The following is a 72,089-nucleotide window of genomic DNA, read 5'->3' as shown; positions in this document are numbered from 1 at the left end:
GGTTTGTTCCATGCGCCACTGGGGCTTCTGGGGTCCCCCAGGTGTTAGAGGATTCAGGGTGAGAGAGTGCTAACGGGGCCCTGTGCGGAGGACACAGACGAGTCCCACGGACTCTGGCGAGGGCTCTGGGTTCTCCTTTGGAGCTCTGGGAAGATGCGCTTTTTTTCTTCTCCCACTCACCTCCGTCTTCCCAAGAGCCCACATCTACTGCTTTCTTGTTCTCAACACCTCCTCTTCACTAGCAGCCCAAAATGACAAGGTTTGGGTAGCCAGCAATCCCTTGGGTTTTCGTTGTTTGTTTTACACCGTTAGGAAGAATAAGGGGATTAGGTAGGAGAGTCCGCTTCGCGTTTTGCTGAAGAATTAAGAGGCGTGGTGAGATGGGTTCAGGTGTGCTTCGCTGGTGGGAATGGGAGTAAGATCCAGAGGAGGGTGATGTGAACGTGAGCCATGAGAGAGGTTCCTTGAAATTACCCATGAGAACATCTCCTGACACGACTGACAGAAAGGAGGGAGTGCTGCTTTCAAACAGAGGATGACTGGCAGCAGGATGAGATCACAGCTTGCGGGCTGTTGACCTGGCGTCCGTCCCACTGTACATCACATTCCCGTGTGTGTGTGTGTGTGTGCGTGCCACAGACACACGCATGCCCTGAAGAGTGAGTCATGACAACCCCACCGGAGTCAGCAAACCTAATCCAAGGGCCCAGGACGCTCGCTTGACCCAGTTGTCTACAAACCCGACTGCTTCATCCTCCTTCTCAGATTTTGGAGAACAGGTGGGTGTTGGAGCAGTGGGGGGAAGAGGGGAGGTGAGCTCCTGGGTGTTTTGCTGGTGGGAGGGCCCACTGGTGCCATATTTTAGAAAATAATTTGCATGGATTTATAAAAGCCTTTAGAAGTTCTCATTCATTGGCCCAGTAATTCTAGTTCTAGAAATCCAGCCCAAAGAAATCATCAGTGATGACGATGAGCATGTATGCTAAGGGGACTCACCCTAGCACTATATATGATGGTGAAATATTGGGAGAAACTGACATGGCCCAGGATGGGAAGTATTTAAATGTGTTTAAGTACATCTGTATGATGGAATTACACATCCAATGAAAATGATATTTATTTATTTTAAAAGATTTTATTTATTTATTTGAGAACAAGAGTGCACACCCACATGCATGTGTGCGAACAGGGGGAAGGGCAGAGGGGGAGGCAGGGGCAGAGAGAGAATCTCAAGCAGACTCTGGTGAATGCAGGGCCCCACATGAGGCTCAGTCCCACGACCCTGAGATCCTGACCTGAGCCGAGACCAAGAGTTGGACGCTTAACCAACTGAGCCACCGGGGTGCCCCGAAAATAATGTTTCAGATGTATTCATTAATCCATGCATATGTTTAAAGGTTTAAATAGTGCAAAAGAGAAGAAATTAGAAGAAGGCCTCTCTCTCACCTTAGACCCCAGTCCTTCCCTGTAGATAGGACTACTCTCATTAGTTATAGATTGTGCTTTAGAAAAGAAAGGAGTGAAATAAGAAAAGGACTCCAAAGTAATGCTAAGTGCAGGAAAGACCCAGATAAGACAACTAACTTTGCAGTATAATTGAAATTTGAGAGAGTGGGATGAAAGTACTACAGAAAATAGATATTCCAAACTGTTTCTGAGTGGTGCAATTAAGGGTACCTTTTCTATTTTTTTAAAAAATAATGTGTAATTTTGCTTTCTAACACTCAGCATTTAGGAAGTTAAAGACTGCATTGAAGTTCAGAATTCAGCAAAGAGCAGAAGTGATCTTTAAGTAGTAACTGTTTATATTTACGGAAATATGTTCCCCTATTCTCCCATATGCAAGCTTACAATACCACTGCAGGCCAATATGCTTTTGTTCTAGAATATCCAGAACATGAGTTTTATCCTTCCACTGACCTTTGTCCATCATCCCTAAATCAACACATACAAGAGATTTAGAGTTCTTGCTGTTATTTGGTGATCTTGTGCTTAAATAAAAAAAAGTTCCTCTTATTTTACATTTGAGTGCCAAATGCTCAAGTTTGAACTTTGCCTTTCTATAAATGAATCCATCAGGGAAACAAGTTTGACACTGGTTCTTAGGTCAAGGTCTAATGTTATGAGATTTTTTCAAAAGACTCCCAAGGGAAAATAAGTGTCTGGTTTGTATCTGACAGCACTGAGGAACAAACTCTCCAGTTCCCAAAAATGTTAAATGTACGTTGGAGAGTCAAATGCAGATCACCGGATTTACAATGGTGTTTCAGAATCCATACACAAGAATTAAAGAGACAGGCATTCTTTTTTTTGAGAGAGAGAGAGAGAGGAAGGATGCAGAGGGAGAGGGAGAAAATCTTAAGCAGATGCCACACTGAGCGTGGAGCCTGACACAGGACTCGGTCCCACGACCCCAAGATCATGACCTGAGCCAAAATCAAGAGTCTGACACCCAACTGACTGAGCCATCCAGGCGCCTCAAGAGACAGATATTTTTTATTTTTGGTGGGCAGCAAAGCAAGGTTTATTGAGTGATAGCAAAGTGATAGTAATATGCTTCCAAGGAGGGTGGGGACCCGAAGGGATTGCCCCCGGAGGTTCTAAGTCTAGGGGTTTTTATGGGCTTGTTGGAGGGCTGTTTTCATCTGATGAACCCTCCCTGCGCCTGTCATCCAATCAGGTTTTTGTCATCCATCTATCACATGGGAAAGGGTGGAGGGCTCCTTCCAGGGCGGTGTAAAATCCTTTTAAGGGTGGTTTACTCTCAGAGCGGGGCCCCTCGTCCCTGCCTGCCTGCCTTCCAACTACCTTCATCATTCCCCTCTCTGAAGAGGTAACTCTAACTGCTGTTAGGGAAAAAAGGCGACGACCGGTTGTAGCTACTTCCTGCTGGTCAGGGGCGTTGGATGGAGTGGCAGTCAGGGTTCCTCTCATCCTGACCTATCAAGGGGTCCCCTGTAGTTTGAGACAGACATTCTTAAAGACTCCTAAAAGGACCCAGTAGAAAAAGTTATTATTTCTGATGTTGGAAAGAGCTTTCTGCCCTTAAAATATTGCAGTGCGTGTCTGTGTATTGATTATGAGATTCCTGCAATGCTATGAAAACCCTTATAGGAGCAGAGTTGGAAGGGTATTGGCTCTCATTCTGTTCAGAATGTTCCTGTTGACACCACTGTACTTAGGACCAGTGGTCAGGTTCACTGAGTCCAGGCTGGAACAAGAAAATATCTTATTTATATCCAGAAACTGGTTAATTGGTCAAGTAGGTGATGCTGTTAGTAACTACTTGAACTAAGATTTGCTCTTGCCATAGATAAACAGATATGGGACTTAAGTGAAGACTGGCACCAAATGAGCAGTTTTTCTTTCAGTCTCCCCTATTTATCAACTTATAAGGATAACTATGGCAGCTGTGAGCTCAGGCTGTGGATAGTGGTCTGCCCCTAGATTCAAATTTTTACTTCCTCATTCGTATTTTGAATTCTTGAGACCTGGTGATTTATATGGTTATAGATGTATCTTGTATTAGTTGGCTAGGGCTACCATAACAAGGTAACACAAACTGGGTGGCTGAAGCAACAGAGATTTATTTTCTCACAGTTCTGGAGGCAAGAAGTCCAAATTCAAGGTGTCAACACGGTTGCTTCTTTCTGAGGGCTGTGATGGGCGTACCTATTCCATGCCTGCTTCCTAGCTTCTGGGGTTTTGCTGGTAGTCTTTTTTGGCTTGTAGATGCCTCCCCCCAATGTCTTCCTTCACGTTCTTGTGGTGTTTTCTCTGTGTGTGTGCCTGTCTCCTCCTTTTTATGAGGATACCGGTCATCTCAGGTTAGGTCTCACCCTATTCTAGTATGACCTCATCTTAAGTAATTACATCCGCAACAGCCCCATTTCCAAATAGGGTCACAAATGAGGTACTGGGGGTTAGGAGTTCAACATATGGATTTTTATGAGATACAATTCTACCCACAACAGATACATAAACAATGTGCCTGTGTGTGTATACATAATATTTTTTAAGGGGAGTTAAACACAGTGAAGGCCAATTTGGTTTGCTCTGGACACTGATTGCATGGTGGAGTCTTACTGGAATCCTCTAGCATTATTATGAGATGAGTGTATGTTGTCAATTACAGCAGTTACGCATTGTATACATTTGTGGTGTCACCTCTGAATTTGATGGTACAGTGATGTTTCATGTATCAGTTATATTTTGGCAAGAATAATAGCTACATGTGCATGCAACTAGCATGTGGGGCCATTTGGAAAGCATGAGATGTGGTTTATGATTTCACAAAATTTCTTCCATTTCTCAAGGTCATTAGCATAATTTACTTCTTCATTTTGGTTTAGAAACTTACTTATTACGCACTCGTTTAGTTTCAATTTGGGCTGATGTGCAATCGTCAGAACAGACACTTGTGACCTGGGTCAGATACACGGTAGGACTGGATCACCTAGAACTTGGAAAGTTCTACAGCCTTGTGGTGACTAAATAAACGCCATTTTGCAGGACTCCAGGCCTGCCTCAGTCTCAGCATGAGTATGGTGGAAGCTCCATGACATTACCTTGCTGAGTTCTGAAGATCCGGAGTCTTGTCTCTTCTTTGAAGTCATTCACAGAGAAACCAAGGGGCACTGAGTAGCTATGATAACTTTCCTAGTACCGGTCCTTCAGAGAACAGATCTGGGTTAATCTGGATTAATCACCAGGGTCAAGAAAAGATCACATCTGTCCAAGAAAGCAAAGCACACATTTAAGGAAACAGAACACAAATCCCTGAATGTTCTAGAGAGCTTTATCTAACAGAAGACATTTGCTGAGTGTAGGGTATGGTATGTAAATAATGTTTGTAAAAACAGCTTAAGGCTTTAAAAATAATTATTTTTTCAAAGAGAGAGAGGGGTAGTTCTGAGTTTTAAGAGATGACACTAATGTGTTTTAAATATTTTTTAATCATTCAAATGCAGAAAAAGACCCTTTTTTTAAATTATCGCGCCCCGCATGTCTGTCCATCAGCTAGCTTCAACAATTAATAATTGTTCTAAATTAATTGTTTAATAATGACAATGACAATAGTAATTATCAGCAACTTAAGAGTTTTGGTGGAAAATCTTACAAATGGCAGACAGAGCATTGAGGAAAGTAGAAAAATTAGCTGTGTTTTTTCTTGACAAGCTCTAATTTTTAAAATAATATCCTATTACATTGTGGACATTGAGGATCATTGTGGACTCTCACAATAACTCCCGACAGCCAGCAAATCATCTCACTCCTATTCTCAGTGCGGACTTGAGCAACATCCCAGAGGCCTCCCTTCAAGAGTTAAAGATTGATGTTTTACCTAGCATTCCCTCTCTCTGAGGTCCCTGCAAGCACCGAGTCTCAAACTTTTCAATCTGTGAACCTCTTTGATGAGACAAAAAACCCTCCAACCATCTGCCCTACCTGTTTGCTCTTGCTCTGAACACAAGGGAGAGCTTGCCTTTGCTCATTCTTTCTGTCCAGTGTTTTTGATGGATGGTGAGTTTCCAGCAACCCAACTGCTCAGAACAAAGACCACATCTCCTTTTCTCTTTTCTCTTTGTGCTGGTTGGGGAACATAAATGTGTTTCTCATTATTTGCTCTGTTTTACAATGTGAGTTTCTGCTGGGGTTCATTGCTTTTGGGATTACTAGCTATTTCATCTCCTACAAGCCTGGCCCTCCCCTCATGTTTAACAATGGCTGTCTTTATGAAGAAGACATGAAACCCTGAAGTGCTTTGCTAGATGTAAAGGCTCCACCAAATACTAAGATTCAGGAGATTTTTCCTAGTCTAAAAAAACCTTGTAATCCCCTTACGGCTGGTGTGTGTACATATTGTGAGAGTGGTTGTGTGTGGTGGGGGTAGGGGGTTGTACCTGGAATAGGGTGATGGGTGGTAAGAAGACCCCAAAATAATTCCCGGATTAAAAGCCATCATAGCACCGTGGAGAAAAGAACAGGCCTTGGAGCCAGAAGGTCTGACTTGAATCCTGAATCCTTTTTACTGGCTGTTGGAACAGCTGGTGACTTTGAGAAAGTTAATTCACCTTGCTGACCCTTAATTTATCATGTGCAGAGAGGAGGATAATATCACTTGCTCTTTGGATCATAAAGACTAAATGAGATGCTGAATGAAAGCACCTGGCACATTATGGATGCTCCATAATTGGTACCCCTTATTATCTTCCTGTGTAATGGCAAGGAGTCAGCATTGTAAATACGGGGTCTGCGACCAAGGGATACCCCAACCCATGGTATAAATGTTTATAGTTGTTACAGTTTGCTCTGCGTTAAAGGATCATCTATGGGGGCAGGGAGAAAACATTGATTAACCCAGCTCTGTGACCCTGGGCAAGTCACTTAGCCTTAGTTACCTCGTTAAAGAAACATCCATTTGGGCCCCTGCCTCCTAGCTCCAGGGCACTGGGTCATGTGTGATATGGAAATCATAATAATCCCCACTTTCATCATGGGGTTGACCTGGAGATCAAATGAGATAACGTGTGTGAAAGTGCTTGGTAAACTTCGAGCACTATCTAAATGGAGTGCTGTGAACTGAGGCAGATAGGACATTTACCATCGCATTCATGAGGCTCAAATACAACTCTCCATTCCTCCGCATTCATTCAGTGGAGAGCAAACATTTTTTGTTTGGCTTTAGCATTGAATGAAAAGTAAACAGTAGCTTTTCAGTTGCTTTGCTTCCTCTCTTCTCTGTTCAAAACAAAGCCAGACCCTTTAAGTGCTTCCTGCTGAGTTTAGAAAGAGAGTTGGATTGCAAACCAGCCCCAGTTCATAGGCCCTTAGAAGGTGGGGAAAAATCAGGCAACAGAACAAGAATGTCTAAAGACACCTACACTTGGTTCTTAACTAAGCAATCGGCCTCTTCACCAGCCCCAAACCAGATCTAAGGGCCCCAAGGCAATTGCCTTTTTCTTGCTGGGGGTAGTCCCAGGAGAAGCGCTGATGGTGTCACTGCTGGATTGTGGAAAGGGTCCCCGTTAGGATGAGGATGAGGGGGGAGGGACAGCAGCGTGGGGCTGGCCAGGACGCATGCTCCAGCAGCTTGACTTCGGTGGTCTGGAGAAGAGTGCTCAGGTCTTCCAGAGTCCTGTGATCTGGTCTTGGAAATCCTCATCACTTCCTCCTGCTGCCTTTCTCCATCCAACTTCCTTGCTAGCATTCTTGCCTTCAGTCTCAGCGGTCCATCCTGCCAGTCCTAAATACTGCCTTTGCTACGGGAATTAAGGCTCTGAAGACAAGCCTAGTTTTCCCACCTAAATCCCTAACAGACTCCAGGCCCCGTCACATCTTTGCCTGTGCTGTCACGGTGGTTCCCTTCGGAGGCCCTCTCTTTTTCTCTCTTCCTATTTACACCAGCCTTCAGGACGCTTTGTGGTTTACCTCGGCATGAAGCCTTTTGTGACAATTCAATTTCTGCTCTCTTTCCCTCCTCTGGTGTAGTCTAGTATACTTTGTATCTTATTTTCCATACTGCTCTTTGACCTGTAATGATTTTCTGCTCCTTATTCATTCATTAACAAATTGCCTTTTTACCAGACACTGTATTAGGTACGGAAGATCCAATGGTGAACCAAACATGCCCTCTCCCCAGAAGAGATTTACCGTTTAGTAAGTAAGAAGGGAGCTTTCAAAAAAAGAAAAATAAATAAGCAATTCGTAATACATTGCAGAGAGTGTGGATTTTTTTCTGAAAGCATTGAAAGCCATGGTAGAGGGTTTTAAAACATTCTAAATACAGCTTTATTGAGGTATAACTAACATATAATAAACTGCACCTATTTAAAATATACAACTTGATGAGTTTTGATGTGTATATACCCATAAAACCATCATCACAATATAGTAGCATATTCATCACCCCCCAAAGTTTGTTGTACTCCCCACTTCCCCTGCCTCTTGCCCAGAGCAACAACTGCATGACCACACTTACCGATTAGTTTGAATTTTTCAGGATTTTATATAAATAATCATACAATATGTACTTTCTTGTGCGTGGCTTCTTTCACTCAGCATATTTAGAGATTCATCTGTGTTGCAACATGTATCAGTAGTTCATGCTGAGTGGTATTCCGTGGTGTTCCATGGTGTTCCATGGTATTCCGTGGTCTGATATACCAGTTTGTTTATCCTGTTGACAGACCTTCGTGTTGCTTCCGCTTTTTTAACTGTTATAAATCATGTTGCTATGAAGCTCTGCGTGCAGCTATTTTTGTGGACATATGTGTTCATTTCTTTTGGGTAGACAACAAGGAGTGGAATTTCTCAGTCATGTGGTAAATTTCTGTTTAATTTTCTAAGGAACTGCCAGGTCTCTTTGGCCGCAGGGCCATCATTCTGCTCATGTCAGCTCATTGGAAAATAATGTAGACACAGTCAAAGATGGTGAAGAAAAGGAATGGCTAACGTATATTATACATTTCCCACGTGCCAGGCATTGCACTAGGTATTTTAAATGCATTATTCCCTGATCCCTCCAACACACCCTCTGAGGTAGGCGCTATGATTTTCCTTATTTATAGATGAGGCAATTGAGACTTTGAAATTAAATAACTTGCCAAATTTCTCTTACCTACTCACAAAGAAGCCAGAACTCAAACCTTGGCTTTTCTGACCTTCAAGTAGGTATTAATAACCACAGTGTGAGACTGAACTGGTAGACGCTAAAGTCAGGACAGTTGTCTTTTGCTTTGCTTTTTCCTCAGATTGTGGGAGCAGCACTGAGCCAGCCAGGCACCCCTCTGTTGGTTTCATTTTAACTGTTAGTCTAAAAATCTAAGCAAAATGTGATAGGCAAGATACATTTAAAAATCATTTTTATATATTTCTCTAGAACTCTGTAGAAATCATTTATAAAGTTGTCTAATCCAAATATATGCTGTATTTAAATTAGTTCTTTTTTACTAGGTTTAGATCATAGTTCTTTAGAGGGCCTTCTCCATCAAAACACAATAAATGAAATTAACTGTATATATTTGGAGGTAGAATGATATAGCAGAAAGAATATGAGTTTGGGAGTGAAAGAGACTTGAAAACTTGTTTTCATGTTTCACAGGGGAAAAGCTATTTAAACTTTATTTTCCTCATCTATGGAATAAGACAGTAATGTCTATTTAAAGGGTTTGAAGGATTAAAAAAGATTATAAGTCAAAGCCTTAGGTTCTTGGTGTCAGTTCCTAGTTCCTTTTTCTCTTCCTCCTTCTCCTCCTCCTCCTCCCTTCCTTCTATTTCTCCTCCTCCTCCTCCCCCTCCTTCTGTTTCTCCTCCTTCTTTCCTTCCTTCTTTCCTTCCTCCTTTCTTTCTTTCTTTCTTCTTTCTTTCTTTCTTTCTTTCTTTCTTTCTTTCTTTCTTTCTTTCTTTCTTTCTTTCAGACTCATATCATTTCATCCTGGCTTAAAATCTAAAGCTTTTTCTGCTTGAGGTTGGTGATCCCTCCCAAAATGTATGCAAAATTTTCTATGTTTGTACATATGCATTTTGTGGGAAAATGTCCCTGGCTTTCGTCAGATTTCAGAGAAATCCACGGTTCAAAACCAACTCAGAACCACTGCGAGATTGGTTTTCATCCATTTATTCATTCATTTATTCAACAATATGTAATGAATACCCATGACGGATGTCAAGCATTTTGCACAGAGCAACTCTGTCCCTCCCTGACTTTATGGGGTTAACAGTTTAGAGTTGTGAATAAAAAAAACTGCAGTATTTTGTGAATTTGTGTGTTACCACACTAATTACATACATCAGAGAGAAAGCTTGGTCCATGATTCAAAAAGCAGAAGAGTGCTAGAGGGTAGATGAAAAGGATGTTGTATATGCAGGGAAAAGGCTGCAGCATCGAGGACATCAAGCCCCCTGACTTTCACATGTTTCTTGCAGCCAGCTCATCTATCGCCTGGAGGAGGCTCCCTTCCTCACTTGCTCAGAGGTGCCGTGTGGGCTCCCAGCCCAGTGAGCTGCTGCTATATGGTATACAATTTTCCTTTTGTCCTTTAGCTCCTCAACTTTAAAGTAGATCATCTTGGGGCGCCTGGGTGGCTCAGTTGGTTAAGTGACTAACTTCGGCTCGGGTCATGATCCCGGGGTCCTGGGATCGAGCCCCGCATCGGGCTCCCTGCTCAGTGGGAAGCCTGCTTCTCCCTCTCCCACTCCCCCTGCTTGTGTTCCCTCTCTCGCTGTGTCTCTCTCTGTCAAATAAATAAATAAAATCTTTAAAAAAAAAACAAAGTAGATAATCTTTAGTTCTGGGGGAAATCAAAGTGTGCTTTTTGCTCAGTTGATCTCTTCAAGGACACGGTAAAGATAACAGATCACTATGTCAACAGTGTTCTGAAAACAAAGGTATCTTTCAGCCTTGTCTTCGGGGCAGTTAGCAAGGTGAGCTGGGAAAAATCCTAAAGCTGGAGGCGCGTTTGGGTATCATGTGGCTCAATTCCCTGGTTTTCTATAGATAAAGAAACTAAAACATGGGAAATTATGTGACTTCTCCAAGGTTTCATGGCCTTTCCGTGAGCACAGGCTACGGTCAATAAGTATAGCAGCGGGAGAGCGGACGGTTAATGAAGGCGCGTTCTGGTTGGTTCATTCTTTTTTTTTTAATTAATTTTATTTGTTTATTTATTTATTTATTAACATATAGTGTATTATTTGTTTCAGGGGTACAGGTCCGTGTGGACGGTTCATTCTCATCCCCGTGGATACTTAACAATGGGAAAAGCCCCTTGGCAGTCAACCCCACTTCTGCCGACCTGGCCCACGGTGACTAGCTCCACGTGCGCTATCGTGAAGCCCGTACATATTTATTCTTTTGAGTCTTGCACTTTGCTCTTTTATTTTTACTGGCCCTGCACTTGTGTTTGTTCTTGCGCTCTCTTCATGCATATTGCACGAGTTCCGTGTTTACCTTGAGCTCGGGCCTAAATATAACCACCACTATCACCAGAGGTGTCCAGACATGTCAGCCCCTTCTCAGTGCATGTGTAAACCCCACGCCAGGCTGCAAGCGCTGGCCGGCCACGCATGCTACTTTCATGGGTGTTCACTTTTAAGTGGAAACCATCACCGAAAACATGGATGGCTGGGTTCAGGAAGAAATCTCTCGTGTGCAAAGAGCCCTGGGCTCCAATCACAGGTGGGAAGGCTAGGAAGGAGCATACTTAGGGCCCTTGCTTTCCACGTAACAACAAGGCAGGTACACCTCCCCCTGACTCCATCCCCATCCTGTGGGTCCTTTGAAGGGACATAGAAAATCATATTGTCCTCTCCTTTAGAACCTTCAAAGGTATCCTTGGAAGAGCCCAGCTAGTGGTTTTATGTAATGCCACAGACCCGAGACTCCGGATTCTCAGAAAATTGCTGCCATAGTCCACAGCGCACAAGGACAAACTTGCAACCCCACCCCCACCAGGAAGTTCTTTCTATGTCTCCTATCAACAGTGCTCTGTCCCGGCTCAAGTAATTATCGTGCAAATTAAACGTTGTCTGTATGGTTCATAAATTATTTTGTGGTTTTAATCTTGTCCAAATGAGAGCAAAAGCTCACGCGGAATACAAGTCTGTGTCTTCTGCTTCCTTTTTCCCGTCCACTCTCCTCAGTCTTGACAAAATGGTGGCCAATTTGCCACTTTCTGGAGAACATGGAAGAAGTTCAAGCTAGCCCTTCCCCCACTGCTCTCTGAATGTGGTAGAATCTGCTACGACCTCCGTGACAGGGCTGGTGAATTATAGACAAGAAGGGGCAGCCGAGAGGGACAGCAGGAGCTCTTACACAAATCTACTTAGCGAGAGAGGAAAGAGGGTACTTGCTCAGCCAGCTGAACCCACCCAGGAGCCGTGGGAGAACAGAACTTAAAACCCCATTGTTGGCTTACTGCAAAGTGGGTCTGAAATCAGGATCCTTTCAAATTTCTCCGGGGTCCCTAGGCTCTGAGAGTGACTCTTTGGAAAGAATACAGTATGTGTTGACATCATTTCCCAAACCGGTCCCTCTTTCTCTCCCTTCCTTCTAGCCATTATTGAGGTTTGTTTTATGTGTGAAGCTTTGGATTATTAGCAAGAAAGACCAACATGCACCCCTTGTACTCATGGAGCTTACTATCTAGGAGGGAAGCCTTACCCGGAGCTTCGCAATTCGTTTTGGCAAGGGTTCAGGGAGAGGGAAAGAGAAGATGAGAGGAAGGTTTAGTTTGTTTGTCTGGTTCCGAGCTTATTTCAAGCCCGGGAAGGATGTGAGCGGGGAAGATAGGGTTGCGGACACTGCAGAAGGCGTGCAAAGAGCAGCCAATGTGGCTCCGTCGGAAAAGGCGAGAACACGGGCGGTGGGGCCGCCAGTGGGGGGGGAGGGGGGATGCTGCCCTGCGTGTGCTTCTCACTCAGGATGACTTCTCATTGTCTTCTCACACTACCAATGTACAACCAGGGAATTTTCTGCATGGCTCGCCAGCTCCTGAGCCAGTTCTCAAAAAATGCCTTCTCCGTTTTTGCGTTAGCTGCAGGCGAGGAAGGGAGATGGCTCTTGCTCTTTGCCCTCACTTCTGTGTTTACTGGGTCCCCCTCATGCTATCAGGGCTTGAATGAGAACACAGTGGCCGACACCATTCATAAGAACAGTGTGTATCTAGAACCAGCTGCAGGGGGGCTGGTGGGGGTGGGGTGGGTGCTGATGATGGGAACCGGAGCGTCTCTGGCTTTGACCTCTCCGCGGCAGCTAGTGGACCTGAGGGGGCCGAAGGAGGGTGTCTACACTCTACAGCTGAGAACACAGACGAGGAGGGACCTTGCTGACAAGGAGTGGGACCTTCTGATTTTCAGTAATTCATTGTTAGAACCGGAATTTCAGGGTTTCCGTGGCCTGGGGCCTACACAGGTGGGTGTGTGGAAACTGGAATTACTAGGTCGTTAAGTGGTATTGACTGTAAATGTGTCCCAAGTGTGGAAGCGTCACCCAGGCACACGGAGCACGATCCCTCTCCTGCCTCAGTTGGATATGACATTACGTTGGACATATGACCACAGCCCGCATCTCCCTTGGGAACAGGCAGTAATGTCTATAAACAATAAACCGAGATGAAAAAATGCTCAGCTTGTGTTTTTTTTTTTAAAAAGATTTTATTTATTTATTTGAGAGAGAAAGAATGAGAGACAGAGAGCACGAGAGGGAAGAGAATCAGAGGGAGAAGCAGACCCCCCGCTGAGCAGGGAGCCCGATGTGGGACTCGATCCTGGGGCTCCAGGATCATGACCTGAGCTGAAGGCAGTCGCTTAACCAACTGAGCCACCCAGGCGCCCCCTCAGCTTGTGTTTTAAGCCAGATTGAAAGACCCAATTCATTTTGCTCCCCAGCATATGGGTTTTGTTACTGCACAGCCTACGTAAAATGAGACTTGTGTGTAGCCCAGGACCTAGTGGATGTTCATAAATGTTAGTTACTTCTCTACCTCAGGTCACCTGTTCCCCAGAGAAGGAAGTCTAAACTCCACACACTTGGAGGCCTTTCTGCATCACCTGGTTCCCTTTCTTGCGTTCAATAAATACAGGAGCACCAATCATGTGCCCGGCTGGGGAGTACAATGGATAGGGTTCCCGCCCTCATGCAATTTAGATTCTAGTAGGAAAGTCAAGAAATGACTGAAAGAAAGTGTATAATGTCAGGTAGTGGAAAGTACTGTGAAAAAAAAATAGAGCAGGGTAAGGGGAGAGAGTACTTGCTTTTATGTCTTTATTGGGTGCATTTCAACAATTTCTTCCACGGGTGATGCCTTCCGACTCCCCTTCCTCTTGTCTTGCCCATCTACTGTTTTGCTGTCATTGATTCAGATCTGGGGGCTGTTTGCACCTTACTTCTTCCATTTGGGTTCAGTTTCGTTCTTAAAGTCCACCCTTTTCATTGAGGGTCTGTGAATGGTATATTCTCTTTGCCTGAATGTAGCTTATTTCATCTCTACTTTGTGTTTAGTAGTTCAGCCTTGCATAGATTCCAGATTAAAATTATTTTCCCCTCAGCATTTGGAAATATTATTCCATTGTCTTCTAGTGCCTCTTGCAGCTGTTGAGAAGCCTTTTATCGGGCTATTGGGTGTCCTTTGCATAGTATGTCTTTTTCTCTCATTGGTGTTTTTCCCTCCCGACCCTTCCCTTCCCCTTTTTCCTCCCCCACTCCGCCCTCCTCCTCTCTCTCCATTTTTCCTCTCTTTCTTAATTTTTCCTGTGGCTGCTTTTAAGTTATTTGTTTTGTTTTGTTTTGTTTTAAGTGTGTTCTGTAGCTTTGCTAGGGTTGCGTTGGTTTACATTTATTTTTCTCTCTTCTGTCTGGGACTAATGCCTCCCTATCTTCAAATATGAATTCTCACTCATTTTCTCAAAACTTAAACCCAGCTAAATGTTGGGCCTTCTTTTCCATCTTCTATTGCTCTTGATGCTTCTTATTATTTCCTATCTCTTTTTCTCTCTGGTTTCATAATGGGTAACCTGTGCATAGCTATTTCACAATTACAAATTACAAGGATCTATTTTACAATTCACATATTCTCTCTTCAGTTTTGCTCATCTGCAGTTAAACTGCACATTGCATTTTATTTTTTAAAAATTTAAAGAATTTTATTTATTTGAGAGAGAGAGAGCACGTGCTCGTGCACGGAAAGTGGGGCAGAGAGGGAGGGAGAGGGACAGGCCGACTCCACGCTGGGTCCGGAGCCCCACTCAGGGCTTGGGCTCGATCTCATGACCCTGAGATCATGACCTGAGCTGAAATCAAGAGCCCGACACTTAACCGACTGAGTCACCCAGGCGCCCCTGTATATGCATTTTAATCTTATAATGACATTTGTTCATTTTTAGAAAAAAATTTTCAAATCTCTCTTTTTTTTTTTTCATAATACCTTGTCTTTAGTTGAGGTTTTTGCCTTTGGGGCTATGTATTCAATCATTTTTACTATTCCTTTTATATTCTATTTCAGATTGCCATTCTATTGAATAAAGTCTATTCTTGATTTTGTTTTGCCTTCTCATTCTTGCAAATGGTGGGTTGTCTCCTCATGTATTTTGTAATTATTTATTTGTGCTCCAGTAGAGATTGGGTGTGTGTGAAAAGCTCTCATGGCGCAAGTTTTGAGGCAACTTCTAATGGTTGCCTCTGTTTCTCCCAAGGACTCTGGGTATCACTGGCTCAGGACCAGGCTTTTACCTTAACCCCGAACTTAGCCTTTTCTAGAACACCTGGGTAAATTTGAATCCTTCATGCATGCTAGATTTAGGTTGGAGTTTCTATTTTTTCAGGGGAGACTATATTTTCCTACCCAGAGTCCAGCCCGAAACAAAAAAAGCTTCCTCATGATATCTTCAGTCAAATGGGTAGATTTTTCTAGGCTATCATTTACCCGAGGATACCACTCTATTAGGGTTCTAACTTAATGCAGGCATTTCAGTTCCCAGCTTCATATCTCTTATCAGGCCTTGTTGAGGTTGAATACACAAGCTATTTACTTTAAAACCCAACACTGCCAAGATCCAGCAGCATCAGCAGCATCTTGAAGGTGGTTAGAAACGCAGAACTTCAATCCCTCTCAGACCTATAGAATCAGAACTTTCATCTTAAGGAGATCCCAGGTGATCCATGAGCACGTTAGAGGCTGAGAAGCACTGTCCTGATCATCTTGTTAGACAATGCTCATTCTTCCAACCTGTCGCTTGGAGAAGGCACAATATTAGCTAGTGTGGATTCCGGGTTTTGTTCTTGTTTTTGTTTTTAAAACTTTTTAAAACCTCTGCGTTTTTGGTGAATGAGTATTTCACTTTCTTTCTTGGGAGCTCATCTTTGTGTTTAAAAACAACTTTCCTTATACCTCTGAAACAAATAATGCAATATATGTTAAGAAAGAAAAAAAGAAGAAGAAGAATGTAGCAGGAGGGGAAGAATGAAGGGGGGGAAATCGGAGGGGGAGAAAAACCATGAGAGACGATGGACTCTGAAAAACAAACTGAGGGTTCTAGAGGGGAGCGGGGTGGGAGGATGGGTTAGCCTGGTGATGGGTATTGAGGAGGGCACGTTCTGCATGGAGCACTGGGTGTTATGCACAAACAATGAATCATGGAACACTATATCTAAAACTAATGATGTAATGTATGGGGATTAACATAACAATAAAAAAATTAAAAAAAACAAACAAAAAAAACCCAAACAACTTTCCTTAGAATCTTCTTAGTCGGCCGTATCACCAAGGCCTGCTTTAAGTAGTTAGCTTCCCATGCTAGTCTGTGGTTGGGTGCTTTGTGTATGCAGACACTCAGTAACTATTTGTAGCTTGTGTGTTTCAGTGACCGATTAGAAATGTTCTTTTGAAAGTTGCATAATCAACAACACAAGAAACAACAGGTGTTGGGGAGGATGTGGAGAAAAAGGAACACTCATGCACTGTTGGTGGGAATGCAAGCTGGTGCAGCCACTCGGGACAACAGTATGGAGGTTCCTCAAAAAGTTAAAAATACTATTACCTTATGCTCCAGCAACTGCGTTACTCAAATCCAGCTCGATCCAGACTGTTTCCGTGGAGGTTAACCCTACACCCCATTCATAGCATTGCAGTGGCCTGGACCTTAGGGGTACCTGAAAGGGTAGAAGAAAGCAGCTCCTGACTTTAGGGGAACTTCTTGTCAAGTGGTAGTGAGACACCCATATGCAAGAGAGTGAGAAGAAAAATCCAAGATGTTAGATAAGCAAGTGCCTCCGAGAGGTAGACACTGTACAAAAATGGTGAGGGAACATCAAGGAAAGAGGAAGGAACTTCATAAAATGGGGCAGGGTGACATTATTCCTTCATTTCCTTAGGTCACCACTCAATCCTTATCCCCTGCCTATCCCTTGCTTCTGCTCAGGGGCAAATCATTCTCTTTTGTTTCAAAGAGAAAGAGCCCCTCTGCCATCCCCTGCCTGCGAAATCTATCACACCAACCACAGAGACCTTGGCTTTTTACACCATTTTGGGGGCTCTGCTTGGCATAAAAAACATCTTCCCTGCATGAAGTGAAGAGGGATTTCTGCTTTCTTCCCACCTCCTGTAGGGTACATCTGGCCTACAGTCCCTGATCATTGTTTGCATAGCTTTAATCCAAACGTGTACCTTGTTTTTTAAATGGTGAAAGACTGAGCCAACAATAACCTTAGGTCTCCATCCGCTCCATTCATCTGAAGGGCAGGGTTGTTATATGAAGCCCCTCTGCCAGCCGTCTGCCATGCTCTTTGTTTCCTAGGAAGCCAGATCATTGCCTTTGAAACTTTGCTCACAGCACACCCACCTCTGGAATCCCTTACCAAATCCTACCCATTTTAAATGCCCACCTACCTGAGTGACTTTGTATCTGCACTGATTATTTGAACCTTCAGGTCATTTTGTACTGTGAAGGATTGTTTTTGTCTTTCTGACTTATCGCCCCAAATATATTTTAAGCCCTTTGAAGGCAGAAAGCTTCTGGCACGCAGCACCATGGCAGGCAGAGAGCAAGTTCTCAAAGGTTTCAAGAAAGTCTGTTGATTTCAAATGGATATTACTATTAGTTATCAATATATACAATTACTCACATGCTCCAATGAAGCGTTTCCAAACAGGTTGTGGTGGAAATTATACCAAAGAGTGGCTAAGAACATATTGCTGTCTTGTTCATAAAGTTATGGAAAATGAGCTGGGTTTTGTCCCGTGTGGGGAGGTAGAATGCCTCACTAGTTCTTACTGGAATACAGTGCCTCCCTCCACCTCCACCTGCTACCAGGACCTCCTACCGCCACCACCTTGTCCTGTAGGGTAATAAAATGTCACACGCATTGTCCTCATTTTATATATTTGTTTACGTATATATATATTTATGTATTTGGAATAGATATGTGTTATATATACTTTCAATTATATACACACATACAATTGTTATGTCTTCCTAATAAACTGATACTTTAATCATTATGAAGTCAACTTCATCTGATGTTACTGCTACTCAGTCTTATTATGATTACGATTTGCATGGTAGGTCTGTTCCCATTCTTTTACTTTACTTTTACTTTCTATCTATCTATCTATCTATCTATCTATCTATCTATCTATCTATCATCTATCTATCTATCTATCATCTATCTATCATCTTTTAAAGTTAGCTCTACACCCAATGTGGGGCTTGAACTCACGACCCTGAGATCAAGAGTCATATGCTCTACCAACTGAGCCAGCCAGTGCCCCATGTCTTGATATTTTCTGTGCATCTCTTGTAGACACTATGTATTTAGGTCTTGCTCTTTCATCTATTGACACAATCTCTGCCTTTTAATTGGAATGTTTAGTTTATTAGTATTTAATACAATTATTATTTTGGTTGGATTTAGGTCTATTGTTTTTCTATTTGTTTTCGATTGGTCTCATCTACTTCTTGTTCCTCTGCTTCTCCTTTCCTTCATTCTTTTGAGTTAATTGAACATTTCATTTATTTATTTATTTTTAAAAGATTTTATTTATTTATTTGAGAGAGAGAGAGAGTACAAGCAGGGAGAGGGGTAAAGGGACAAGCAGACTCCTCGCTGAGCACGGAGTCCATTGGGCTCAATCCCAGGACCCTGAGATCATGACCTGAGCCAAAGCTGGATGCAACTGACTGAGCCACCCAGGCACCCCGAGTTAATTGAACATTTTAGAAGTTTATTTTAATAGACAAATTAAAATTGTCTATTGACAATTGACTTTTTAGTTATGCCTCTTTGAATTAGCTTTTGGTGGTTATTCTAAGGATCAAAATGCATAATTTTAACTTTCATTGTCTACTTTTATACCGCGTCACATAAAATATAAAAACTTTATACCTGGCGGGTCCCTTTACCTCATCTCTTCTTTATGATACAGTTGTCATGTATCTATACACATTACACATGTCCCTATATACCCATTTATGAGTTTATGAAATTATATATACACCATTTATGAAATTCAATTGGAAGATATCTTATGTTTACTATTTTTCATGCTTTTCATACCTCTTTGAAAATCCAAGTTGTTATAGCTTTTTCATTATCCTAAAGAACTTACACTATAGTATTTCTTATAGTTCAGATCTGCAGGTGAAGAATTATCTTAGTTTTTCTTTGTCTGGAAATGTCTTTATTTCACTAAATACATTTATTTCCTTCATTCTTGAAGAATATTTTTTACTGGATATAGAATCCATAGTTGGCAGTTGTTTTTTTTTTACACTTATAAAAGGTATTATTCTACTGTCTTCTGTCCTCCATTGATTGTTTCTGGCGAGAAGTCAGTGAAAATTGACATTGATGCTCTCCTTTATAAGATGTTGTTCTGCTAGCTGCTTGAAAGATTTTCTGTTTGTCTTTGGTTTTTAGTACTTTGACTATGGTGTGCCTAGATGTGATTTTCTTTGTATACATCATATTTGGGAATTTGCTGATTTTTTTTGAAATTTATAAGTTATTGTCTTTCACTGAACTTGGGAAACCTTCAGTCATTATTTCTTCAACCATTTATTTTCTGGCCCATTCTCATTCGTCTTTCCTTCTGGGACTCTAATTACTCATATTAGACCTTTTGATATTATGCCACAAGTCACTGAAGCTCTGTTCATTTTTTTTTTCCCAAAATTTTCCTCTTTTTAAAAAAAATTGGATAATTTCTACTGATCCATTTTCAAGTTCACTGACTCAATATTCTCTTTTGTCTAATATGCCAAGTACATCCAAAGAATTTTTTAGTCAAATATTGGGTATTTTAGTTCTAAGATTTCTTAGTTATTTTTTAGTTTCTTTTTTTCTGCTAAGATCTCCTCTTTGTTCATTTATTATGAGTATATTTTTTTATGCCTTTCAGCATAGTTATAATAGATGCTTTCAAACCCATTTCTGCTCATTCTAACATCTCTGTCCTTTCAGGGTTGTTGTTCATTGATTACTTTTTTTTTTTTTTAGAAAAGTGTCGCATCTTTCTGATTCTTTATATATCATGTAATTTTAGGTTATATGGCAGCCATTATAATAATGCATTAGAGAAAGTCTGGAATCTCATATATTCCTCCAAAGAGATAGATTTTTGTTGTCTTCGTTGTTGTTAAGCTAGTAACTTGGCTGGCCTCAAAACTCCAAAAATCTGTAACCCTTGTAGTGAGCAGAGGCTGAAATCTGTGCTCAGTTCTTTTAGCCATGGGTTCTTTGGAGTTTACCCCACATTTGCATAGTTTAAGGGTCAGTCAGAGATTTGCGGAAAATTTCAATGCAGAATTTGGGTCTCCCCTTTCTAGATGCCTTCTTTCTGGAACTATCCGTCCCCTCTTCATTTTCCAGCTACAGAGTGTGCATCACACTATTAAAACTGTCAGCTTCTGTCTGAGTTGCAGGTATCCTGTGGGTCAGGAGTAGGAGCTTGAAAAAAAAGTCTTGGAATAGGCAGGAACTCCCCAAGTGCCTTTGCCTTCTTCCAAGTATTGGCTCTTCTACTTTCTTTTCTTTTCTTTTCTTTTTTTTTTTTTTAAAGATTTTATTTATTTGACAGAGAGAGGGAACACAAGCAGAGGGAATGTGAGAGGGAGAAGCAGGCTTCCCGCTGAGCAGGGAGCCCGATGTGGGGCTCGATCCCAGGACCCTGGGATCATGACCTGAGCTGAAGGCAGATGCCCAACGACTGAGCCACCTAGGCGCCCTCCCCAGAACCTTTAAATTAGGTATAATTATTATCCTCATTATGCAAATGCATTAGTGAGACCTAAAGAGATCAAGTGATTTTTCTCTCAGTCACACAGTTGAATGAGTGTGGAAGAAGGACTAAAATCTGGATCTGCCTGACTTTAAGGCCTCTTTTCTTATAAGCATAAAGTAGTTATAGGTTTTACCTCTCCTTCCCTGAAGACAAAACGTGGTAATATAATTCATTCTCATATAAATACGTAAATACTTACCTTTCTGATTCCCTTGTCTCCTGCCTCAATAAGGAGAATATCTAGGTCCCTTGGCCCCTGCAGTGCTGGGAACCCCAAAGGCAGGGAATCCCCGTAGTTGTAGAAGACATGTTTTCATCTGAAAGTCAAGGATTTTGACTGTAGACCTCATTGTTGCCAACGTCCTGGTGTGATGCTGGGCAAGTCACTGTGCCTTTCTTTACTTCCTCATCAGTAAGTTGGGATAAACTCTGAGATCTTTCCCAAAGCTGTTAACAGCCTAATTCTAAGGTTTGTTTTTGGTGGCCAGGAGCTAGAAAGAAGCCTCTTGCCCAAATCTTGCTGGTGAACCATGAATTTAATAGTATCCAGAGTAAGTGTCATTGATATCTTTACGCCCCAGATATCTTCCAAAAACTAAATGCAAATAAGAAAACCAGGATTTTAACATGGTGCTCTTCATTCTCTCACTCCAGCTAAAGCCACTCTGCCCGATCAGTGCTGTTGGCCTATCCGTCATTACTTAGGGGTACCTTGATCTAGCTAGGCCACCTTTTGCTTCTAGGGCTCTAATTCCTACAGAGGGACCAAGCTCAAAAGTACAATAGGCATCTCTCTTGGTGGCTTGTGCTCTGGGGTTGGGTGGTTAAACTTTCCCACCCACAGAAAGAATCTACCTGCTTAACCTGTTCAGGGTGGGAGGAAAAGATTGTTTACATTTTTAATTCCCTTGTGGGACTCAGTTTCCATGCCTGCCTTTCAGTCACTATGCTCAACCCTAGACTCACATCACAGTCGGTTGGATGTGGGACCTGTTCTCTGAGGAATTCATCAGTCTACAAGTTTTTATTATCAAATAAATTGAAGAATTAAAGTCCTGACTAAAATGCCTTCTTAGCACCAGAATCTTGTCAGTTTCTGGAATCTCCAAGGTCTGCCTCTCTCCTCCCTCAACCCTACCTGGCTCTTTTTTTCTTATTTTTTTTTTAAAGATTTTATTTATTTATTTGAGAGAGAGAGAGAGCACAAGAGCGGGATGAGGGGCAGAGGGGGGAGCAGACTCCCCGCTGAGCAGGGAGCCCAACGCAAGACTTGATCCCAGGACTCTGGGATCATGACCCAAGCCAAAGGCAGACGCTTAACCAACTGAACCACCCAGGCCCCCCCCCCCCCATTTTCTCCCCCTATTTTTAATAATCATGCTGGAAAAAGCATCCTGTTTGGGGGGGGGAAGTGGTGTAGAAAGAGTATATGGTGCAGACTCATAGTGTTGGAGCTGTTTTTTTTGAGAATGGCAGTTTGGGACACAGCCAGGAGAGGCCTTCACATTCTTCATCTTCCTAGAAATGGCTCTAGTAGGAGGTTAGGAGCATAAACTGTACTGTCTTTTTGACTCACTGTGTAACTTTGGGAAAATAATTGAACCTTTCTATGGGCCATTCGAATGATAGACGCCAAGCTGTTGCCTCTCGTAACTTCGTGTCAGCAAAGACCCTTGAAATATTAGAAGAAGTTTGGAAAAATAAAGTGACCTTACGAAGGTGACGTTTCTGGTCACTGATAAAACTATAATGGTATTTAAATGGAGCTTTCTGACTTGTCATAAACTTATGTCCTCAATGTACTCGGAGACTGAACTCTCCAGTTCATTCTGGGGATATCTACATCAGATGTTGACATTTTACCATCTACGTGCCAAAGATGGAAAGGGCAGACTTTCACTCCTGGGGGGCCAGATGTCACCACTTTTGCTTACAACTTCTATTTGCCTTCTTCACACTTCTGTTGCTTCCAAGAGCTGAGCCACATTTGCTAACTTGGACCTGGTTGGGGGTAGAGTCAGCAAAGAATAAGGAAAGCCCTCATCTTGGCAAAACTTTTGAGAAGTTTCCACTTCTCTATCTAAAAGGTGACAATTCATGCCTTAGAACGAAGATTTAAGTTTCCCAGGACTGTGGCAGTAATCACTGATGGATAGTTAAATGCTGTTAAATTCTCACAGCAAGAGTTTCCCCAGAATGGCAACAGGTAGCTGGATGTCATTTAACTGCTCTGGGTCATTTTCTCATCTGTAAGGTCAGGCAATGGGAGTCACAGGTGGTCCAAGGTTCTGTCTTGTGTTTACGGTCTGCGTTTGTCTTTTTACTATTATTATGTCCAATGATCATTACCAAAGCCGGCGTTGCCTAAAATTATTCATTTTATTACTTTTTTTTCCTAAACAAAGTAATCTCCAAGCTCCTCTCCTACATCCTCTCACACTTTACAAAGTACTAAGATTAGTAAAAGCCCATGACCTTTATCTTGTTCCAGCTCAGCAAGAGAGAGGAGGATTTCACCGTCTTAAGGAAATATTTCAGGTCTCAACATTGACTTGAGTTTTCCTCGATACATTATTTTGGGAGAGTTTTAGTTCATAGTTAACACTATTTTCTCTATGCTAAAGACCCACCCAAATATTCTAGCCCTAACTTCTCAGCAAAGTTCTATTGTTATCTTTACAGCTACTCAGGGGAAGTTTTCACTTGGGAAGAACATCTCATCTTAAGTCAATCAACAGGTATTTTTTGAGCAACTATTATATACCTAACATTATGAGCAATCTGCAAGAAGCATTAGACATCAGCCCATCTCTCAAGGACCATAAGTTGAAACTGGGGCGAAAAAAACCCTAGTACATTCAGTTGGGAATCACTTGTTGAGGGTCTATTTGTGTGGGACACCATAAAGCCTGAGGGGTAGTGTGGCCAGTCCAGAAACTGTCCTTTTATACATGTTGTATTGGAGTAATTATTAATATCAATCCTGCTGACCTTTAAGAGTGTCCTAGTTTGGGGCGCCTGGGTGGCTCAGACGGTTGAGCATCTGCCTTCGGCTCAGGTCATGATCCCAGGGTCCTGGGATCGAGTCCCACATTGGGCTCCCTGCTCCTTGGGAGCCTGCTTCTCCCTCTGCTTCTCTCTCTCTCTCTTTCTGTCTCTCATGAATAAATAAATAAACTTTAAAAAAAAAAAAAAAGAGTGTCCTAGTTTGGATGATAATTTATAAGGTTACCTTAATGAGGGGGGAAGGACAGAGCCGTGATATCCTCATCCATGGGAATCAAGTCAACAGAGAAAATTACCATAGCAGCTAAGGACCATGTTGATTAGTGCTTTGTTAACACGGCCATAGACATCGTCACACCCTGGGTATTCTTCAGTTCTGATGAGGCAATTCCTTTCGTTAGCTGAGATATTTGTATGGGCTATGTTGTGTTGTTGGCTAAATCTAATACAAAGGGTTATTTCCTCCAGGTTAAAATTCTGACCAGCATCTATGTCTCTGAGATGGAATTAACCTATTGCTGAGATATGTCAGGTCTCTCATTTATGGGAAAGAGATCAAGAAGAAGCCTTAAAGAATGGGCAACAAGTAAACGCTAGTAGCCTGTGCAGTTCACATCAAGAAAAGGGGCCTGGGGTCTCACTGGCTTAGCTCAACAACTATGCCTGAGTGTCTCTACAAGCCAAGGACTGGGCCTTTAGTCAACAGGGCAGAAGGAATTTTATGAGCAATGCCCAGAGGTAGGAAGGAGCGTGGGTTATGTGGGGACCACCAAGCAACTTGGCATTGGTGGACAGTGAGTCAGTGAGTGGCAGTGGATCTGGCTAATGGAGGCTATGGAGGGAGGCGGCAGCCAGATGATGGAGAACCCACATCAAGAAGCGTAGTGTTTTTTTCAAGTTTCCAAATGAAACTGGACCTCGGATATAGCTCCGTCCCTAGGGCCCTGACTTCCCTAGCTGTCACCACATGTCCAGCAACATGATCTCTTCTTCAGGGTTCCCGCTGATCTCTGAAAACCCTCTCTGTCCTCTCCAGGGCTCTGTTTCACATGCATGCTGCACGCACATGCTGTAGCCCTTGGCAGGACTGATGAAACACTTTCTGCAGATCCAGGACAAACAATGCTAGCAAGGAGGGAACACCCAGCCCTGGGCAGACATCCCCATGTTTGGTGTCACCTCCAGATGCGACAGATGAACTAGCGCAGCAAGGACAATTGATTCACTGGGTCAGAGTAGTGGTGGTGTTTATGTTCTTCCCGAGTGCATGGCAGTTGCTGACAATGCTGGGCACTGAAGATCCCGCTGGTTCCTCTGATCATTCCTCCCACCGGTGGACTTGGATGGCCCCAAAGGCCATGTGACCAGCTTGGTGTGCCACCCCCAAGCTGCTGGATCCTGAAGTTCCTGCACCTCTGAACTGCAGTGGGCAAATCAGGTGATCTTATTTACCCTGGCAATGTACGTTCTTGGCAACAGAAGCAGAACAGTATGGGTTGGTGTATAAATACAAGAAAATAAAAAAAAAAAAGAAAAAAAGGCTCATACCATTTTGGAAGGAGCAAGTAGAACCCACCAAAAAGGCAAAATGTATAACTAGCATGAAGAACTGTGAGAGGGACATGCCAACAAGGATTTTGTTCAAATAAGACAATTATTAAGAAGTAGATGACCAAAGGAGCACTTGAGCGGCTCAGTTGGTTAAGTGTCTGGCTCTTGATTTCGGTTCAGGTCATGATCTTGGGGTTGTGAGATCAAGCCCCATGTTGAGCCCCACATCCGCACTCAGCAGGCAGTCTGCTTGAGATTCTCCCTCTCCCTCTGCCCTTCCCCCCTGCTCGCACACTCTCTCTCTCTCTCAAATAAATAAATAAATCTTAAAAAAAAAGGAAATAGATGGCCAAGAACTTTTATTTTTTATTTTTTTTAAAGATTTTATTTATTTATTTGAGATAGCACGAGCATGCAGGGCGAGGGGCAGAGGGAGAGGGAGAAGCAGGCTCCCCACTGAGTGGGGAGCCCGATGTGGGGCTCCATCCCAGGACCCCGGGATCATGACCTGAGCCGAAGACAGATACTTAACCGACTGAACCACCCAGAGGCCCCTCAGCCACGAACTTTTAAAAAGAAGGGCAGATGCTCGTTTTTCGGTTTGCTAGACATAAACTCTAAGCATGATATCTTCAAGCGACATCTCTTTTAGGTACAAGGTAGGTTTTTTTCAAGTTGGGTGAAACATTTTCCCTTCACTAATTCATTTAAACATGCTTCTTCGATTGGTATTTTTCCTTCTCCACGACAAGTGTCTAACCAGTGCTCATTTGGTGAAGAATCAATGATGAACTAAGGGAGTGTGGAGAAGCATTTCCCTCCTTTGAGGATTATGGGGATGCCAAGAGATGGAACCCAGAATAAGTCCATGAGGTTCCTGGGCTGATCCTCGTGGCCCACGCCGGCTCAGGCCGGTGCTGATCACTTCGTCCAAAACGCCTTGACGAGTAAGCCCTGAACTGGACACCTAAGATCATACAAATATGATTATTTTTACCTCTGACTCTCTCACAGGAGACAACTCCAATTTCGCCACCTCCTTTATGAAGTTTCAATCCGTGTTTCACTGTTGTTTATACCAGTGCTGCTCTAAGTGTCTGTCCCTGGTGACAGTGGGGGGGCTTGGTGGAGAATGTAAATCAATGGCCTCCTTCCTTCAAGGAGCAAGCCAGGCTTGCACAGACCCACCAGGGGACGCGCCGCGTGCGTGGGGAGGCGGCTGACATACGACTCCATCTCCTCCTCCTGATGGAGAATGGGAGCTTTGCCGACTCGCGTCTGTCTGCAGACTGATATACACGTTACTGTCACTCATGTCCTCGTCACAATTTATAGTCGTTAAGCTGGCTTCACTTAAAAACAGTGACTTTGGGACCAATTTCAAACTTGCAGAAAAGCTGCAGGAATGGAACAAAGAACTCTACACCTTTCACCCAAGCCCCCTTTCACCCATGATGTGCTTGCTAGCGGAGGCCAAGTCTGGATCACGTGATCTAGTCTCTCTCATCCTGGAATGGGTTTCAGGTCCTTGACCTCTATGACCCTTCACGTGGGTTTGCCCCGTGCTTCCTTATGGCTAGCCCCACGTTATGCGCTTTGAGTAGGACTGTCACAAAAGTGATACTGTGTTCCTATTGCTCCCTAGCAGGTGGCCCCTGCTGTCACCTTGTCCCATTAACTTTGTGTCCCAGCAGTCACTTTGATCACTTGATTAAGATAGTGTCTGCCCCGTTTCTCCACTGTCAAGTTACTTTTTTCTTTTATAATTAATAAGTACCAAGTAAATATCCATTACTCATTCGACTTTCACTTACTTGCATTAGCATCCATTGAGGTTCCTTGCCTGAGTTTATTATCACTATGATGTTTGCCAACTGGGACCATTTCTAATTGTATCATTCCTTACATATTTATTAGTTGGCACTCTATTGCAAGGAGGAACTTTCTCATCTCCCATTCTTAAGTTTCGTTCGTTTGCTTATAAACGAGTTATTCTTCAAAGGGTTATAATGCATTATTATCGCTAATTATTTTGATGTTCAAATTGACCTAGATTTTGACACCAGAAGCCCTTGAGCCCGGCTTCTGTGTCCTTTTGACTCGTGCCCATCATTCTCGAGCACTTTCTCTACAACAAGCTGCTCCTGGCCTACCTTGTAGTTTCCCTGCCCCAGCTCTGGACCCGCGAGTTCTCTAAGAGACCTTGATTCCTTTTCATGAAGGGTGATATTGAGAAGCCAAGATCGGGGTGCTGAGTGTGCCCTTTGTTCCTGGAGTGTTGCTTCTCACAGGCCCTCTCAGTGGACAGAGCTCAGAAGTGCATGTACTTTTATACACACACACGTACCCATATATGTATGTATGCACACACACGTACCTTTTCATCTGTTCTTCCTTCTGTTTCTCTGCTCCCACTATCCTTAGCAGGTTCACTTGCTCAATTCCCTGTATGCCACCATTCCCCCAACTGTAGGAGGCTGCCTCTCTGCCATGCTCTGACACTGTCCTTGTAAATGTTGTCATTACTAGCTGTCACCAGCTGCCCCTGCCACCTCATTCCAAGACTATCCTGGCCCAGGCCCTGTTATCCCCTGCTTGCACCTGCCCAATGACTGCTGGAAGTAAATTAGAAAGAAGAGGAAGAAAGTCCGATTTGTGTTTCTTAATGAGAAGAAGAAGTAGCAAAGGCTAAATTGCAATGATCTGCCATAGTTACTTCTTGGTTTGAGGATGCACCGCGAAACAGCCCATCTACCGATACGGTAGGACTACTGACATCAAGGGGTCTTCTGTGTCTCTAAGTCTACACGAGGACTATAATTATCGCCAGGAGTGTGGGAGTGGGGTGTGCTTGTGCATTCTGCAGTGCCTTTTGACCTCGGCCATAGTGGCAGGAATAGGGCTGTCAGCACTGGTTTTTACGTTGCTAAATCAGCAGAATGCTTGTCAACTGGTCTAGACATGCATCATGCCTAATGAAAGAAGAACAAAAACAAACAATTGATTTTTCAGTGGTTCTCACCAAGAGGTTATACTATTCATCCTCAAGGCGGTATTGACTTCTGTTGAAATGAGCCCCGGAAAAATAAATGTGTTCCTATAGTCAGGATGACGGTTACTTAATGATGAACTCACATTTCCCGTCACTTGGGCAATAAGTATTTGCTAGCCCTTCCAAGCTGATTGTAAGCTCCCTGAGGGCAAGGGGCAGGATGGCACACTTAGGCAATCACCCACAGTGACTTGCAATTAGTGGCCCATTAGTAGCTGGTGGCTCAAGTTTTTTTTTCCTTCAGCTAGACCATTGCCATAACATTGAGTTAGGACTCATGTCTATTTTTCTATAGTCTACTGGTCACCTCCATCGTTTACATTTTAGATAGGACTGGAATCTGTAAAGTACTAAACTGGTTAAAAGAGTCAGAGACAGAAATAAAGCCCTTTTCTATTTCACCTCCCCTCCCTCCCTGCCTCTGATACATAGGCTAATAGAACTGATGCAAGAATGACCTAGGTGGGCAAATGGCCCGGCTGTGGATTGTGCTACTTCAAGTTCAGAGCCGAGTAGCAGGACATCCAGGCTCGGGACTGTAGTCAGGGCCCTGGTAGGAGGCTGGCTTCTGCCAGAAACCCTGATCAACTTTCAGCAACTCTCCGAATCTCTCCAGCCTCATGCGTGGCTGTCAGATTGGGGGTTGGACGCCATGATCTCTTAGTCTGTGGTTCTCGAGTTTTTTTACTCGGTCCTTATGAAATATTATGATTCATGGCCACATCCTGAACCACAGCACAAAGATGGCAAAGCGACAAGGAAAACAGAGAGTGAAAGTATAGTCCATGATAACACCAGAAAGACCTCTCTCTGGATACTAAGCTCCAAACCTCACTTTCTCAGGGTGTGTGTGTGTGTGTGTGTGCGTGCAATTACAGGAAGAACAGCACAAAGCCCCTTACATAACAGCTACTGCTAAAGGTTGTTCTAGAATTTGTACGAAAAAACAAGCCTTAGAATCGCTAAAACAGTTGTGAAAAAGAATAAAGTGGGAAGAATCACTCTTCGGACATCAGGTCTTACTATAAAGCTGCAGTAGTCAAGGCTGTGTGGTAATGGCAGAGGGATAGACACATACCCCGATGGAACAGAGTAGAGACCCACACAAATAGGCCCAGCTGCTTTTCGACAAAGGTACAAAAGCAATTCCACGGAAGGAGGACAGCCTTTTCAACGAGTGGTGTTGAAGCAGGTGGGTTTCTATAGACAAAAGGAAAGAGCCTGCACCTAAGCCTCTCACCTTATAAAAATTGAACTCAAAATGAATCATATATTTAAATTTAAAATGCAGGGACTCCTGGGTGGCTCAGTAGGGTAAGCGTCTGCCTTCAGTTCAGGTCATGGTCCCAGGGTCCTGGGATCAAGTCCGGCATGGGGCTCCCTGCTCAGCGGGGAGTCTGCTTCTCCCTCTGCCTCTGCCCCTCCCCCTGCTTGTGCTCTCTCTCTTTCTGACAAATAAATAAATAAATAAATCTTAAAAAAAATAAATTTAAAGTGCAAAACTAAGACTTTTAGAAGAGAACATAGGGGAAAACTCTTTGGGATCTTGGGCTAGGCAAAGAATTCTTAGACTTGACCAAATAAAAACATCCCATAAAGGGAAACAATGGTAAATTGATAAAAAGTAAAATTTTTTTGCTCCGAGAAAGCCCATGTGAAGACGATGCAAAGGGAAGCTAAAGATTAAGAGAAAATACGTTCAAACTACATCGGACAAAGGGTTGGTATCTAGAATATCTAATGAGTTCTCAAAACTCAACGGTTAAAGAACAAAAAAATCTCCAAACAATCCAATTAGAAAATGGGCAAAAGACATGAATGGCTTTTTCACCACGGAAGGTATATAGATAGCAACCAAACCGTCTATGAAAGAGTATTCAGCTTAATCTGCCATTAGGTCAATGCAGATTAAAAGCACAATGAGATAGCACTATACACCTCTCAAAATGGCTAAAATAAAAAATTGTGACACCCCCTAAAGCTGGTGAGGATGCGAAGAAATTGCGTCCATGGCGGGTGGTGTTGTAAAATGGTACAGCCCCTCTGGAAAACAGTTTGGCAGTTTATTACAAAACTAAACATGGCTCTACCACATGACCCTGCAATATTACTCTTGGGCATTGGCCACAGATAAATGGAAACTTACGTTCACGTAAAAACCTGTAAGTGAACGTTCATAACAGTTTTATTTGTAATCGTCCTAAACTAGAAGCAACTCAAGTGCTCTTCAAGATAGTAATTGCTAAGCAAACTGGAATGTCTATACCATGGAATATACTCAGCAATAAAAAGGAAAAAATTGATACATGAAACGACTTGGATGGATCTTCTGGGAAGTATGCTGGGTGGAAAAAGCCAATCCCCAAAGGTTACATACCATATGATTCCATTTATATAACATTCTCAAAAGTACAAAATTATACATGAGGGACACCAGATTCGTGGTTACCAGGGGTCAAGGCCCAGGGTGGAATGGTGGTAGGGGAGGGGAGGAGGGGCAGAGGGAGCGAGGCAGTGTGCCTATAAAAGGACAACATGGGAGGCCTTTGTCATGTCTTGACCACATCAGTGTCAGCATCCTGATTGTGACGTTGTATTATACTTTCACCAGATGTTACCATTGGGGAAATCTTGGTAAACAGTACCCTGGTTCTCATTATTTCTTAAAATTGCATGCAAATCTACAATTATCTCAAAATAACAAGTTTGATTTTTTTAAAGATTTAAAAAAAATTTATATATTTGACAGAGGGAGAGAGAGAGAGAGAGCACAAGCAGGGGGAGCAGCAGAGGGAGAGGGAGAAGCAGACACCCTGCTAAGCAGAGAGCCTGACGTAGGGCTCGATCCCAGGACCCTGGGGATCATGACCTGAGCTGAAGGCAGACACTTAACTGACTGAACCACGCAGGCACCCCATAAGTTTAATTTTTTTAAAAAAGGAAACCTGAGTGCTGTCTGTCTGGGCTTAGTTTTCTTTTCTTTTTTTTTTTTTTAAAGATTTATTTATTTATTTTTGCGTGACAGCATGAGCGGGAGGGGCAGTGGGAGAGGGAGAGAGAGAATCCACAAGCAGACTCTGACCCTGAGATCACGACCTGAGCTGAAACCAAGAGTCAGCTGCTTAACCCCTGGGCCACCCAGGTGCCCCTGGGCTTAGTCTGGTGCAAGTAAATGGAGTGAAAACATGTGCAGTTCAGGAGAAGAAAAGGCTAACATGACCACCAGAGATTGTATATAGCTTGGTGACAATGATCTTTTTCTTTCTATATTCCCCGAAGCACTTGGCCCCAACTGCCACCTTGCCCATAGAAGCACTCGGTAGTTTTGTTTTGTGTATTACTGTTAGTATGGAATAGAAGTTGCCTTGTCCGGAAGTTCGATTTTTGTATGTAAATGCGAGACACTTAGGAACGGTAATAGGCAACTGCAATGCGGTCCTTGTGAATAAGCCAATGATTTTTTTGTGAAAGAGGATAATAATTATCTTCGATAATAGAACCAAAACATAACCAAGTCCTTTTGCATCATATGGGGTTAAACTGTGTTTCGCTCCCATAGAAGTTTTGCTTTGTTTTGTTTGTCAGCTTGCTTTTGTTTTATTTTACAGGATATCCTTGAACTACATTCACTAGTGTAGGAGGCAGGAGACTTGTAACTTCTGCGCTCTAAGGAAAAGGTTCTCACCCGTTTCTGGGTCCCAGGCCTCTTAGGAAGTGCCTCAGGAGTCCAGGGAGGCGGAAATGGGTGTGGTCCCCTGCTTCCTGCAATTTCCACCTTGGCCAGCACCTTTTCTACTTATCTCACTAATTAGGTTCACATCAGATTTAGTTTAGGAGCAGATTCCAACGCTTCGTAAAAATGTGAAAACCACCAGCTATTCCTGTCTGAGGTGGCCTGTCCCCTGTATCTCTACACTCCCTGTCTGGGGAGACAGCAGGGACGCCGAGAAGGAGTGAGAGACGCTGGGAAGGAGGACAAATGCCTTGTGCCACTCTTCCTTTCCTACTCTAGCTCCTGCAGGCCGTGGGGCTCATTCGGTGCTGCCCTTAGTCCTGGCTAGAACAGAGCACGCCTGGCCTGAAGGCCTGGGGCAGAAACTACCCTTTTGAGAGCAGAAAAATGAACCGGTGTGAAAGGGATTTTTGGAAAGAAAATGATTTGTCTTTGATTTTTCTTTTCAGCGTGTGTGTGTGTGTGTGTAATGATAATGCATGAGTAATACAAGGCATGAGGATTCAAGGTGGTGAGGTGATTGATCAGCTGACGGCAAAGCTACCGGAGACCGGAGAATTCAGATGAACAGATGCTGGATTGCATGAGCAAATGTGCAAAACAGTGTGCAAACAGGATTTACGAAAATATCTGGGGGAATGTGTCAGTGTTTGTTTCGATAGGTAATTGATTAATGGCAAATGACGAATAACATAATTTTTGATAAAACGGTGTGATAATAAGATCCGTGAAATGTCACCTAGCTAGTTCCACATTCAGATGGGACCAAGGTGTCTACCAAAGGACAATTAACTAGGTGGCCCTGGGGGTGGGCCCAGCAGTAGTGAGTGATTTCTCTTTCTCATCAACTGTCACAGCGCACGTTGTGATGTGTGGTGTTCCTACTTTCTCAGAAAGCTTCACCTCCCCTTTGGTGGTGGAGTTCCCTTTGGGTATACTGGGGCTTCATAACAACCTCCCCAAGTCCCCACAGCACGAACATTAGGGTTTCCTCGGCATTGCAGACCTTCCTTCAGTTCTAGCTGACAGTGAAGGCCAGGAGGAGGCGGCGACAGATTTAAAAGGAAGAGCATGTATGTCTGCATCACAGAGATGGCCAGCAGGAAGGGAGAGGAATTCCCACCTCCTTGATTTCCTGTGCTTCTTAAGGCCTCTTGAGCTCGCTGGCCCAGAGAAAGATGAGCTGAGACTGTGTAGTTGGCCAAGTTCCCAGGAGCCCGTCAGGGTTACTTTGTGAGGCCTGAGGCCTGGGGCCTGCAGTACGGCTAGATTCAGCCTCTGTCCCAGTAAACAGTTTCTCAGGGAGCTCTGCCATGCTCTATTGGGTGGGGACAAGGAGGAGGGGAAAGAGGTGGCAGGACTTATGTCCAAACCATTAATAACCCCTTTCCTCTTCGAATTGACTGGAGTTTCCAGAGGGTCTTTGGCCATCCGCACTACAATTAGGAAACAGAAAACCTAACCAACATAAACACATCTAAACCACAGACGAAATCACCACTCTGTTATAACTCATCCAAAAAAAAGAAGGACTATCCAGCCAGAACTGATCCCAGCCCATGACCATCCTGGGCTCTCTGGGCGCCCCAAAGGTCTGAGAGGATCCCACAGGCCCAGGATGGGGGAGCACGGGCAGGGCTCACTCAGCAGGGTTTGCTCGGGCTGCTCGTAGCTCATATGGAGTGCTCCGTGGTAATTCATAGCACCCTTGCTCCTTCTTGAAAGCATTCCCATTTGGACCATCAACTATAGGGTCTCTAAATGAACCAGCTGATGAGTTGACTCTGGATCTCCACTGAGGGTCTGCGAGTCTGCTCTGAAGTCTCTCTTCCTAGACAACTTTTCAACCACGGACAGCGGGCTGCGGCCAACAGTTCAAGTCTAGCCCTTGGCCCGATTTTATATTTTTGTACAGCCCACAGCTAAGAACAGTTTTTACATGTTTAAAGGTTTTTTTTGTTTTGTTTTGTTTTCAGAAGAATATGTGACAGAGGCTGTAGGTGGCCCGCAAAGCCTAAAATAGTTACTATCTGGCCCTTTTTAGACAAAGGTTGCCAACCCCTGACCTAATCATCCGATCTTGCATTTTGGGGTGGAGGGCCGGGATCCCAGATCATTATTAATGTTTTTGACCCCAGAGGAAAATGAGCATTATACATCCTCATCTTACCATTGTCAAATTCAAGTCCAGCCGAGGGCCCAAGGTTATGGAGGGACGTCCGTGTTTGTAAGATGAATGACGCCGACTAAACATGTCATCTACCGGAGAATCCCTCGCGGACACAGATCTCTGCTGAGATTCCCTCTCCATCTCCTCACCAAGGGCTCTTCATGGGGAAGGGAGAGGGAGGATTAGAGCCTTCCTGCGCCATGACAAAGGCCTTCCCTTCTGGTGGAAGATGACGCCGAGGCCACGAGTCCTGCCTAGGGGCTGGAATGCCTCTGTAGCCACAGGCCCCTTTGGTGGTTTCCTGCCACCCATCACATCCAGCTGGGCCCTTGGATACCCAGATCACGTACTGTTTGCATTTATGGTTTCACGTGGCCTGTGGGCCTCACAGATGCTGAGGAAGCCTTTGGGAGGGATGTGCCATTTGCATCTAAAAACGAGTGTGTTGGGGCGTCTGGGTGGCTGCCTTTGGCTCAGCTCACGATCCCAGGGTCCTGCTTCTCCCTCTCCCTCTGCCTCCCCCCCTGCTTGTGCTCTCTCTCGCTCTCTATCAAATACATAAATAAGATCTTTAAAAAAAAAAATAGAGACGAACGTGTTCACTCCTCCCCCGGGGACTGCATCTCTCCAGAGGGAGGGACTGACTTTTCAGAATTGACCACTTCAGCGTCAGTTCTGCGAGCGTGACTCCAGTGTCGGGGGGAGAGTTCTTGGAAAAAGAATAAAGGACCCACGTGGTCCTCCTGGCTTTGTCACGGACTGGCTCTGTGACTTTAGGACACACACAGAGGGCCTTCGGGTCTTTACCCATGAACACGAGCTGCTGTCTCTTCAGCTTGAACACTGATTTTAGGTAGTCCAAGCTGTTGTCTGGAATGCTATTCATTCCTGTGATTCTTGTGAAGAATGGAAGTGGTGTACATGGTATTTCTTACAAGTTTATATTTAGAAGCATTTTTAAAATGAACATGTTGGCTGACTCTTAAGTACTTGGGGCACCACTAGATCCCCTGGTTGTCTTATCCCTGCTACAAACACTCAGAGCCCCTTTGGTAAGAGACTTGATAGGGGACGGCAGAGTCAAGGCCAGGACCCAGGCCTCCTGACTCCTAATACGGAGAGTCAGCAGGACACACTGCTTTTCCTGGCTGTCAGGGGATTCATCTAAAACAGGAATATCTCTTAGAGGGACTGCACCGCCTTGCACGCGGTAGGTAGATAAGCCGTAAACGTTCAGCTGAATAATTCAGAGCTGGGTATTTGCTAGTCTGGGGACGTTGCCCTAGGAAAGTGCTTTGTGTTGTTATTGTTGTTGTTTTTTGCCCCTCCAGAATCTCTGAGATATCTGTCTCACAAGCTAGAATTATGGAATGATTATGAAAACCATACTGAATCTCAAATAGACATTCATAAAAAAACCACTGTTGACTCTTCCCCCGTCCCGTTTCTGCGAAGGCGAACTGTGGGCCGTGTTTGACCGTCTTGAGAAAGGCAGGTATGTGTGTACTCCTTTTCTGCATTTACTCACTAGGTGCTGAGGTTTGCTGTGCTCTTCTTTCCCACGGGCCTTTGCAGCGTGACGCACACTGAGTTACAGGAAACGTCTGGCAGCAATTTGCCTCTCCCTCCATCCCATCTAACTCTGAAATAAAACATCTCTGGAAATCTTACTTAGGATGAGTGCTGACATCCAAAGGAACAGAGGCCCCACCAGGAGCTGGTTGGCTTTGCTGGCTACAGTCTGTCGGAACAAGCAGGTAAAAGCCACCACGACCATGTTTACAGTTTTCCCACCTGTAAAAACAGTCAGTCCAAAATATGCTTCACGAGCAAGTGAGAGGGTAGGAGACGTGCCCTCAGATCAGTGAAAATGGATTCGGAACAACACTGGCCCTGTGTTTCTCTAGCCCTTAGCTGTGACCGGCCTTCACCGCTGGGACAGCTAAACCATAATGACCACCTCCCTGTGTGTCTCAGCTTTCTAACTCAGCCCCTGATTGAGATCTAGCCCTTTGAAAACCTACATTCCATATGTGGAAACACACTAACTGAAAATAATTCTCTCCCCGGGGACCTGGCTGGCTCAGTCAGTGGAGCGTGCGACTCTTGATCTTGGGTTCGTGAGTTCAAGCCCCGTGTTGGGGGTAGAGATTACTTAAAATTAAAAAAAAAAAAGATTAAAAAAAAAAAAAGAAAATGATAAAAAAAAAAATTCTCACCAGCCTCTGACTCCCAGAAGAGAGTCCGTTTTAAAATAGAACAGTTTCAGTCTTGTGCTTTCTACGTTTATTACATTTTTGCGTTTTGAGATACAAACCAACCACTCTCTTATACCACACAAAAGACATCCATTCTTGTGATTTTAAAGTGCATTTCCCTTTAAACGCTGTGTACAAAAATATTTATTTATTTTTTAAACATGCGGACGTTTCTTGACAAGGCACTTTGAGGCATCGGGTGCAGATGAGCCTTCGGTTCTCCATTCACACTGAAGTAAAAGTGAAACATCGTCTTCACAGCTGCCTTCTTGGGAGTCCTCCCAGGTCCAGCAGGCTCTAGGAACTGAGCACCAAAACTGCCAAAAACATTCCCGGCTTTCCAACCATGCCGAGGAAAAGCTGCCCCAAACCACAGACACCCTTCCCAGTCCCACGTGTCCACTTTGGGAAGCGCAGAGAAGCCACCAGAATGTCTTCGAGACCCGGTAAGATCATATTAGGCTTATGACTCTTCCTCCCCGGTTTCAGTGATCGGAACCCCCCCCCAGAGCAGAGGGCCACAGGGCCTGCTCTGGCAAACCGCACCCAGAGGAGGAATATTCGATGAGGAAACAAATGAAAGACAATCAAGGTTTTCATTCACTGTCCACTGAGGGGGAAGACCCGGAAAACGGGCCCTTCTAAAAAATGAGCCGACTCTTTTTTGGTTTCTAAACATCTATAACCCATTGAACATCCAAGTGACTATAAATAATGCTTCTTTTTAAAAACAAATTATACGCAAAGATCAAAACCACGAAACATTCTTTTAGCCATTCGAAATCTACATCTTTAAAAAACACTGAAAGAGTAATGGTTTCCACCATTAAAATGAAACCTTAGAGAAAAAATAAATTCTACCTTGACTCTGAAATTGCTTTAATTTCTGGAGAACTACAGAACTCCCATTATTTCTCACCACTTCCCCTTTCAGCAGAATACTTCCAAAAATAAAAAGAAACCCATTCAAATGCTTCCTATCTTCCACGAAACACTGAAAGCTTATTTATTATGTATCTTTCTATAGTCCAGCTTATTTATTGCACCTAATTTGCGAATGCTCCCCAGGGCATTTGGGGGAAATAAATATGAAACAAAATGGAGCTGCTTCCCCATTTCTGGACAAGAGTACTAGTAGTGGGAGGTCCGTCCTTCGGGGGGCAACTTGGAAAGGGCACTGGGGCTGGGGGACATTGGTCACCATCACCAACAGCTGTGTGAGGGGCAAACCCCCAAGTCAGGCTGCAGTGACGTCTCCAACTAAGAAATCTGTCACTGTCTGAAGTGTGTAGACCTACTTACTGATGGTGAGCTCCGAAATAAGGAGGGGTTCTGCAGATCCTGGGACCATCTGTTGATATCCTGGGACAGAACTGGGCCCAAGGGAGAGAGACTGGTGAATAAGACAGTATTCTCCAGAGGCCCCTGCCTCCCTGAATGACGAGGCTGACAGGAAAGTCTTGCAACCACATTCTCTAGTCAGAGAAGGGTCTTTGAGGCGGGTGACGACTTGCCTGGTAGGGCGAGCGTCCCAGGTGCACCGGCGGGGGATTTGCAACCAGTGCCCCCAGCAAAAAAGCTGGGGTGAGCTGGGAGTAAAGAATGGGGGAGGGGAGGGCTTATAGCTGTTTTTAAGAGCTCCTTATTGCTGAATTACCATATTTCAAATTTTGACACGGGAATGTCTTAAGATCACCATTACTGAAAACCAAACAGGCGTCTCTTGAGGCATTTGTCTTTTGGATACAGAATGATCTTGTTACTTGCAGTCTGGTAACACATAAATGACAGGGCACCTGGTACCTTTCTTGACTTGGAGGAGGAGGGACTGGACTTCTCAAAACAAAATAAATTCACGACCTATATAAAATGGTTTGCTTCCGTTCGGTTTTGATTTGCACTATTGATAGTTCTGATCACCAGATTGTGACACTGAAAGTACCGTTTGTGTATCTGATGTAGATAGGTCTAGATAAAACACAATTCTGCCCAATTTCAGCATAAGATAAAAATGCGATTTTCCCATAAATTATATTATGTGATCCCCGAGTCCTACCCTTCTGGGAGAGGCGTAAAAAATAAAGCACTAGATCACAGACAAGTAACAGCCAGTTTTAGGAACAAGAATTACATCAAACATCACTTAAGAACACTTAAAAAGTCAAAACATTGTAAAGTTCAAAAAAGAAGGGGAACAAAAAACCAACCACAAAACTCTAGGAGCCAAGACACTCCATCCCTGCCTGACAGTAACTGACAAAGCCGCAGAAGCCAGGAGGCCTTTTCCAATTGATCTGGAACATGCAAGCAAAAGATGACTCTCTGCTTTCAGAGTCCAGTGGCTGGGCCTCCAAATCCAGGCAGCTGTGGATCCCTCTTCCTGCCTCGCTTAGGAGGATCTCACTTTACTAAAATCAGGCAAATGGAAAACGAGACAGTCATTTAATTAAGCTCCAAAAACAAAACAGAAAAAAAAAAAACAAAACCCCAACCTTCTCCCAATACATATGTAAAAATATTTTTTAAACACCCCCAAGTACAAACCAATCTCACCCCAGAAGAATTACAGGGTTTGGGGATCCATCTGTCAGTGAATGTCCCAGGAGTCTCACGACAATATGAACCAAGAGACTTTTAATTCATGGTCCAATATGGGTAAGAACAATTCTTCTCTGATATTTCAGAGTTGCCACACTTTGAAAATAAAATATGAGAACTTGGTGAGGGTTTTCTCCTCTATCCCTTTTATATATACTCACACACCATAAATAAGAACACCCAAATCAAAGTCCCTGGGTGCTTGCAAAGGGTCCTGGATAGCGCAGATCATAGTCAAAGTAGATGTTTTGAGGATCCATCAGATCTGCAAATCAAGATGTCCCGGACACAGCATGGAGGAGGGCTCTCTAGGAAAGGAGAGTCTAAAATCCCTCTGGGAAGAATGAGATGCCTGCAAACCAGCCGAGCAAGTTCCAGCAAATCTTGTAATTAGGCTGTCTGGTGACTCAGGATAGGAGTGAGTACTTCGAAAGCTCCCCCAAAAGCCAAGAGGAAAAGCCACAGGTGTCCCCTCGCGGTCCTGCCTGTCAGAAGCCTGCAGTCTGGAACCCCGCATAGGAGCCAAGTTACTTTGGATAACTGGTATGTCCTTCTCTGCTGGAACACATACATGTGGGGTCAGAAAGAGGAAGCGCCTGTTTCCATCACAGGCTAATTTGCCTTATCTTTTCCTGAACATCAGATGAACAGTGAAGAAAACAAAAATGCAAAAAAAAAAAAAACAAACCCAACAAAAACCACAGAGCTAAAGTGTGAAGTAGAGTACGTGGACACAAGGAACAGCAGTGACAGGCAGGAAGGACCCGGCTGGGTGGGGAGCACCCAGAGATGAACGGCAAGGGTCCCATGGGAGTTGGCTGGGGATGGAGTGACTTCCAGGTGACTGTCCACATCCCAGGGGGCAGGAACCGCTCCTCCAGGCAGCCAGGGCATGCCCCGGTGGCCTCGTTACGAAGCCACCGTCCTCCAGTGTCCCCGGCAATGCCCGCGGGCCTGGGTCCTGCTCCGACCCCCGTGGCCGCCCTGGGTGCCCAGCCGACCAGCACCCCACATCTACTCTGAGTGTGAAACCAGTCCTGTGATCTAAAACCTGGCTGGCTTTGCTGGCTTAAGAAAACAAGTGAATAGGATCCTTTCTTTTCGAAGACTGTGCCGAATGGCAGTTGAGCGCTCCTCCTGGCCTCCGTCTCCACGCGCCCGTGACCGCAGCGAGGCTTCTCCGCACCTGCTCAGCCGAGCTCCAACACACGCAGTCACTAATAGTAGGGCCCCAGCTTCTCGTATCCTAAATAACTCGGCCACTCCGGAAACAGACCGTAGGAACACCGAGGGCTCCCAAACTGGTCAAAGGATATTCCGAAATCGGGCCCGTTTGGTGGCTCGGCGGTGCCCTGTGTGGATTGTAGTTCGGCTCGGATGATCCTATAGTTTTTGCCTTTGTTGCTGTCCCAGTATGTCTGCCCACTGCACTCAAAGCACACAGCAAACTCCATCCTCTCATACGACTGAATTTTCTCAGGCAAGCTAATGTCAAAGGAGAACGTGTCCCTGTCCGAGCCGGCGTAAGTGTCCTTCACATAGCGACAGGGAAAGTCTGTGAAGCTTTTCCAGGTGTCGAATGTCATTCTTATTTTCACCATCTTCTCAAATGCCAGGTTCTGCACCTTCACCGTGCCTGTGACAGCTTTGTCCTTCAGGACACAGTTTTCAAGGCATACGTGGTCGGTCTGAAGCCGGTTTCTAAAGTCTAAGTAATCAGCGGAAGGCTGCATGAAATCCAAAACAAAGCTCTCGCTCTCTGCTGTCGTCAAGCTCACAATGTTGTCTAGGAGCTCGGTGATGTTCAGCGGAATATCTAACGGGTCATCGAATTCTGAGAACACTTTGACCATTGTCAGGGCCAGCCCTTGGTTGTCTGCGAAGGACACCCGCTTTTTCACCTTTTTCTCCTGGACGGTGGGGGCCACCAGCCCGCTGGCTGCATTCTTGCTGCTCAGCTGGATGCACGGCCTCAGTGGTTCGCTTGGCTTCGGTGAGGTCTTGAAGGCGAACCTCTCTTGGCGCAGGGCAGGGGCCATGCAGCTATATCTGCACGCTATGTCCACTGCCATCATGGGGTTAGACGAGTAGGCTAGAACCCTGGCCAAAGGGGAAGAGAAAGAAACGGCAACCAGATCAGACGGGCGTTCAAGGCAACATGCCAACGGGGGCTGGCAAACAGTGTCTGCCTTCGTCTTGGCCCACACGGCGGCATTAACTCAAGTGTGGGCCAGTGTGACCTTGGTTTCAGGGGAGATTAAGCGTGTAAAGTGTGTGTGGGGGGGAAGAGGGCAAAGGTTAAAACAAACAAACAAGTAGGGAGCTGCTGGTTTTAAAACTAAATTTACAGGTATTTCCATCAGGATTTCTTGGGGCCCTCAGTCTGCTAGAGCGCCTTGGGGAATGACAAAACCGTGCTGTCCGCAGGAGCTCCCAAACTGATCTGACCAAGGAATGCTTTTTTTGTGGAGCATCTTGCAGGACACATGTTCTGCGAAACATACTTTGGTAGATAATGCTCTAATATGATAAAAAGAAATGAATTCTTTTTTTTTAAGATTTTATTTATTTATTTGAGAGAGAGCATAAGCGGGGAGAAGGACAGAGGGCAAGAGAGAAGAGAGAAGCAGACTCCCCACTGGGCAGGGAGCCCAATGTGGGGCTCGATCCCAGGACCCTGGGATCATGATCTGAGCTGAAGGCAGATGCTTAACTGACTGAGCCACCCAGGAGCCCCAAAAGAAATGAATTCATCCCATAAATATCGATTGGTATTTACTATACGCCAGGTAGTATGCTAGACACTGGAATTCAAATGTGAAGACAGACACAAACCTGTACACTAGATTTTTATATGCCAGTGTACCTTTTACAAAATGCCAATAATTTAGTTTTTTTAAACCTTTCATATAGGTGGATATTTGTTTTTTTCTATAGTGAAGATAACCTCTATAAGAATAAAAGGCAAAGAGAACTGTGCTCAAGATCAGGTTAAATCTGACTTCATAAAAACAGTATTTTTCTCTAAGTGAAAAAAAAAGTAAAACCAAAAGCTTAAAGACAAACTGGGAAAACATTTTACAAAAAGTATGGCAGCAAAGAGTTAATACCTTCGTATACAAAGAGTTCTTACAAAACAATAACAAAATCAAATAGTCCACATAAAAAAATGAGCAAAGAGCATGAATGGAAAATTCATGAAAAAAACTTAAAAATGCCCTAGAAATATGCAAAATGTCCAACCTTATAATTAGAGAATTTAGATTAGGAAACAATGCCTGTTTTTACCTCCTGAGTTAGTAAAGACTTTTTAAAAATAATATGTATACATGGATTAGTCTAAATCAGCAAACCCTTTCTAAATATTATCATTTTTAGTTCTAATATCAGATACAGGTATTAATCTTAAGGAGTTAATGCATGGGGGTTAAAGTACTAAAATGTTCAATGCAACATTATAGGGAGGAAAAGGTGAGGAAACCTAAAGGACCAATAACAGGTATCTGGTTAAATTAGGTATACAACATCCAGTGATAAAATTTTGTATCATTATTAAAACCAGAAAAAAAATTTTAATCATTATTAAAACCAAAAAAAATTTTTGGAAAAAAGGTTTAAGTGGCATGGAAAAAATTTATGATATATTTTTAATGTAAAAAATAGAGAAGATAAAATTGTACATAGAGACTAGACTTGGGGGGAAAAATATTAGGCATATGTACAGAAAAAAGACTAGAGATATACTTGAAATTGTCAGAATATCCAGGTGATGTGATTTCAGGAAATTTGTTTTCCTGTGTTGTATTTTTAAAAATAACATCACTTCTATAATCAGGGAGAAAAAAATGAATCTAATAAAATACCTCAAATATTTAAGATTGGCCAAAAACCTATCCCATCCGACACTATTGCCTCACAAAACCAAGCAATTTTTATCATCTAATTACCATAGCAAATTTATATTCTGATTTGATAGTTACAACGGGCTACCTGAAGAAGTCAGTGACGAAACCAAGCTTAAAATCCGTAGTCTGCGAACCGCAGAACACAGGATCTGGACTAGGTCCCAAACCTCTCCCCCCTTACTATGGGAAAGGTGTAGGTATGTGGTGGTTTTTTGGGGTGCTTGCTCTCAGGCCTCCCCTAGTCCTGCCCACTGGTGGGGGGCTTCAGGGTGACGGTGATAGTTAAGGAGAAGCACTAGGCAAAATGTTGCTCATCTTCTGACAGGAGCTGAGACCACTGGTTCAGTCCAATAAACATCTCATTTTCAACTTCTGATTTTGATTCATCAAATATATAAAGAAAAATAAGAACAAAGACACATTGGGTTTGATCCCATTTTCCAAAAGAAATACAGCCATTCCCTAGGATGCAGGAACCATTTGGTGATGCATGATGAGAAAAACACACACATTCAGAGACACAAAACAATAATTTATAGGCACAATGTACTTATCTAAACTTATATTTTAAAGGATATTTATCTTACTGTTTCCCCTCTAATAAAATCAACAAGTGAAAATTTTAGGAGCAAATTTGCTTTCTATTATCTGTTTTTGTACCCATGCAATTGTTCTGGAAAAGAAAAGTTCTCACTGAAATGCGCAAGATAGCTTTACAGAGGGTCAGTGGGTTGGCAAATAGGTTCAATGTGAAAACAAAACAAAACAAAACAACCCTGTATTTACAAAGTACATGAATTTTACTTTTCCCCTGTCCACTGAAAACTTCCTTAGAATGCACCGTTCACTTTCAGCTCTAATGTGAACACAGGTAGTTTTTTTTTTTTTAATTAAATGTGGATTAAAAATACCCCCAAAGTAGGCAAAACCTTGCATCCCAGCCCCTCCCACTCTGCCCACCCTTGACAACCTGGGCATGAACTGAGGGAGGCTGGGTTCCTCCTCTGACCCTACAGCCCTTCCTCCTTGCCTGAGTCAGCACAAGGTCAATTTTAAGTTCTCCATCCTCTTCTCTGTCCCTTCAAGCCTGCAAACCAGCCTCAATACGTGCTTTCCTGCACCTCATACGTGCTTCCCCACACAATGTTAAAACAGCTCATTAGAAAAAGGTTGGGAAACTCTCAAGATACTGTGGAAACAGAATTCTAAAACAAGTGGATCAGTGAAAGAATCTGCTCACTTGCTTTGCAGTTGACTAAAGTCACTCTCAGCTTTTAATCTTATGGATGAAAAAGACTTAGTTGAAGACCTTGGTAAAGTTTCACTGTTTGGACCCAGCGGGTGTACATTTGCCCCTGAGATCCCCCCCCTTTTTTTTTTTTAAGATTTTATTTATTTATTTGAGAGAGACTGAGAGAGAGACTGAGCATGAGAGGGGGAGGGTCAGAGGGAGAAGCCGACTCCCCACCAAGCAGGGAGCCTGATGCGGGACTCAATCCCGGGACTCCGGGATCATGACCTGAGCTGAAGGCAGTCACTTACCAACTGAGCCACCCAGGTGCCCTCCCTGAGATCCCTTTTATACCGAACTGTTAAGAACTATTGGAACTGGGGGTCGGAGGGTGAGGTTCTGCTCAGAGCCAGCTCATTAAACAATTCCACCGGCACACTCTAGAGCCTCATTGGTTTTGCAACCTTCTTCCACGAAAGGCAAAAATGAAGTTAACTACCTGGTGGCCCGAGGGTTCCTAACAGGGCTACGGACTCAGGGGCACTGCTAAGCAACCACTGCCCAGCATCCCTTCACTATTTAAGTGACACGATCACTGGAGGTGAGGACATTAACCCTTGTGGCCTCAAACACGGTACGATCTGACTGTTGGCCATTTGCCTATCCTCACAGGTAGATTCCAGCTTTTATGAACCGGATTGTTCTTTGAGAATCAGTGTACCAAATGCTGATTTGATGTAGGCCTTCCTGACCTTCTGCTCAGGAATTCCCCAGGGGGCTGTGACAGGGATGATCATCACCCAGAAGTACTCCTAGCAATGGCGATGGACAAGGTAAGTTTCCTAAGTATCTGAAAGGAAGGCAGCTGGGCAGGTGTTTTATCCACAAACGGCATAAAAAGGATGAGTTCCAACACCGTACGCACAGGATGTACCCCAGGCCTCCTCTCCTGACACGTTCTCCTGGCTGCTCAGCCCTTTCCCAGGCCGGGGAACATGAGTCACCAAGGTTGGCCAGAGAAAAAGCCAGAAGGAGAAGACAGAGACACACATTTGAACCAGCATAGTATGACATAGGATTCGCTATCAGTTTGCTGCAGGACAAGATCATGAGAGTATGAGTGGCTGTTACTCAGATTCTCAAAAACTTGACTTCCAAATAGATGCCTAAGAGATCATTTATTTTTTTTTATTTTTTTTATTTATTTATTTGACAGAGAGAGAGAGAACAAGTAGGCAGAGAGGCAGGCAGAGGGAGAGGGAGAAGCTGGCTCCCCGCTGAGCAGGGAGCCCGATGTGGGGCTCGATCCCAGGACCCTGGGATCATGACCTGAGCCGAAGGCAGCGGCTTAACCGACTGAGCCACCCAGGTGCCCCTAAGAGACCATTTTTGCTCCATGAGGGAATGGACCATGCCCAAGGGTGGATTTCAGTGTTCCTGGTCAAAAGAGGGCAAACCCCAACACTCCATGAAAATTGAAGCGAACAGGGATAGTTTTGCATAAATACTTTCCCTGTTCCACTAGTGACAAAGAACGCAGCTCTCAGGACAGCTCATCAGGTTACGGTGGTGTTTCTTTTTTTTTTTTTTAGATTTTTTTTTTTTATTCATGAGAGACAGAGAGAGAGAGAGAGACAGAGGCAGAGGGAGAAGCAGGCTCCCCGCGGAGCAGGGAGCCCGATGCGGGACTCGATCCCAGGACCCTGGGATCACGACCTGAGCCGAAGGCAGACGCTTAACCGACTGAGCCACCCAGGCGTCCCTACGGTGGTGTTTCTTGAGGAAACTATAGACCTGTACAGAAAATAACCGTATGACCTTCACAGTCTCAGGCAGCTGAGCTACTGGCTTTTTGGCTGTGCCTTTTATAGGAAGTAAATCTTTTTTCAGGGTTGAGGCCAAGACATTTCCCCTCCATTCTCATACTCTGATAGGACAAGACAGAAAAATCAGACCAAGAACCCACCAGGAACACTGAAACTGTACTAGGTAAGCATCCACAACCAGGTTACCAGGTTGTACTTTTTAAAAAGACATGTCCATCTACCCTTTGGCATTACTTTACTCCCTCCCAACAGGTTTGGCTGACACAGTATAAATAAAGTTGACATATTATCCTTTTTACTCCGATCATGGGGCCCTTATTCACAGCCTTAAAAGCCACTTGCGCTCTTCTATCCTGCTACCGTCATCTAAAGCATCTTTGAGATACACACACGCGCGCACATACACACACAGACTATTACAGGAAGGAGGTTAAGTGAAAATGCTACAGCACTTGCCATCTAAAAATGCCCAACATGAAACACAGAGCACTAGCCTAGGAAGGCCTCCCCCTAGCTGTGCCACTTGGAGCAAGTCACTGAATCTTTCGGGGCTTAGGCTTCTCCTCGGAGGTCCCTTCTAGCTCTGAATCCTGGTTGCTAATATTAGATGCCCACTAACTTCTGTTCTCTTCCCTCTCACTTTCCCCTAAATACCTCTACTTTGCTTTTGTGGTGAGTCCACTGGCTGTCTTCAACTTTAGTCTTGGCTGCTGGACAACCCTACCATATGAACCATTTCCTCTTCTCCCCACCCCTGCTCAAAGCCCTAACCGCTCTTCTCCCGGACCCTGGGTCTCCCAGGGAGGCCTGGCCACACAGACCACAGGCTCCAACACCTTTTAGCAACTCTCCAAGTCTTCAAGTCCAGTCTGTCCTTGGTTTTCTCCTTCTCTGCAGTAAACAATACCCAGAGGGGCCCCAACTCTTCTGGTATGTCGTTCCGGGCCCTATACCCGCTCCTTGGCTAGCAAGTCCCCTCACACCCCTTTCTCTGGTTCAAAAGAGTACCATGAACAGGGCAGGGGGCAGGGGTAAGGCCAGAGCTTCCAGACTTGGAAGATCCCACAGGTCAGTGCGACCCTGCCCCCCTCGGCCCAACCGGCCTGCACCCCGCCCCCAAGCACTCCGTGAGCCTCCTTCGCCTTGTCCCGCACCCACCTTTTGGGCCGTGGGGAAGCCCCCTCTCCAGCTGGCTCGCTGCATCGGAGAGCCTGGAAGGAGGTGGCAGGGGAGGCGGCCGCCACCGGACTACGTGAGCGTCGTGTGTCCGGGAGGCAGGGCTGGCGCTCCGTTCCCGGAGCTATGACCGGCAGGGGGAGGAGGACGACGAGGAGGAGGAGCCCAAGTTATCACACCCGGGCGGGGCGGCCGGGCAACCCCGGTCGGAGCCGCGCCGCGCGAGCGTCCCCGCGCGGCAGCTACGCCCCCGCCGGCCCGCGACAGCCCCTGCCTGGGGACCCGGGACCGTGCACCGGGGCTGGCTCTGGGTCCCATCGCCCTCGGCGGCCTGAGAGACTCCCAAGTGTGTTTCCTCGCGTATTACGGGGAAGCCTTTTCCTTGTGCTCCAGTCCCCACCGCCCAACTTCGGGGACACCCTCCGGAAGAGTCGGGCCCCAGGCTGGAAGCGCCTTGTCTCAGGTTCGAACTCGGCACAGCAGTCCCAGCCCCAGCCACCCTCAACTACCCCTGGCGGCCAGACCCGCACTTCAGCGGAACATGTGGATCCGGCCAGGCTCCATCCCACCTCTGGTCCCTGGATTACTCTTTCCACCTGAAAGCAATAGCCGCCTCGACCCCGTCTAGAGTGTTCCACCCCCGGAGTGTAACTGCAAGTTGGACGGCGGAAGTGCAGGTGGAAGGAACCAAAGAAGGTCTCCACCGCGCGCGCGCCCCTCGCCGCCGTTTCTCGGCCCTGCACTGGGACTCGAGGGCTTGGGGACGGACGTACCTGGTACAGCTCATAAGCCCCGATGTCCAGATGCGCCAGCCCGCCGCAGCATCCGCGCGGGGGTGGCAGGGGCAGCGGCGGCGACGGCAGGAGCTGGGGCCGGGACTCAGGTCCGCGCGCTTGGCGGGCAGACGCATCCGTCCGTGCGCGAGAGCAGCCCGCTCGCCTCCTCCCCGTGGCCGGTCACCCACCGCCACGCGCGGCTCCCTTTAACTTTCCGGCACCTCTCCCCACCTGGGAAGCCATCCCGGCACCCCTCCACGTGAACGCCCCCCACGGCCAATGGGCGCGCTCGGGACGCGAGCCGTCGGCCAATGGCCGTGGAGCCGCCGTCCGGGCTAGCACCGCTTCGCCGCGTGATTGGCTGCGCGCCGGGAGTGCTAGGGCTGCAGCCCAGGGGCTGGGCAGGGCGCAGTGGGGTCACGGTTTCATCAGGAGCCTGCGGACCGGCGCCAGGGGGCAGAGGCACTTTCCTACAGAAGAGCGTCGCGTTACACCAAGAAGGCTGGCACGCGGGCGGCTTGCCAAATTCCCTCTTCCTAGGCAAAGTCCTGGCCGGGCAAAGCCTTCCTACAGGCGCAGTAGTGGTTGCGTTGCATCCACGCCGTCCAGCCGCCCGCCTTCATGGTACGCTTTGGCCAAGGGCTTCACCGATGACCGGTAACTTCCCCATCACATGCCAATCCCAGAGAAGCCCCAAGAGAGTACCAGGTGTTGTTTGCCTCCGTGTTAGGTGGAGGCTCTCTGGGATGGGGATCTCCAGCTCTAAGGATCGTGTTGAAAACACGTAATTACTGACGCTGGCTTTGTGCTCGTCAGGGGTCCAGGTGTTACTGTGAGAGGGATACAGTAACATCCTCTTATAAAGTTGTTACTGGGTGGGTGGGTGGGGGGGCGCGCCTGGGTGATTCAGTCGGTTAGCGTCTGCCTTCGGCTCAGGTCATGACCCCAGGGTCCTGGGATCTAGTCCCCCATGGGGCTCCCTGCTCAGCGGGGAGCCTGCTTCTCCCTCTCCCTCTGCCTGTTGCTCCCCCTGCTTGTGCTCTCTCTCTCTCGCTCTTTCTCTCAGATCAATCAATAAATAAAACCTTTAAAAAAAATAAAGTTGTTACTGGGGCCGTCTCACAGAGTGCCACATACATAGGTATACAGGGAGGTATGTTTCCGAGGCAATCACCTGACTTGAATCTGCTACGACTCCCTGTACCTGCAGGGCCCCCATGATCTCTATGATCCACCTTGACGTCTGTAGAGAATGATGCACCCGGAAGAGACCAGCCCCTCCCTCTCAGATGAGATCGGTTTAAATACATATTCACATAATCATATGTGCTCAGCTCTGAGCTAGCCACTTTAGGGATGAGCATCCTAGTTTTCTAGTTTTAATGAATTTTGGAAATCGACAGAGGGTTGCCAGCTTATTAAAGTGCCAAAACATTAAAATTACCATCTTCTGTTACCGACCTTTTATTTAAAAAAAAAAAAAATACCCCTTAACAATAAAAACAAACTAACAAATGTAGTATCAGAGTAAAGACCATTCCTTCACACTGGATATATTTAGCTTTAGGACAATTCGTTATGTTGAACATGGCATTTGAGAATTTCTGCTTTTAAGGGATATGAGAGAAAATTCTAATTTTACTAGAAACGTAAAACTAAAACACTGGTAGGTTGCCTTAATCCAATACAGGCCTTGAGCTCAAGACACAGTCTTCCTGTCTGAAGGGCAATTATTAGTCCTCTTCCTTCTTTTTTAATGGGCATATCTGATAAAGGACCACCTCTGAAATCAGCTATTGGTAGGCGGTTGGCAAATACAATATTCCCTTTGCCAACTCTAAACCCCTTTTATTAGCTGATGAGTGCGTTGATTTTTGAAGCCAAGTGTTGGCTACGTTTCTCAAGCGTAGTGAGCATGCTAGAGGAGTGGGCAAAGATGAAGAGCCAATGGTATTGCAAAATGAATGCAGGCAAAGGGTGATCTGAACCAAACCGGGAAAGAGTTGGGACAAGTAAATACAACCTTATAGCATTAAGGTTTGGAAGCATCTTCCTTACATAGATCTAGGAAACCATGGGTAATCATTTCCCCTGTGGTTTAGATGACTATTTCAGAGCAGGAGAGTGGGGCTAAACTTAGTTATGGCTCACCACAGTCTTGGTAGGTGGGAGTGTGGCTTCTGTGAGTTTGAAGAGAGCACAGTCTCCTCAGCAGTCAGAATAGAGCTGGGATGCAAGCTCTGGAGGACTGTTCCAGCCGAACTCAGCAGGTCCAGGACCCCAGAACCTGAGAGCTGGACTGGCCCTTAGTTCTGTAAGATCTTGCCTCACCTTCATTTTATAGTAGAAAAAAATGTAAAAAAGGAAAGTGTCAACCTTTCAGTCAACGCATACCAAGTCCCTTTTATAATATCTGGCATTGAATTTTAGCCTTAATTTCATTTAGTAAGCCAACCCTCCCCATAGAAATAAACCAAAAGCCTAGCAGTAGCTAAGCAAAGCTAATTATATTTTTCCCATAAACTTTCTTTTTGGTGGCTTTTAGTGGCTATATGGTGGCTATCTTCCTTGCACTTGGGCTCATCTGTGACTTCTTCAATCCTCTCTTACACATTTGTTTACTCATTTAACAACACATTATTGAGTAACTAGTGTAAACGGGGGTCCTAGAGGTGGAAAATCAGTGAAATATAATCTTACTCTCAAGAAGCTCTTAGGTTAATAAATAACGATGTAGGATAAATGTGTAGAAGGTAATTCTCTGTATTTTGGGAGCCAAGAGGAAGACTGCGCATGTGTGGCCATGGATGCGGGATGGGAAATGAAGGTCAGCTGAGGCTTCTAGGGAAGTGAGCATTGAGCAGGATCCTGAAGGGGAGTCAGAGTTTAGGGGTAATGGGAGAAAGCATGGCGGCAATTGGCAAAGGAGCAGGGTTCTATATGTCCCTCAAAAGAATTTCCACTCTACTGATTAAGAATTAAGTCTTCTTTCTGGCTTAAATATTAAACAATGTTTCTTTATGCATGTGTTAACATCAGCTTTTTGTTCATCCAGAAAGTTTGAAAAAAATACTATTAATATCTTATCTCCTTCTCAACTGAACACATTTCAAAAATAGCCTAAACCTAGCTCTTAACTTCATCCCAGGTTTTGGAAGAATTTTTTTTTTTCTTCGCAGTGTTCTAACTTTCCTTCTCCTTGAATAAAAATTATTGCACAGTGCATCTAAATATAAATAACCAGCACCAAGAGTCAGAACTGAAGAAGAGAACATTCTTTTGCCTGATCAGAATAGAAAGTGGGAAAGACTGTTTCCAAACTGCCTAAGTGAAATTATATTTAGACAAGTGGAGTTGTTTGCACCTGTCAGAGCTTCAGACATGTTCTGGGCGCATTATGTTACCTGGGGCCCTCTGCCCCTCTTTCAGATTTGACTGAAAATGACTTGCTAGGTCATGTTTTATGGGAAAGGCAGATGAATACTAATAGAGGGATTCCATGAGCCTCTTGTCTACGGAGAATGTGTCCTTAGCTTGGGAGAAGACCTTGAATAGTTTACACATCAAAGCTCCTAGAGCCCATTAAGGCATTTTTCTCACTTTTGAGGGCTTTTGAGTTCCCGAGTGAGGTTAATGTACCACTTTTTAATTTAATTTAATTTAATTTAATTTAATTTAATTTAATTATTTAATTATTTTGTTTTTCTTCCAAATTTTTATTTAAATTCTAGTGAGTTAACATATAGTGCAATATTGATTTCAAGAGTAGAATTTAGTGATTCATCACTTACATATAACACCCAGTGCTCATCACTACAGGTGCCTTACTTAATCCCCATCACCCATTTAGCCCATCCCCCACTCACTGCCCCTCCAGCAACCCTCAATTCGTTCGCTATCGTTAAGAGTCTCTTACAATGTACCACTATTTTAAAAGCTGCATATGCAGAGAAGTTTCCCCAGCTTCATAGCTCCTGCACTGCTTTGTATGAACCCGATATAATACCTTATTATTTTTTATGATTATAAAACTAATATAAGATCACTGTAGACATTGTGGAAAATACAGAAAAACATAAAGAGGAAAACAGAATCAGCACCACCCAAAAATAACGACCAGTATAATTCACTATCTTTCTTTCAGTATTGATTCTATGCATAAACATTATATTATCAGGATCATAGTATAAGAAAGTATAATGTCTTAATTTTTTACTCATGACTGCTTCTCACTTTGAGTATATTAACATTGCCATATTTTTTCTGACATGCTTCTTAATTGCTGCATAATATTCTTTCATACAAAGATCATACTTTAACTATATTCTTATTGTGGGACACTTAGATTCCCCCCCAATTTTCTCAACTTTTAATAGACTTTGATAAGCATCTTTATATTAAAATCTTTGTCCACATCTGTGGTTATTTCCTATAGCCCTATTTCCCAGAGTACAGACCATGAGTACAGACATTCTTTAGACTCTTGATTTATATTGCCAAATTGTTTTTAGAAAGAGCAGTGTTGATTTTTCATTCCCACTTTCGGGGAAAAATAAGAATTAAATAATCCTAATTAAGTCTTGGTTTGTGGATTTGGGGCAAATTACACCTCATCTTACAAAAAAAAAAAAAAAGCCATATGAGAATTTTTACTAATGAATCATCTGCTCAGTGCCTAGGGTGAAAATAGCTACCTCCCTCATCTTTTGCTTTAGCTTTGAATCTCAAAGTACACAACCAATTTGTGTTATGAATGGGGACTTCATAACCCATATTATTGACTTAAATGGTATTAAGTCGTGGCTGGTCAGAGAGAAGGTGCAGAGGCTAGGAAGGAGGGAATAACTTTGCCACAGGCTTAAAAGAAATTAGGCAGAACTCTGTATATATTTATATTCTTTGCTCATTCGTCGCCTGTTCATGACTGGTGGGATCATAAATTATATTTAAACATGTAACTATATACATATGATCCAATGTATAACATCCAGAATTTCATGACAAGTGGCATGCATTTTTTGGAGAACAGTATGTCATGCTGTTTGTAGGATTGTGACAGCCCACTTGGCCGTGGCATGCCTTGTACCGTAGGTCGGGATGTTTCTGCCGCCAGCCTCTGGGGTCAGATGCTTTGGGTTTTGTATAAGCAACTGTATGTTAGCCAGTTTCATCCTGCTATTTACAAAACTGCCTGGACAGCACTCTTAGAAACGGGCAACGATAGGATTTGTAATAAGAAAACAATGACTCACTTGAGGGATGAGGAAAAATACTAAATATTTATGCACAATGATTTCTGAATGTACACCACCACGTTCTCCAGCAACCTTGAATTTTCCATCACTCCTCTTTTTGAAATTTAGAGTCAGAAGCTGAACTGCCTTCATGGTTTTTCCTTAGGATCATTCGATATCCTCTAGGGGATTGGGACTTAAAGACTGCATTTTTCCTTCGAGAAACTCGTGGTAACAATTTCTCCACATGGAGCCACAGGCTGTTTGGGAGCTAGAAATTGAGCATTTAAAGCTAGGAAGTCACCCCATGTGGGCCACGTGGGGAATATTCCTTCTCTGCCCCTTGCCCTGCCTGTGCTCTCGAGGAGCACAAATTTCGGAGGGCAGAGGGGGACCCATCATCCAATGTGGTTATTTCACCTACTGCAGAACACAATGCAGAGGACAATAGAGCATTTGTTATAAAGACTACTCAGGTTTGTTATAAAATTACACTTCACTAAAAACAACAACCTGATAACTAACTATTAGTATGAGTCTTACTTGGTGAATAGCCAGGACTATAAAATATACAAAGCCCAACTTTGACATTGCTTCCATCTAAGCCGGGGAAATTGATATAGCTATGTATTAAACCTTAGCAAAGATATTTGGCATTATTCCTATTTTCTTCTGTTAACTCCTCAGTCATCTTCAAATGCAAAGTCCCTCTAAATGTAGGGTTTGTTGCCTCCTATCTTCCTCAAGGTTCATTGCTCCAAACAGTGCAGTAACTTCTCCTTTCTTCCCTGTTTTTGACTTTGCTTCTTTTTCCTTCTTCTTTCTTTTTTTTTTTTTTTTGGCATTGCTCCTTAATTTGTAAAATCTAGAAATTTCTCTCTCCTAAGATTAGTAAGTAAGCATTTCTTTTTCTTATAAATCAACATTTTCCATCAACTTTCAGGGACAATTTGTAAAACCTAGAATTTCTATCTCCTAAGATTAGTAAGTAAGCATTTCTCTTTCTTATAAATCAACATTTTCCATCAACTTTCAGGGACAATCCAAAGTCCAAATGTTATAAGAAGTATATTACCAAAATATACAAGGAAGTTTCTAGTTTAACTTCCTGCTGGAAGACACATAAAAAGATGAAGACTCACATAACCCTCAAAGCCTGGAGTAATGACATACAGTGGCTAAGAGCTTGACCATCTGGTGGTCCTGGATTTGAATACTGATTCTGCACCATGGGCTGTGGACCTTGGGAAAATTATTCCCGACTTTGTACCTCTGTTTCCATTGCTGAAACATGGGAATACTGCCTGGCAGTATGACTCTGAAGATTTCCGGGAACACTGTACGTGTAATCAGGATGACTTCCTTCACAGAACCCACGTGCAAGGGAAGTCACATTTCTTGATTATTCTTTTTTTTTTTTTTTAAAGATTTTATTTATTTGACAGAGAGAGACACAGCGAGAGAGGGAACACAAGCAGGGGGAGTGGGAGAGGGAGAAGCAGGCTCCCCACTGAACAGGGAGCCCAATGTGGGGCTTGATCCCAGGACCCCGAGATCATGACCTGAGCCGAAGGCAGATGCTTAACGACTGAGCCACCCAGGCGCCCCTCTTGATTATTCTTAATGCAATAAAATCTGGATCCGAACACTCCCCTTACCAAAGCCAGTGAGAAACTTAATATCTGTTGGCTTATGTAGATCCTCAAATTGGGAACAAGTCCTTTGTTCTTAAACTCTGTGGTTACTGCCCTTGATGCTGCTCCTTCTGCAGCCGATCCTCTGTAGGGGCTCAGTCTTCACCACCCACCAGAGCTACTGCCCACTTAGCAGGCCTGCTGTGAGGCTCATGCGTCCCCAGATCTAAGCCTCTTTCATGTAAGCAGGGAATCAGTTTCTATCACCTGCAGAAACTTCAGATCTCACAGCTCACAGGAGATTCACCCCCTCTCTGGGCTGGAACTTTCTGCAAACCCATTCAAGCACCAGGTTCTAAAACTCTCCCACTCTTGAGTAGTTCTGGACACTTTCTGCATGGACCCAGAATTCCCAAACAACGCCTTGTACAGGGGCAATTTCTTCAGGGACTCCAGAAATGTGAAGGAGATGTTGGCATCTCCTTAGGGTAAATAGAACCAGGACTTTAGGAAAAAAAAAAAAAAAAAAAAAGACCTACCTTTTGCTAGAGTGTAAGGTGTTGGGATGTATGAGAATAAAGCCCAAATTTATATGCTGACATATTTATAAACAACCAGGCATATGGTAAATATTCCAAGAGCATCACTAGTTTGCCAAATACCCCTTATTTAAGGGTTGGTGAACAGGAACAACAACAAAAATGTAGCTTATGAAAAAGAGAAACGGATATTTCTGAAGGCTGAAAAGGAGCCGACCTCTGAAACGGGCTTACCATAGGAAACAAAAGAGAGATTTAAGAGATCTTTGATCACTAGAAGACACAGTCTTTATGAATTACAGAAAACCACACACAGAGAAAAGATGCAGTTGAAAAGTTAGGGAGATGATTCCTTTTCTTTTTTAATTAAGAAAAATTTATTTAGAAACACGTGAATTTATCCTATACAGTTCATTGCTTTCTTAGGTAGTTCTGCCATGTGATAATTTTTTTGTAGTAAACGTTTAGTAAAGTATAGCACACATTTTGAAAAGTGAGCAACTTTTAAGTGCATAGTTTAATAAATTGCCATAGAGTTTATCCACTAGTGTTACAGAAGCCCCTTCCATTCCCAACTGCCTACCAGAGATAGGGAATTACCACCGATTTCTAACACCAGAGCAAGATGTTTTCTTGCAAAACTGAACATACTCTTACAATACACTTCTTGGTCTCTACCCAAAGGAGTTAAACACTTAGATCCACACAAAAGTCTGCACGTGGATTTTAACGACAGCTTTATTTACAATTACCAAAGCTTGGAAGCAACCAGCATGTCCTTCTGTAGATGAATGGATAAATAAGCTGTGGTGCATACAGAAAACGGAATATTATTCAGCACTAAAAAGAAATGAGCTATCGAGCCACGAAAAGACACGTCAGAAACTTAAATGCACGTTACTATGTGAAAGAAGCCCATCTGAAAGGGCCACATACTGAATGACAGTCTGGAAAAGGCACAGTTCTGGAGACAGTAAAAGAGTCAACGTTTGCCAGAACGAGGTGGGTGGGAGATGCAGAGACAGAGCACAGAGGATTTTTAGGGTAGTGAAAATACTCTGTATGGTTTTCTAATGATGGATATAGGTCACTATACATTTGTTCTAACCCTGTAGAACGTACAACACTAAGAGTGAACTCAAGGTAAACATTCAATGGACCCCGGGGGATTATGATGTGTCAATGTTTCGTCCTTGGGAAAAATGTACCATTCTGGTGAGCAGTATAGTTCATGAGGGAGGCTGTGCGGGTGTGGAGGCAGGGGTATTTAGGAAATCTCTGCATCTTCTTCTCAATTTTATTGTAAACCTGAAACTTCTCTAAAAAAAAACAAAACAGGTCTTAAAAGAAATCAGCAAGAGGAGCTATGAAGGGGGCACCTGGGTGGCTAAGTTGGTTGAGCATCTGCCTTCGGCTTGGGTCATGATCCCAGGGTCCTGGGATCGAGCCCTGCAACGGGCTCCCTGCTCAGCGGGGAGCCTGCTTCTCCCTCTCCTGCTGCTCCCCGTGCTTGTGCTCTCTCTCTCTAATAAATAAATAAATTCTTAAAAAAATGAGCTATGAAGTGAGATGAGATAGATAAGAATGTATGGCCAAAAATGCAGTAGAAGAATTAAATGCCATCATCGTGGATGTGGAAATCAGCAAAACTGACCACGTAGACAATGGAATCAATGATTTTGAGGTTAATCCTGCAAGGTCTACTGGGATGTATGGGAGAAGAACACTGAATTAGAAATGAAACGAGCAAAGAATTACTGAAAAAAGAGCTACTGAATCCAATTGGGAATTCAATTTAAGAATTACAGTATTACTAAGGAAAATAAAAACCCAGAATAGAAACAGAAGTGATAACTTTACTGAAGAAAACATTTCCAAGCTGGAAAGAGACCAGAGTAAATAGACTGAAAAGGCTCACATATTTCAGAGAAAATCAATCTTAAAAGACCCACACCTAGACACATACTAATGACATTTTTTTTTTTTTTAATTACAAGGACAAAACCCAGAAGTGCTGCAAGTATCCAGGTAGGAAATGATTAACCCCCCAAACAAGTTACTGATGGGAGAAAAATAGCAGCCTGACTTCTGACCTCTTTGTACCACTGTCAGAATACTTGGGAGAAGCATCTAAAAGAATTTTGTACTCAGCCCAGTTGACTTTCATGTGTACATGACCCCTTTTCCTAACACTTCCCAATTTTCCCTCACATCACAAAATACAGCAATGAGACTGACTAGTACTCAAAAAAAAAAAAAAAGTAGTTATAGCTAATCCACTATGCTAACTTAGTTCCCTGATGAGGTGCTAATGTTACATGTAAAAGTCTATTTTTATGCTCCCGTTTCTCTTTGGTTTCAGCGATCCTGACATCTGGCAGTGCTAGTCTTATTTGTTGCTGAGAAAGGTCTGCTGCCCGAGGCCCATGACATTTGAACTTCACCTCTCTCACTCCAAGGGTGGTCCTATTGTTTCCTTGCTGGTGGGAATTTACATCTTGTGGGTGTAGTGTTTGCTCAGGTGGAAGAGCTCAACATACCAAGTTTCTGCTCTGTGACTTCACTCCAAATGCCGAGACTTCAGTTTACAAATCATATTGAAAAATAATAGGCTCGGAGAGTTAAAAGGACTTTGTGTTCTTTAGTCCAGCACCCCCTGTTTCTAGGTGAAGAAACAGAGACCCAGAAGGTTGCCATCACTTGTTTAGAGCCATAGATTCAGGTACTATTTGAGTTGGGACTAATGAGGCTCCTGAATTTTCTGCATTCACCACCAGGCAGGCTCTGATGGGCAAGATCTATCGACAGGCCCACGCAAGCCAGGGTTCACAGTGAGGGAGAGGCTTATGTAGGCCAGTGCCCAGAGCCCATGGAATGGCCAAATGCAAAGCTAATACCCACTAATCAAAAGGCTAGTGAGGGCGCCTGGGTGGCTCAGTCGTTAAGCGTCTGCCTTCGGCTCAGGTCATGATCCCGGGGTCCTGGGATCGAGGCCCGCATCGGGCTCCCTGTTCCGCGGGAAGCCTGCTTCTCCCTCTCCCACTCCCCCGGCTTGTGTTCCCTCTCTCGCTATCTCTCTCTCTGTTAAATAAATAAATTAAAAAAATCTTAAAAAAAAAAAAAAAAGGCTAGTGAATTTCCAATATGTGGAGATGCACCTTCAACATGGCGCCTCAAAGCTGCTGACAACCAAAGGTAATCAGCGTAGAAGAGTCTGAGGACATAGGTGATGTGCCTCCAGCCAGTTCTTCTTCAGAATTCTTCAGAGATTTAACCTTTAAGGGCTCTAGTACGAAGAACATATTCCTTCTAAACAAGCAGACTTGGCTCATGATACCTGGCATCCTGTCATCAAACAGGGGTCAAGGTCACAGCCTGCATTTGGAGATTCCATAGCTCTTGTACTTGTACTTGGGTAAGTAAGTCAGCAACTCGTTAAGTTGCAAAAGAGCTTAATCAAACAAATAAAAAGAAAAAAAAATAAGTTGGTTCATACAACCACATACCAGGAAGGCAGGGGTGGGGTTGGTCCTAGGATTAAGTTCTCCACACTGTGGGGAACACTGCTACTCACTCTGTGGGCCAATACCCGCCCCACTTCAAGTGCAGAGAGGAGAGAAGGCATCTCTCCCCCTGACGTTGGTAAACAAAATTCCATGGGGGACACTGATAGACTGTTCACTGTGGCCAGAGAGATGGGCCAGCCTGGTTCCATGCTCACTTCTCTGTTGAGGATTTTTTGTCACAGGAAATGGGTACAGGGCAGAGATCACGATAGGCAGTGTTTTGATTATTATCTGTAGCAGGTTTCATACCTCGTGTGGAAGACAGCATGCTATCTTGCATTTCCAAACCAGGAGGAAAGAAATTAGTATTTCCTCTCCTTTGCCTTCCCCTTCACCACCATCACCAACCCCACTTCTGGAAGCTAATAAGATGCCGTCTCCTGGCCAGGAAGGACAGCCCAGAGCCCCTCCAGGGATCTTGGTGGTGCTCTCTCCCCTCCCTCACATATGACAGTCACCAGCAGGGAGGGCAGAGGAATAGGCTCACTTGGTGCCAGGCAAGAAACAAATTCATCATGGTTTCATTTCAGATGAGGAGGAACCACCCGAGCTGGAGTCTCCAAGACGATGCGCCCATGCCTGATCAGGTGAGCAGTGCCGGCCACTCTGGTTGGCCCTTGGCTCCGTCATGGGTGCAACTCATGCAGATCGAGAGCCGGAATTTCCATGGGGGAGACCCCTCTTGCCAGCTCTTCAGCTTCATTTCTGTCTTTATACTTTGTGGGCCCAATTTAAATGGTCAGGGCTTTCAGGTTTTTTTTTTAAAGACTTTATTTGTCAGACAGAGAGAGAGGGAACACAAGGAGGGGGAGTGGGAGAGGGAGAAGCAGGCCCCTGCTGAGCAGAGATCCTGATGCAGGACTCGATCCCCGGACCCTGGGACCATGACCTGAGCCGAAGACAGACGCTTAACCGACTGAGCTACCCAGGCATTCCCTGGGGCTTTCAGTTCTTGAGCTCAGTACCAGGCACTCTGCCTACTTTATACCAGGAGCCTGGAAGGTAGCTATTTCTATTAACTCCCCTTCAGAGGTAAGAAAACCAAGGCCCAGTGAAGTTAGCTAACTCTCCCGAGATCACACAGCAGCAGAATGCAGAATCTTGATTCAAAGTTAAATCTGTCCCCAAAGGCCATGCTACAGCTCACAGCAACCAGATGAAAAAGGCTGATAGTCCCACCTCAAGGACTTCTGGTCTTGCTTCCTCGGTTTGCTAAATTAAACTTCAGGGCCTTACCTGGCGCCGCAGCAGAATAAATTGTGGAATTTGCAAGCATAGCCTTCAATATGGTTGGACTGCCAGGACAACCGCCTCATTCACAGGCGGGCAGTAACGGAAGGATAATTAGGTTCATGGTTGCTGTGGCTCAGGCTGGAGGGAGAGAGGTTTGTAACCTCCCTGGATGGCTGCAGCAGAGTGGGCCGGAAGGAAATCTGGGGAGGTGGAGAAGGAAACCACAGGGCTGGAGAAAAGGGAGGAAGACGGGGGACACGTGGGGAGGAAGGTTTCTGAGGCTTGTGCAGGGTAAGAGGGAAAGGCCACACAATGGATGAACAGATGCCAAACATCTCTGTTTTCAGGAGGAAGGCAGACATAGAAAGAAGTCCCCTGACCCCAAACAATTCTTAAGTACACCCTACATCCCGAGACAGCCTAAAAAATAAATAAGCGAAACAACCTGCTATATACACAGTGAAGGTAGGAAATTTCATAGTAAACCCCGAGGAATTCTTTTACTCAAAACTCCACAGTAAGCTCAGAGGAATTCATTTACTCAAAACTGCTTTAGGATGGGTGAATACCTCGGGGACAGGGCAGCTAGCAATCTGCTGGCTTCTCTGGCTTTGTCACGACCTGGGGGCGCAGAGCTGCAATGGGCAAAAGGGGTGTCACACTTGGGTCTGTGGTTTGTGTAAGGGAGGGGAGGTTCCTGGTGACTGACGCTCGTCCTCTCATCTTTGGGCACCCCCTCCACAGCCCCCAGCCAAGGCTGGCCCTTGTCATACAGTGTGTGAAGCAGTGACCCTTGCAAGGCATCAGGACAGAGGTGGTGACTGGGGAGGGGGCGGGGGGGAAGCACAGTTGGCCAGTGGGTCATCCTGGACATGAATTTTATATTCCACGGACCTTTGTGCCTTGAGGGCTCCTGGGATCTCCAGAGAGATGATTTTCTCAAGGGGGTCACACCAACCTCAAAGACATCCTACCCAAACAAAAATTAAATTTAATTCTAATTCACTTCAATTTAAAACATGAATATGTGCCATCTGGCATTTTTATAAACGAGAGGAAATGTTGCAGAAGCAAGTACTGAAAATTCCAAGGCTTCCAAGAACTCTGGGAAGGCACGAGTTTAGGGTTATAAGGATTCTGGAAAATTTTTTACTGGGATATGTGTTTCTAGTGTTTTTCTGATCACTGCTAGTTATGGAACAATGAGGCAGAAAAGAAGCACCTCCAGACCCTGGGTCATGCCACCAGCTGCCAGCGAAGTTCTCCTCCTCCTCTCCCAGGGCAGGTGGAACGTGGGATGTGACTGCCCTCCCGGGGTCCTCGGGGGCCCCAGATTTCCAGCCTCGCTCTATCTGCCAAACACTGAAATGTATTTTACTTAATTTTAATTTCAAATTATTTCAAATATTTCAAATTTCAAATATTTAATATCCATTTGTTTAAATCAGACCTTTTGATTAAAAGACAACCAAAACTGGATAAAGGAAGATCATTTTTACATCTAAAGAAACGTTGGAGAAAAGAGGTGATAAAGAAACAAGGAAAAACAACGAAGAAGCTTGTATGTTATGGCTCTCCAAAGTGCCTTGGCCAAAATGCTAGTCCGGAGGGAAGGTTTCTGGGATCAAATACATCTGGAGACTCTGACAAACTGGTGACAAATCTGGAGACTCTGACAAACATTGGCGAGTCCCAGTGCTTGGGAGCATTCTAAAGGCTCTGACAAATCCTGCAGTGAGGAGAGCTGGCTATGTATATTTAACCTGGCATTTCCCAGACTGACCTGAGAACTAGTGTTTGCTGCAAAATTGCATTTTACTATATGGCAAGGAGTAAAGGTGAAAAAAAAAAGAACATAATAGGTGAGCATGACTGAAATTTTATTTTATTTTATTTTTTTAAACTTTTTTTTTTAAAGATTTTATTTATTTATTTGACAGAGAGTGATAGTGAGAGAAGGAACACAAGCAGGGCGAGAGGGAGAGGGAGAAGCAGGCTTCCCGCAGAGCAGGGAGCCAGATGTGGGGCTCGATCCCAGGACCCTGGGATCATGACCTGAGCCGAAGGCAGACGCTTAACGACTGAGCCACCCAGGCGCCCCGAGCATGACTGAAATTTTAGAAAATAAAGTCTAGCAGCATTGGGACCTTTGTTATGCATGGTTTAATTCTGTGTAATGTTTGGCCTCCATAGAGAGCAAGGACAGAAACATTTTCCTAGGACTGGACAGTCAGAAGGGTGGCTTCTTCCATGCAAGGCTAGAAGCAAGCTGCAATGGAAGAAGTGGAACCAAATGGAAGAGATGAAATCAAAGAGTTCAAGGCTTATCAGTAAGGAATGAAAGCATACCAGAACAGCTGTTCTTGTGCAACACTCAAATGCTTCACTCGATACAGCTCTAGTACTAGACACAAACCCACCCACATTAACATTTTGTACACGTTTGAAAGGGACAGCTCTTTTTTTTTAAATTTATTTTTTTAAAGATTTTATTTATTTGAGAGAGAGAAAGAGAGAGAAAGCACGAACAGGGAGAGAGGCAGAGGGAGAGGCAGGCTTCCCGCGGAGCAGGGAGCCCAATGGAGGCCTCGATCCCAGGACCCCAGGATCATGACCTGAGCCGAAGGCAGATGCTTAACCGACTGAGCCACCCAGGGGTCCCTGAAAGGGGAAAACTCTTACTTCTTTTGGAAACAGAAACACAGAGGAGAGAGCCATATAAAGATGGAGACCGAAATGGGAGTGACGCAGCCACAAGTTAAGGGACACCTAGAGCCACCAGGGGCTGGAAGAGGCAAAGAAGACTCCTCCCCTAGAGCCTTCGAAGCAAGTCTGTCCCTGCTGACACCTAGATTTTGGATTTCCGGCCTCCAGAACTGTGAGAGAATAAATTTCTATTGCTTTAAGCCAAAAAAAAAAAAATATATATATATATATATATATATATATATATATATATATATAATTGAGAAGTTTTTGTCTTTGTAGAATCAAAACTCATTCATTCACTCACTCATTCGTTCATTCAGTACAATTGGTTGAATGCCTATACGTGCCAGTCAGAGCTGAGGCTGCCGAGAGGGCAAGCCAGGATCCTTGTCGTGTCGGCTCTGACGCTGGACACAGTGATGGAAGCATAGAGCCACAGGCCACCACGTTGGGATCTTTCATAATGGGATGACTGGGGCCGCTGGACTGAACCCAGGATGGAATCGCCCATGTAGCTTCTCTGTTTCGATCCCAACAGCAACTAAATGGTGCTTTCTCAGTCGCTGAAGCAAACCAGCAGATGGCTGTATGTTTATAAAACCAAACATTAACTACTGGACTTGGCAATCTCTCTCTTCTGAAGGCTCTGGAAGCAGCTATCAGACAACACTCTGGAAGATGCTGAAAACATTAAAAGATGAAATGCGGAAACTCGGACTCCGGCTCTGGTGCTGTCCCGCTATGTATCTTCTGTCACAGCGCAACATGGAGATCGCTCAAGGGTTTCATGGGAGCATTGGACAGAATGACGAGGGCCTTTCAACTGCTCCTTCTATAAATGGTAAAATAGAAGGCTACTCACAAAACCTCTTTCTGGAGATGAAGGGTTTCTATCAAGTTACATGTTGGCCAAAGATGTGTTTGTAGAATTTGGCCCCCTTCGCCAAGAGAATGTGTAGTCTCCTTGTTCCTGGCCACATTTTAATGTTGCCTGCATTTTAGTCTATGAAGCTTCTGTCTCTGATACAAACACCATCCGTTTTAATAAAGGGATAATTGCGGTCATGGGCAGGGCACTTAGGTCTTTAGTAATCACATCCACACCACTTGGCCTAATCCTCTAAAATAAGCTATTCCTGGGGCGCCTGGGTGGCTCAGTCCCTTAAGAGTCTGCCTTCGGCTCAGGTCACGATCTCGGGGTCCTGGGATCAAGCCCCGCATTGAGCTCTCTGCTCACTGGGGAGCCTGCTTCCACCACTCCCTCTGCCCTTCCCTCCTTGCTCCCTTGCTCGTGCTCTCTCTCTCTCAAGCTCTCTCTCTTTCAAATAAATAAACAAAAACTTAAAAAAAATAAAAGAAGATATTCCTAAACCATAAAACTCTCAAACTGTGCATATTGACCTAGAGACACTCACAAACAAGAAGCAGCCTGAGAGTCACCAAAGGCACCTCACTGTCCAGTCACCAGCACCCCCTAAAATCCCAGATTCGAAGGTCGCCTCTCAGTGGTGCTGCCATGGACGTGTTGTGGGAGCTGGATACCCGGCCTGTTTCTGAAGGAGCCAGGTTGAAGTTTCCACTCCTGGTCCAGTAAGTAGGTACCGACAAATTTGGTTATAGAAATTTTGCACTTGAGAGGCTGGTGTGCCATCCGGGTGGAGTTGTCCATTAGGCAGGTGGATATTCAGGTCAGGAGGTACAGATTGAAGAGCTGGGTATATGGCAGTTGTAGTTGAAACAGCGGAAGAGAGTGTTAAGGGAGAGAGAGCACTGAAATGCAGAAATCAACTAACAATCTCTGAGCGTGGACATTGTGCACTGTAATGTACCAGACACTTTGCTAGTCTGAGGGCCTAGAAAACACCAGTATTTACAAGATTAAACGAGGAGGCAGACAGTGGAAAACCGCATTCAGCAATGGCAGATAGCAGATCTACCAATTACCACCACTCTTCCTCACTCTACCCACTGCAGACATCACTAGTCGATCGTGACAATTTTCTCAGAATCCTTCCCAATACCATGCTCCAGGAAGCAACACTAATTATCAGATTTGGCTCTTGAGAGAAAAACTCTTTGCTATCTTTGGTGCCATGGAAGCCAAGAGAAGAAAGGCCTGTACAGAGGAGAGGGTAGGTGGGAGCCATTTTTTATACTGGAGATGTAGAAGAGAACAAAGCGTGAAAAAAGCCAGCTGGGCTAAATGAATAGGTCTCATGGACCCGTAGGAGAGCAGCAGGTCTGTGGTCAGAGTGCAGGATTCAAGCAGATGTTGGCATTCCTGTCTGCTGCCTGCTCAAGGGAGCACTGTGCTTGGAGCCAGCAAGTTTAGACTGTAATCGACAAGTTCCTAATAACCGACAGTGATGCTTTATCTCAAGAAATAAAAATAGATTTTGAGAAGCAGTTAACAATTACATTTGCTCTCTGTGGTTAAAATTTCACTTAATTTCCCAACCCCATCTTAAGAGTACAATAAGCACCTTATCTCTAAGTTGTATTAGATTGGCCATATGCATGTATGCATTTTGTTTTCATATTCCACAGTTGCATTCAGGGGACATTGGAAAAGCTTTAAAGAAAATCCCCAAACGCAAGTGGCTGCCGATGGTGGAAAAGCGTATGTCAACATCTTCTGCTTTCTGTATCTATAACATTTGACATAAAACACGTAAGACAAAACCTGGGATGGCCCGGAAATGGACACTGTGAGGGATTCGATCCCAGGAATCATCCCGTCTCCAGCTCTATCTTGGGTTTGACCTTGGGTGAGTTGGTTAACTTCTGTAGTCCTTTATTTCTTCATCTGGAAAATGAGATTCCTGGCCACAGGTATTCTAGTTGAGAGAAAGTCTATGATTCATCAGTGGCCAACCCACCTTTACCCCCCAGGTGAGTCCTCATGAATAATTTATATACACCTGCAGGTCGGCTCTGTGAAGAATCAAGTTTCCCCTATTTGTCTGCTTCCAGTGGAATTAAAACTCCCTGTCCCCTGCCATCTAATGATACACCCAAAGTCTGTAGAGGTAAGAGTTGATGACGTCCAAGGTGCTTTCAAAGTCCAACATTTCCAGGAAGGGACCTATCAATGTTAACTAAGTGCTGGCAGATCTCAGGATTCCTCAGTTATTCTAAAAAATGTGCGAGCTCACTCATCGTGTGTGCCCATGAGGAATTTGGATATACCTGCAGATTTGGTTACTGTATCAGATGGGCCACATCCAAAGGCCACAACACTCTGCTTCCTGAATTTCAAGTGTGTTCTTACTGAACATTCTGATGAATACCTAAAGAATTAAGTGAGCTCCTAGCCAAAACCATTACAGTCATTGGGTAAACTGGAAAAAAGGTAACACAGTATTGCATTGTCATTATTAACCCTAAGTGATAAATCAACCATCAGGGTTTCATGCTGGCCCATGCATTTCTTTGAATGTTGTACAGTGAGGAGATGTGAAGGGACACAGAGAAGGGAAAGGGGGAAACATCTGGACTCCATCCAGAGACAAGCATCCCTCAGAGCTGATATTTTTGCATGAGGGATGGGTGAGCTCTCAGCTCTTTGGTCCCTGGACTTGTCTTCTGCGTCTCTGCTTTCTTTCCATTGTCGTCTCCAGGGTCTGCTTCCTCTGTCCATCCATCAAAGGCCAGTATTCCTCAGGATTCTGTCCTTGCTCTTCCTTTATACATAGAGTATTTACCCTTCCAAGGCTCGCTCATTTTTCTGGACTTAAAAATGCCTCTGTTGGGGTGCCTGGGTGGTTCAGTCAGTTGGGCGTCTGCCTTTGGCTCGGGTCATGATGCTGGGATCCTGGGATCGAGTGGGGAGTCTGCTTCTCCCTCTCTCTCTCTCTGTCAAATAAATAAAAATCTTTAAAAAAATGCTCCTGTTGCTGATGAGACCTGCACATCCTCCTGGTCCCTGAGCATTCCCCCTGGGAGCACAGAGATGGGGGTGGGGGGGGAAGCATGAGTCCACCTGCCCTCCAGCCACTTGTGATCTAAAGCTCCGTGAGGGGCACCATCAGCCAACCCATTCTCTGAGTTCGAAACCTGGATGCACTTCAGACTTCTTCCCTCTTACCCCTAACAGGTGATCAGATCTTTTCTGACTTTCCTTTTCCTTGCTGTCACCTTCTCTTCATCTTAACTGCTGCTGCCTTCACTTGGGACTTTGATCGTCTCTCACCTGAACTATTTCCATAGTGATAACTGATGTCGCCACCCCCACCTTGCCCCCTCCACTGCAGCCAGAATGATCTTTGTCGAGTGAAAAGCAGATCATGGTTTCTTTTTGCCATGTCCTTCCTTGGCTCTATAAACTCAGTCCTTTATTTCTACCCCCCAGAACTTCTTGTGTCTTCCTGTGGCAGTTTCAAGCCTCTCCACCTCCTCTGCTTCTGCCCCTGCCTGGATAGCCTCTTCCTTTGTCTGTCTGGTGGGCTCTTCTTCATGCTTCAAGACCCAAGTCGAGTTGTACCCTCTCTGTGAAGACAACCTTGACCCCAGCCCACCACCCTCTTCTCTACAGGACATACTATGCCTTGTTCTTGCCTCCAGCACTTACTGGCCTTTGGTTGGGTGTGGTTGCAGGCAGACAGAAGCTGGGACTGCGATCCTCTGAAGACTCACTCGCATGTCTGCCATCTGGGCTGGGAAGTCTGTAACAGCTGGGGCTGCTCAAGAGGCAACTCTTTCTTTTTATGCCTCTCAATGTCAGAATAGCCTGACTTCTTATATGGCAGCTCAGAGATCCAAAGGTGCATGGAGGGAGGGAGGGAGAGAGACAACCAGGAGCCATTTAGCCTTTTATGACCCACCCTCAGAAGTCTTGTGATGCTGTATTGGTCCAGGCCATTACAAAGGCCTGCCCAGGTACAGAGGAGAGGACATAGACTCTACCTCTTAATGGGAGAGTGGCAATGTTCTGGAAGAGCATGAGGGTCTGGAAATATTATTGTGAGCATTTTTGGAAAATACCATCTGCCACATTTTCTTCATTAACAAGGTTTCATCTTACTGTGAGTTCTTGGTTATCATCATTCCACTCAACAAGCGCCCTAGTAAATAATACCTTGACATATCTGTGACAGATGGACTTCGATGATGGAAAAGGCCATCCAGAGTCACCATGAGGCACCCAAGCATCTGCTGAACCACCAGAATGCCTGAGATTTTTCAGAGTCACCCATGGATGATACTCAGTTGCTCTCCACTAGGAACTAAAGGAATTGGGGAGGCATTTGGGCTTCCAGTCTGTTCAGCCACAAACTAGCTTTGTGGCCTTAGGCAACCTGTGGGTCACTGGATCTTCATATAAAAATCAGGGGCTGACCTAAATCCTGCATGGAGCCATTCTGTGGTTGGACTGGTATAAACCTGATTCTGCCAAGTCCCAACGGTTACCATAGAGATGTTTTCCGCTATGTGGCTCTTAACCTGGATTGTTTGTGGCCATCTCCTCTTGGTGGGAACCAAAGGGACCACAAGTCTACCAACCATAGACACCTGGTCTAGGCAAAAGTGGAGAGAAATCATCCCAAGGCTGAGGAGCCACTGGAAGGAGAAGAGTATGGAGAGAGAAGAAACAGAGAATAGACAGAGAAAAGGCAGACTGATTAAAAGGTTGTTGAAGTTGGCATTGGCTCAGCGTGACCAGGGCTGGTGACCTCGGCTGGTCTCCCTGGTAAAGATACAGAAACTTTAATAAACCTTGCTTTAGCTTGCGTCTCTCTCTCTCTGCTTTGCCACCCCCCACAACAGCTGTTTCACCACTTCTAGGTTACAATATTTAACATAAATACACAAGATTTGCTAGGCCAATTTATCCCACGGAGGAGACCCTCGGGTGGTTGGAATTAAATCAGAATTTTTGTTACGGACTTGGCTTGAGTTGATACTTGCCCATCTGGCTGAAACGAGAGGCATATTTTTCTGTTGTGCAAATGAATACTAATAATAAAGCTGAACAAGTCAACATCAACATTGCATAAGAACTTAGGTGGTTAAGAATTTTAGGGAAAAGAAGTAGTTTGTTCACTGTCACTTAAAGCAGAAGCATAGTGTGTTCTACAGGTCTTTACCTTCTTGCTGGACCCATACAAATAGCCAGGTAAATAATTGTATAGAGAAAGGGTCTAATGACAATAGTTCGAGAAGAGTGACAGCAGTTTCTACCAAGACAGCCTTGCAGCTTCTGTGGATTCTGCTCAGTACCGTGACAAGCCTGGCATCCCCATATCTCCCTATGGATTATTCATTTCAAATAACATATATTGTGTGCTTTCCAGTAGGTCCTGTACTGGGGACACAGCCACTAATAAAATGTTCTCCCCCCGCCAAATTTATTGTGTCCCTTAAAGTAATACATGTATATTAAAGAAAATTTGGGGGGGGGGAAAGATCTAATCTAACAGCTGGTAGCATTTTGATGTATTTTCTTCCTGGGGACATATAATATGTATGTGGTTGTAATAATGCTGAATATAGAACATTTTATTCTGCTTTTTCTGAATGAGGTCATTTTATTAACGCTAGTGGCTAGGATGCAGCAAGGCAGAGGGAAGAGTTTCTCGGAACTTTCCAAAGTCCGGAGCAGGTTGATAAATCAGGGCAAATGAGGGCCTTGAGTGTTTTGAGAAATCACCTTAAGGGTTTTGTTTGTTTGTTATTCTAAGATGTTCACCCCCCCCCATTCCCCACAACACAAACCCACCGGAGTATTTTCCAGGGAGCCATGAGCTAAGGATATGCTAACAATTCAGTCTGACACCACCCGCTTAGACACAGTTTCTAAGGAGTCAGCTGCGAGGCCAGCTCTCCACCTCCTCCTGAGGACACAGGTGGTATGGCTGGGTTACAGGCAAAGAGCCCCCCACCATTGGAAGTGCTACCTTTCTCTCTCTCTCTCTCTTTTTTTTCTTTTTAAAGCTTCTAGTGCTGCCCAGGGAGTGGTGATTATTTGAGGCTGTAGTCCTGCTCATTCAGGGTTGCCTGATGGATTGTTGCATCAGATGCTAAAGAAGCCCTTTCCACTCTGTTCAGATATCAGTTGTCAGTACATAAAATAATAAAAGCTTACAAATAACTCCTTGCCGGTGGGTGGTAGGGGACCCAGTCCAAACCCTTAAAACAACGCCAACTTGCAGCAGAGCTCAGAACCTGTGAGGAGACGCCCCCCGATGCCTCCGCCTGGAGTTGGTCTTCTCTATAATTCTCATTTGATCTACCTGGGCACCAGGTATGCGGAGCTTGGGGCTTGTGCATTCTGGGAGCCCTCTATATAGGAAGCAAAGAAATGAATAATACAGAGCTTGGTGCAAGATTTTGGAAGGGTCCCAGGCAAGTGAGAGGCCTCTTCTCTTGACTTTCTTAAATTCACACGAACCTACTCGTGGCTGTCACCTGTGCAGTCCTGCCCTGGGGGAGGTGGCCTCCAGGTCTCCAAGTGTTCCCAAGTCAGAGGGGTCAGGGCGGAGCAGGGAATACTTTCTCCCCAGGTTGGCTGGTATTTTCAAAATGAACATAAGCAAAATGCCAGGAGGAGTTAGAGAAAATAAAGATGATGTAAAAATTGTCAAGATTCCACGGTGAAGTGTCTGAGTCCGCAGAGAGGAGTGGAATTTCCATACTAGCCCTGAAACCTCTTAAATGGCAAGAGCTACATTATGGCCCCAGAGAACTCATTCAACTTTTTGTGAGTCTCGTCTCCTGGTCTTCCTGCTCCCACATGATGAGTATCCTCTGTGTCCCTGGTCTCAGGAGGGGCTGGACTGGTCTTGCCCTCTCCTGATATCACTACAAATTCCTGTCCTGACAGAGATCAGAACATTCAGGGAGTCAAACCTCAGAGAGGTTCTGTCCCCTACAGGGGGTTTCCTGCTGAGATCCTCATGTATTAAATGGGGGGGAGGGGCATAAGTAAGGTGTTTATAATGGTGCCCAGCACCTCCTTAGTGCTGTGTGTTTGTCATTATTATTAATAGTCCAAGGGTGGCTGACCTCGGTGATTAATAAAAAGGGCTTTCGAAGGAAGTCCAGATTCATCCATCAGCTCCGAGTTCCCTTTCCCACACAGCGAGCATTGTGCTTTTAAATGGCCATCCACAGAGGGTGCAGAGCCCAGGGGCTGGCACCATATATTAACACACATAACAAGTCATCAAATATATGGTCAGGAGTGGTGGTGGTGATCTTTTGGAGAGGCTCTGTGCTTGCCTACACAATCTAGGGTCCGTTCTAACAAGGCAATTCCTACAGGGTTTACCTCACCATATAACATTTGAGATTTCCTCTCTGAGACTGTCAGGCATCTTCTAAATCTAACTCAACATATTGATTGTGACATTTATTGAGCTACTACTATGTGCAAGGCTGTGGGCTAGGGACAGGTAAGGTATATGAGATCACTATAACAAGACCTAAATTATTGTATACGTATTAAGTCCCAGGCACCACATGATGTGCTTTATGGGCTCATTTTATTTTATTTATTTATTTTTTATTTTATTTTTATTTTATTTTTTATTTTTTTTAAAGATTTTATTTATTTATTTGACAGAGAGAGACACAGCGAGAGAGGGAACACAAGCAAGGGGAGTGGGAGAGGGAGAAGCAGGCTCCCCGCAGAGCAGGGAGCCCGATGTGGGACTCGATCCCAGGACCCTGGGATCATGACCTGAGCCGAAGGCAGTCGCTTAACCGACTGAGCCACCCAGGCGCCCTATGGGCTCATTTTATGCTCAGAGTAGTCTTTAAGGTAGAAATGCTTAACCCTGTCATAAAAAGGAGAAACACAATGAAAAAGGTTAAATAATTTTTCCAAGGTCATATTCTAATGGCTATTGGAGATGGAATTCATACCCTCCTCCCCTGCTTTAAACTGTACCTTTCTTCTTTTTAAAACCACTCGAGAGTCCTTTCCTGTCCTTAAGGAGATCATAGTTTTGGAGAAACAATGAATTGCTGTCTTGTTACTTCAGCATCTCTATGTGTCCTTAATTGGATAGATTTTGAATCAAAATGAGTAACTAGATGGTATTATTTCCTGGATTGAAAAGCAGATGGGATTATAGATATTTCTTTGCTATTTGGAATTCATTTTTATTATACA

The 72,089-nt window shown here is 44.4% G+C and overlaps 1 protein-coding gene across 2 annotated transcripts; it reads right to left on the bottom strand.

The window, feature by feature from the left end:
• Positions 1–36,565: 36,565 nt before the first annotated feature.
• Positions 36,566–48,250, bottom strand: PPP1R3B (protein phosphatase 1 regulatory subunit 3B). 2 transcript variants are annotated; one of them, XM_032413789.1, is made up of 2 exons: positions 48,057–48,250; positions 36,566–41,245 (listed from the first exon to the last, which is right to left on the bottom strand). In XM_032413789.1, the coding sequence occupies exons 1-2, from the start codon at positions 48,191–48,193 to the stop codon at positions 40,363–40,365; spliced, it is 1,020 nt and encodes a 339-aa protein (XP_032269680.1). In that variant the 5' UTR covers positions 48,194–48,250; the 3' UTR covers positions 36,566–40,362. The 2 variants fall into 2 exon arrangements, with proteins under 2 accessions (XP_032269680.1, XP_032269681.1); XM_032413790.1 differs by lacking the exon at positions 48,057–48,250 and adding an exon at positions 47,266–47,397.
• Positions 48,251–72,089: the final 23,839 nt, after the last annotated feature.

The sequence above is a fragment of the Phoca vitulina genome, unplaced genomic scaffold (assembly GCF_004348235.1).
Source record: "Phoca vitulina isolate PV1807 unplaced genomic scaffold, GSC_HSeal_1.0 scaffold15, whole genome shotgun sequence".
Lineage (NCBI taxonomy): Eukaryota > Metazoa > Chordata > Mammalia > Carnivora > Phocidae > Phoca > Phoca vitulina.
Note: the sequence above shows the minus strand (reverse complement) of the source record. Positions and strands in the feature narration are given on the sequence as shown.

Excerpts from the sequence above, each read along its gene's own strand:
- PPP1R3B (XM_032413789.1), bottom strand. The coding sequence starts at position 48,193 with ATGCGTCTGCCCGCCAAGCGCGCGGACCTGAGTCCCGGCCCCAGCTCC. Across the intron at positions 41,246-48,056 it reads GGGCTTATGAGCTGTACCAG|GGTTCTAGCCTACTCGTCTA; the intron begins GTACGTCCGTCC and ends CCCTTTGGCCAG.